This window comes from Phodopus roborovskii, unplaced genomic scaffold, assembly GCF_943737965.1.
Source record: "Phodopus roborovskii unplaced genomic scaffold, PHOROB, whole genome shotgun sequence".
NCBI lineage: Eukaryota > Metazoa > Chordata > Mammalia > Rodentia > Cricetidae > Phodopus > Phodopus roborovskii.
The window spans coordinates 3,397,177-3,467,999 of NW_026126575.1; the positions used below are offsets into that span (position 1 = coordinate 3,397,177).

At 49.2% G+C, this 70,823-nt stretch overlaps 2 protein-coding genes across 5 annotated transcripts in view; both read left to right on the forward strand.

Moving 5' to 3' along the window:
- Positions 1-10,066: 10,066 nt before the first annotated feature.
- Aldh1l1 (aldehyde dehydrogenase 1 family member L1) lies at positions 10,067-55,093 on the forward strand. 3 transcript variants are annotated; one of them, XM_051203323.1, is made up of 23 exons: positions 10,067-10,170; positions 15,062-15,211; positions 17,175-17,409; positions 18,120-18,285; positions 20,889-20,990; positions 21,601-21,690; positions 22,587-22,724; positions 24,919-25,044; positions 27,143-27,234; positions 28,885-29,032; positions 29,818-29,937; positions 30,960-31,087; positions 34,998-35,148; positions 36,446-36,516; positions 38,691-38,796; positions 41,042-41,129; positions 46,409-46,502; positions 47,822-47,921; positions 48,035-48,133; positions 50,427-50,592; positions 52,820-52,925; positions 54,060-54,259; positions 54,805-55,093. In XM_051203323.1, the coding sequence occupies exons 2-23, from the start codon at positions 15,085-15,087 to the stop codon at positions 54,858-54,860; spliced, it is 2,709 nt and encodes a 902-aa protein (XP_051059280.1). In that variant the 5' UTR covers positions 10,067-10,170; positions 15,062-15,084; the 3' UTR covers positions 54,861-55,093. The 3 variants fall into 3 exon arrangements, with proteins under 3 accessions (XP_051059280.1, XP_051059283.1, XP_051059282.1); XM_051203325.1 differs by having other exon boundaries at positions 10,075-10,097; XM_051203326.1 differs by lacking the exon at positions 29,818-29,937.
- A 5,085-nt stretch (positions 55,094-60,178) lies between these two features.
- Slc41a3 (solute carrier family 41 member 3) overlaps positions 60,179-70,823 on the forward strand; it is a 39,849-nt gene continuing 29,204 nt past the window's right edge. The window contains exons 1-2 of one of the 2 annotated variants that reach the window (XM_051203343.1): positions 60,179-60,208; positions 66,801-67,103. In XM_051203343.1, the coding sequence (XP_051059300.1) occupies positions 66,831-67,103 (273 nt within the window). In that variant the 5' untranslated portion in view covers positions 60,179-60,208; positions 66,801-66,830. Of the gene's footprint in view, positions 60,209-66,613; positions 66,725-66,800; positions 67,104-70,823 lie in introns of those variants that run through there. The other variant, XM_051203344.1, reaches the window with a different exon arrangement.

A 70,823-nucleotide genomic window follows, 5' to 3' on the forward strand; every position in this document is an offset into this window, starting at 1 on the left:
GGATCTAGGGGATTTGCAACATTGTCATCCTCAAATGCTTCGGCAGAGAAGGGACATTCTCAGAGCTGCTGGCAAAGATGAACTATAGAGGAGAAGGGTTTCCAGGGACATATGGGAAAGCATTTGGGCTCTTGGGATGCAATCGTCTCCACCGCCACTACCTCACATACAAAATAAATATGTTAATGCTTCATGGGACCCAAAGTAGAGGCAGATCTTGCCTGTGGAGAAGTTCCAGTGGTCAGGGCAATGAAGTCCACAAAGGGCATTTGAGTCACTAGTTCTGCAACAATGACAAAAGTCCAAGCAGAGATGGCTGAGTGGCCTCTGAACTGTCCAACAGAACCTCATGCTGTCTATGGCTGGCATCTGTCTAGAGGCCTTTTAGCTAGGTAATAGCTTTCTGTGGGACTAGTCCCATGACAAGCTGGCCAGTTCCTTTCAGCTCCTTTAGTCTCTGTGGGAGATTGGGTGAGCAGAATGAACCAAATGTACCTGTAGGGTGGATTTGCTCACCCAATCAGAGATGGTGGATGGGCCTGAACACAGACTAGCAAAGGAAAGGGACAGGCCAGGAAAGACACTGTGAGGAAGGAGTTGAAGGGTGAGTGGCACTTGTTGAAAGGAGTCTTTATGAGTGACAAGTAACTAAGAGAGCATAACCACAAGGCTTGTCACATTATCCTGGACACACAGCATGGTACCTGGGAGTTGGACTGAGTTGGTGACAAAGCTGGAACAGAGAAACCAGTCTGCCCATAGCAGTGGGCTCTGTGGCTGGTGCTTCATTCCATAGAACCTTCTCAGGAGCCATTTGAAATGGGTCTACATGTCTAGGGCCTAGAATGTCCTACCTGTTTGCCTACTCCATCCTCCATGGTCAAAGGTTGCCTTGACTGTAGAGACCCTTCACTCTGTGTGAAGACCCTTCATTCGCCATCTGACCTCTTACTAGGGCATCAGCCAAATTCCTAGGCTGAGGCAGGGGCTCTACTCCTGCAGGGGCTGGAAGCTGACTAGTACAATGTCCTTAAATCAGATCAGAGGGACAGCCACTGTGCAGGAAAGGCCTCCAGTAAAGCAAGGTAACCATCCCCAGACTACTCCATCTCCTCCCTAGCAAGCCTGATAGGCACTGACCAGTACACAGGCAAAACAAACAAACAAACAAACAAATGCAAGTGGCCACTCATGTTGATGCCAGCTAAATAAGGCCCAGCTACCTCTTCAGAACCATATGAGAGGCATAGAGGTTCTGTGCTCACAAATGAGCAGGAAGGAATGTTAAACACATAGTGTTGTTCCTTCAAAGGGAGGGATGCAGCTCAGAAGTCTGGGAGCAGATGTAGTTAATAGCCTGGTTACCTTTGTGCTATCTGTGTGGCTGAGACCTGATGGGGATGTCCTTCTGTATGCTGTGAATATGATTCTCTTATTGGCTGATAAATAAAGCTGTTTCAGCTAATGGACAGGCAGGATTTAGCCAGGCAGGAAATCTAAACAGGGATAGAGAAAGGTAGTAGCCGGCATCAAGGAGAGGCCATGCAGCTGCCGAAGAAGTATGAGGCCTGAGCACCACTGGTAAACCAAGACCAAGTGGAGATACACATATTAATAGAAATGGGTTGATAATTAAGAGAGATCTAGCCAATAAGAAACCATCGGCCAAACAGTTTACAATTAATATAAACCTCTGTGTGTTTATTTGGGACTGAATGGCTGCAGGATCGGGCGGGTTAGAAACTTCCATCTGCAGAGAACTACCACACCAGAACCTCTCCCGGACCCTTACTGTGAGCTTGTCAGTCTATAGAACCCATCTTTATGGGGGTGACACATATGGTTAATCTGTAGAACCCAGTTTTACGGGAAGGTTTCATGTGTACCTTACAAAGGATTTCAGTGTACTCACATCTTAAGTTTTATTGTGAACATGGGATTATGTTAAACCCCAGGAAAACTCTTGCTAAATTGTGCTGTGCTTAAAATGTGCCTAAGATAAACTACTCAGGGCCAGTCTCAAGAAGTTTGAACCAACACCAGCCATTTAGTTGTGCTGAACAAAAATACCTTCCTGCCTCCTGAGGATTGTTACTCTGCCAGTTCAGGCCCCTGACTCCTACTCTCTGTTCATATGCTCTCACTCAGATTCTAATTCATCTGCTCCAGTATGACCCCCCCCCCCGGTCAGCCTCAAGGAGTCAGTTATCTCATCCGGTGTTGATATTGTCATCCATTACTACCCTTGCATTTTTGCTGCCCCACTTGAGAAGATGACTCCAACAAAGATGATCTTTCTTTGTTCTTTAGAGATGGCAGGAAAGTCATATGGTGGAGCCTCCCATCTTGTACCAACAAGAAACACAGGTAAGGGAAAGTACCATCCATCTGCTTACCCATCCATGTAGCCATCTGTGGTGGCTTGAAAGAAAATGGTCCCCAAAGGGAGTGGCACTATTAGGAGGTGTGGCCTTGTTGGAGTAGCTATGGCCTTGTTGGAGGAAGTGTGTCACTATGGAGGTGGGTTTTGAGGTCTCATATATGCTCAAGATACTGTCCAGCATCCTAGACTACTTCCTGTTGCATGTACAAGATATAGAACTCTCAGCTACCTCTCCAGCGCTATGTCTGCCTACATACCTCCATCTCCCACTATGATGATGATGGGCTGAACCTCTGAAATTATAAGCCACCCCACTTAAATGTTTTACCTTTATAAGAGTTGCTGTGGTCATGGTACTTCTTCACAGCAATAGAAACCCTAACTAAGACACCATCCCTCCTCCTCTCCTCCTCTACTTCTATCCATCTAGTAAAACCACCCATCCATCTATGAATTCACTCATCTAAACATCCATTCTTATACTCGTCCTCCATCCTTTCCTCTCTTCTATCCATCCCTACATATCCTCACTGTCTTCCATCTCTCTTTCCCTCCCTTCTTCCCTCCCTCCCTCCATTTCTTCCTTTCTTCCTGTTCTTTTTTTTTTCTTTTCTTTTTGTCAATTTGACATAAGCTAGAGTCATCTGGGAACAAGAGCCTCAGTTGAAAATGTCCCCTTCAGATTGGCCTGACTGATGTGTGAGGGTATGGCCCACTGCAGACAGTGCTAGTCTGGTGTTATATAAGAAAATGCTGAGTCAGTCATGGGGAATAAGCCAATAAGCGATGCTTCTCCATGGCTTCTGCTCAGTACCTGCCTTGAGTTCCTACCTTTACTTCTTTTCATGATGGACTGTGATGGGGATATATAAGCCAAATAAACCCTTTTCTTCCCAAGAAAGCAAACTAGGGTATTTCTCCTATTTAGTTGTCTGTTCATCCATCTATGAACTTATCTATGCATATAGCTCTCTTTCTTTAAATCTCTCCATTTATTTATCCTCCTACCCACCCAACCCACACATTCTCTTCCTCCCTCCCATCTCCTGCTCTCCTAGTTAAGGTATCAGGAAGTCTATTCCCAAATCTGTTTGTTGATGTCTCTTCAAACCTCACCCCACCCTTCTCAGGAGCTGCAGAGACTGTAAATTCTTTCTTTTCCTGTACAGTCAACCTTTTCTTCTCAGTTAAATCCTTTCCTGTGGCTTTGAAACTCTTACATCTCCTCCTTCAGTGCATTCCCCTTCCTACTTGACAATTCTTTACCTTCCCCTCCCAGATCTGACACTTCCAAAGCGTTCAGCCTCTGCCCACCAGTGGAACATAGATCCCTCACTGAGGTTCCAGGGGACCTACAGCTAGCCCTCAGGCAGCCACTTTGTCCCCCAGCCTGACCTGCTGGCCTCACACACCTAACTGCACACAGTCCCAGCACTCACCCCGCCCATTCTGCACACTGCAGACCTCAGCTGAGTATGCTGCCCAGGCTAGCAGGTAGCCCCTGGGTACAAGGAATAGTGATCTGAATGGATGCTCCTGCTTCCCGGGACATCACATGCCAGGTAAATGCTACACCACAGAGCCACGTACCAGGTGCATGTCTGGATGTGCCTGTACCATGTTATTTGTCTGACCCTCATCCTGGAGTGTCCAGCCTTGTGGATGGGCTTGGCTCCCTGATGTCATCATCATCACCTTAACTCCACCATATGCGTGTCACCACAGCATCATGTGAGCCCCTTTCATTGTATCACTGGGGTTGGGCTCCCTCCTGACCGTGAGGGCATCCCCATTGGGCTATGTCCATTTGTAGCCTTTCCTGTGCATGTACCAGGAGATCGACCTGCAAGGCCTGTGCCTGCAGTTGAGTCCAATACAAAGTCCTGGCTAATCAGAGAAGAGAGGGAGGTAGGTGTGTTAGCAGGCCATCATCACCATATTAGAGTGATTGGCTGGGAAAGATAAAGGGTTGTTTTTGCTCACTCCTTTGGAAGTTTGAGTCCATGATCCCTTGGGCCCTTGTTTGGGCTTTGGCTGACATCAGCACAGCACGACAGGAACACAGGAGAACAAAGAGCTTATTTACATCATGGGACAGGGATCAGAGGGGAAAGATGGGTACCAGGGTCACAACGTCCCTTGGAGCCAAGAGTCCACCTCACAAAGGTTCTGCCACCTCCCAATGTTGCCACTCTGAGGATCAAGCCTTAAACACATCTATAGCAGAACAGGCGGGAGCTGTGGTGTCCTCTGGGCCCCTGAGGATGCTGTGTCACTTGGTTGTGACCATCCAACATGCTAGCCTCTGTGTTCTACTAATGCTCCAAGACCCTGCCCCTTGGGGCCTTGGGGTCTGGGCACACAGCTCTGGCCCTGGCTCTGGAATGGGCTGCCATCCTGGGCTCCTGGGCTGGTGCTACAACTTGTCTCTACTTGCCAGGTTCCTGTCTCTATTCCTGCATGATTTCTTCACTGTTTTTGCCCAGGGTGGGGATACAAGGTCAAACGAACCCTTTATGCTTTTTCTTTTTAGATGGCAAATGGTTGGTTTGTTTAAGGAAATTAAGGTGGTGGTAAGTGGAAATTGTCTTTTAGATGTTTGTTTTTCTTTATGAGACAGCTTCTCATGTGGCGCAGGCTACCCTTGGACTCTCTAGGAAACCAAGGATGACCTTGAAACTCTAATCCTCCTGCCTCCATCACATTAGCCATTTCCAAGGCTCCTGTTCTGCCACATTCATTGAGTTCACTGTTACGTAGTTGCCCCTGCCACCCATCAATTTTTCATTCACTGTCATCCTGCCCCCATCATCCTGCTCTGCCCATCACCAGGTTTATTTGTTTGTTTGTTTGTTTTCTAAGTTGAAACCATCCACTTTAAACCTAAGTTTGCCCGGTCTTAACTCCCTTCCTGTGACTCTGACTGCTCGAGGGGCCTCACCTATGTGGAATGCTTAGACCCCTTTGATACTGGCTTATTCCAGTGTAGTTTGGTTAGTACAACAAACTCAAGCCTCATCTGTGCCATCAATGGACTGGGTTTCCTCCTTTTGTAAAGTCTGAATTATATCCTATGAATTTTTTTTTTTTTTTAAAGAAAAAGCAATTGAGATTCTAATGTTAGTTACGGAGTTGCTTCAAATTCTTACAACATGGTAAGTGTCACCACTGGGACACAAGGTCCAGTGACACTGTTGCTGATGACCCTGACCTTTGCAGCTCCTCCACTGCAGCCTGGTAAGCTGGGTTTCAAACCTCCCAGCTGACCCCACCCCTCCCTCCATGCACCCTGAACCCTTCTCTCTGCTCCCTTGTTTGGGATGTCCTCATTTCTTCTTTACTGAGTTTACTGTGGCCCTGCCAAACCTGTGAGTCAGTTCTTGTCCCTCCTTTGGCCACTGCTGTGTCCCCCATCATCTTCTGCCTGGGTGCGGGAGGCAGCACCTCCTTCTCTCTGGCTCAGCCTTCAGGGGTCATCTGCTCTCTTGGACACTAGGATAGTCAGAAAAATACTGCATTTGACTTGGCATGACCTGCAGGCTCTGCCCAAGGCTGCAGAGGTGTGGTGTGAAAGGGCTTTGAACCTTCTGAACATACCTAATCTCTTCAGAAAGAGAGATGTTGTGTTTTCAGATGGTCACATGGGCTGTGGTTCAAGGCAGAGCTACAGAGAGGCCTGAGGCTGATACCCCCTTTTACCTACTATGTCAAAGAACATGTTGGGCTCTTCCAGGGAGAAATACAGAGGACCACTGTGATCTCTGGAGAAAGTTCCAAGGAGTAAGGTGTCAAGTTCACAAGGTAGGATGTGGGTGTCTTAATAGGAGGTTCCAAGAGAAGAGAACTCTTCCCCCACAAAAGAAAATGTGTAGCTGGACTTGGTGACACACACCTGCAATCCCACTCTCAGGATGCTGAGCTAAGGGACAGGTCTACAGGTCAGGCTAGCCTGGGCATGCATGGTGAAACCCTATCTCCACAAAACCAACAAAGTTTGGGTCGCTCTGTGCTCACCTTGACTTTCCAAGGCCATAGTCCTGGTTAGGTTAATGTTTCCTCGCATTTGGTGAGTTCCAGAACCAGCTGAATCATGCTTATACAACAGAGAAAAGCTGTTCTGCCCATCAATTCACCTGTGCCCATGCCTCTGAGCAGGACAGTCCCTCCTAAATATCTCAAGATTAAACTGCAGCCCTTCATCCACTCATCCACTCCATCTCCTCATGCCCCATCTCTTCCATTCCCTCCATTCCCTTATCCACATCCTAGAAACAGGCCAGTACATGCCACTCTTCCTAGGAATCTAGTCACAGGACCCTTCAGAGCCCATCCATACCCCATGATGCTTCTTCAGCATCCTTAACAGAGATGGCGGTTTAAGACAAAGCAGTGCCTCCCCTGCCCCCATAGAAAGACAGAAAGTAGCATGGGAGCGATGACATTGGAGTGATGTTATAGTAGGACACACAAGTCATGACCATGTAACTGGGCACTGCTGGCATGGTGAACTGGGGTGGTCATTCATCGAGTACCATACAGGGCTGGGACATGGGTGGCTCTGCCACTCTCTGACCTCAAGCCTGTTTCTCTGCCTGTCTGTGAAGGCATGGATCCAGAACCCACTTAACATGCCTTCCACCATTTATTTGTTAGAAACAAAACACCTACCCATACTCGTGGGAAGAAATGAGACTCCATGGGTCCTAAAGAAGGGGTTTCAAAGCCTTATAAACTACCATCGACTGTGTACCAGCCCCAATCATTTACAGTCCCCCCATGGACAGAATCAACTCACCCAGCTGTGAGGCAAGCCATAATCCCACTTAGCAGGCAGAGGCAGGAAGATCCCAGGTTCAAGGCTAGTCTGGGAAACCTTAAGACAGAAAACAGACATTCACCCCTTCTCATTTGCCCTAAAACTCACTCAACTGGCAGGAAGTATCGGGATGTTAACCTGGACTACTTTTCACAGAGGATGACAGAGAGAGAAGCTCAAAGGGTGGGACCAAGATCAAGAACTGGATCCACTTCATATCCAAAGCCTAGATCTACTCAAGGCTCAGATACACCCAGCATCTTGGTATAGTCCCCCAAGCACAGCTCCCGGAGGCAGGTGTTCTACCCATGGGGACAGGCCTAGGGCACACACTCTGTCTCCTGTTCAAAGTGAATGGTAAAGGAGACAGCGGGTCCTGGGCTCTCTGCCATCTTTTATGACAAGTAGCCCAGGTTTGCATCCCTGACACTTCCTGCCAGTTGAATTCGGGGTGTCAGCGGTATCTTCATTTGGTGCTTTGCTGACTCTGTGTGTCCTCACTGGCCCATCTTTACAATATGAGTTTTCTGAAAACTTTGTGTGTCTTTTATGACCCTCATCATGACAGCTGGTCTCCATCGTCAACTATATGGAATTACAGATCTCCATGAAAACAAACCTCTGGGTGCATCTGTGATGGGGTTTCTAGATTCAGGTTAACTGAACTCCCTCCTTAAGTGTGTGTGGGTGGCACCATCCCAGGGGCTGAAGTTCAGTATTGCATAAAAAGGAAAGATTGAACTGAGCCCAGAATTCATCTCTCCACTTCCTGACTGCAGATGCAATGTGACTGCAGCTGCCTCACACTTCCGCTACCATGTATGTCTTCACTGTTGTGATGGACCGGACCCCCAAACCATGAGCCTTGGGGCCTTCTTTCCTTATGTGACTCATTTTGTAAATGAGAACAGTAACATAGATCTCCCATTACTTCAGTGAACTCTGCTTATGCCCCCACCGCCATTCAATGCCCCTAAGAGGATGGATCCCCTCAGATTTACTGACACCTCGTTGGGACAGTCAGCTTCCAGGCTGTTCTTTGGGGGATCCCGTCACCCACCCTTCTGCTGATGCTGTCCCAGCTTCAGAGTGCAGCGCTCACTAAGACCCTGGTGTTTAATCATGTAACCTGCAAGTTTTACCGATTCCCTTCGACAGCAAGCATGCCACTCAGTGCTGGAGAACTGCCAGGAGGCAGGGATCGTCTCATATTCCTGTGGGTGGCATAATGTTGATACAACTGCGATTGGAGGACGATAAAGGAAAATTAGGGGCTCATCCCACCCCAGGGGCTGCAGCTGGAGTCAGTCCCTAAAGACCTGGTGTGTTAATAGGAGTGTCCTAACTCATGGAGAAAGTAAACAGCATGCACAAGCCCATGAATCCAGAAGGTAGATTCAGGTGAGGGACAGTAGAGGCCTGGAGAACAAGGCCACAGGACTCAAGCAGGAACCACCATAACCCTACCTGCCCATGCTGGTACAAGGACAAAATATATGCATTAAATCACTCAGAGAGCTTACAGTCTGGTGGGAGAGACAGATATATAGAGGACAGGGAGTGCCAGGAATGTGGTTAGCTCTTTGCAGGCAATATATGAGAGTGGCCAGCAGAAGCCAGGGGACTCCTTAGGGTGAGTGTGTGTGTGTGTGTGTGTGTGTGTGTGTGTGTGTGTGTGTGTGTGTGTTACAGCGTGTTTGAGCTCAGCACCCAGAGACTGATATTGACTGGCTGATAAGAGACAGGGATGCCTATGATTATAGTCTGAGAGTCTGCTCAAGATAGAGCTGGTGTTAGAGGGGGCTTGGTGCACTGAAGGGGCAGGGGCTGGAGCTCGGGTATGAAGGGGCCTCAGAGGTGGTCTGAGTGGTGGGGCGGGCAGTGGAGGGCATGCACGGAACGGAGGCTTGGAACACAGCTTGGGCCAGGAAGTAATGGGCATGTTACTGGACCCTTTTGACTTACCTCCACTGGGAGGACAATGACCCTACTCAGGGAGGGGTATGTGGCACCTAGACAAGGCAGAAGGGCCAACAGAGAGAACTTCCGAGAAGAAAACCTGAGCCAGGACACTGCCCAGGGTCCTCAGCCAATGGGTGACCTTGCTTGTCTCTCTCAGTCTCAGCGCAGGGTGCCTCTTACCTCACTCTTGAGTAGGAGAAATGACCCAGGTAATGTAAAACCCCTTTAATATGCCAGTGATACTTTTTGATTGTCCCGTGTCACACAGCCAGGTCACACAGCCAGGGCTCCTCCTGCCCCCACCCCCACCCCCACCCCGCGACACCTCACCCAGCTGGACTTCCATGGGTCCTTCCTCCAGCAGGTTAGGCCTGAGCTGTGCAATATTACATGCGGTGGGCCCCGCCTCCTTGTTCGGTCCGTCTTGGGACAAAGGCTCACTGAGGTCCCATCGCGAGGTCTGATCTGCTGGCTCTGAACGGTGGGTGACCAGCTGGACTCCGGAGATGCTGAGCAGGGAATTCAAACCGGAATTGGGGACGGGAAGGTCTCCAATCCAGTTACGGATACTCAGCCTTTTGAGGATGAGCCCGAGGCTGCGCGGTGCTTTGTAGGCGTTGGCGGCCCATTTTGCGGAAGGGAAAGCTGGGGCGTGAGGCACCTGTGAACGGACCTCCTGTTTGGGTTCGTTAGTGCACTTTCCAAAGCACTCTCCTCGGTCTCCGGACTGGGAAAGGATCCTCTGATTGGTCATATCTGGGGGCCTGCCCCGAGGGCGTCTTGTGATTGGAGGGGTCCTGGCTGGGAGGGCCCTGGTGTCTGCCCCTCCTCTGTGCGTGGAGGAGGAGCCCTGACCCCCACCCGCTCCACCCCAGACTAGAACTAGTGCAGGAGTCTGGGAGCTCGCTGGGCTGTGCGGACCCTCGCAGCTGGCAGGTACTTCTGGGTTCCGAGCCCAGGGGCTCTGGGACGGTGACCAGTTCTCCTTACTCCCCGTCTTTGACCTTGGGTAAGTTTCTTTTTGCTTTTGTTGTTTTGAGCGTGGCACCTAGAGCCTTTCTGCTGCAGGCAGGCGCTGAACCTCGGAACCACAGCTCCTGCCCTGGGATTTTTTTTTTTTTTTTTTTTTTTTTTTTTTTTGAGGGAGGGCTTTCCTCAGTAGCCCTGGCTATCCAGGAACTAGCTCTGTAGATCAGGCTGGCCTCGAATTCAGAGATCGTCCGCTTCTGACTTTGGAGTGCTGGAATTAAAGGAGGGCAACACCGCACTCGGCTCACATCCTGGGAAGTTCCTTAAGTGCTGCTGAGTCTGGGCTTCTGCTCTATAAAATCAGGGAACAGGACCGGACAGGATACTGGGATACAACCGTGCATATCCTGGAGAATTCTGGTTCTAGGCAGCTGGTGGTGAGTGTTGGCACTGTCTTCTGTCTAGGTAAGTTCTCTATGCCCAGGAGACAGCAAGGTCATACTTTATAGAGGCAGTTGAGACCCAGAGAAGGTGACAATTCACCGAGGCCTAAGCTGAAGTCTGCAGGCTTGAGGATAGGTTACCCTGTAGCCCGGAATCATGGAAGTGTCTGATTGATCTTGGGCCCCTGAGGAACATATCCATCCCCTGCCAGGAGCCAGGGCAAAGGGGCCATCATATGAGAGGGTAAATCTTGGCAGTTGTGGGTGAACCATGACCACCACCAGGTCTGCTCCCAGCCTGGAACTGCAGCAGGCTGTAGAACAGAAGGTCTCTGTTGTTCTGACCCAGGAGCTTGGAGTGGGGACCTGCATAGCAGGAGCCCCTGAGTCCCTGAAGGTCTGAGGCCACAGCAGCCTCTGGGGATGCCCCGACATAAGACAGGGCTGGGAGACTACACTCCGTATCCTTGGGGCTCAGATGGCCCCCAGCCTCCCATGTTATCTGTGTGGCTGAAGGCAAACTTTAAGTGAGGGTCCTCTACCTACCTCCTTTTCGCTGAACTGTGATAATAGCCTACCTGCAGAGATCCTGACTGCCCCTCTATAGCTAAAAGTGGGGTTTGGTTTGTTTGCTTGTTTTTTACTCCTTTATTCCTTCCCTAAATAACATGTTTGGCAGGACATGGAAGCAGGTGTGGTAGCACAGGCCTGAAATCTCAGCATCCCAGCACTCAGGAGGCTGAGGTGGGAGGATGAGAAGTTCTAGAGCAGCCTGTGCTCTACACTGAAACTCCCTTGAAGGAAGGCAACAAACACAAGGAAGGCAAACACAGATGCACACACACATCATACCACAGACATACCACACCACATACATATATACACAGACAAACAGATATAGACACACATCATACTACAGACATACCGCACCACACACATACATACACACACAGACACAGACACACACATACAGACACACATACACACACGCATCATACCACAGACACACCACACCACACACACACACACACAAACACACAAAAGCACAGACATACACACATCATACCAAAGACACACCATACACATACATATACAGACCAACACACACACACACACAAACATGCATGCATGCATGTCTTGGAAAATGCGGTGAGTGATTAGCTGCTGGAGCATCTTGGCTTACATGTTCCCAGCCAGCAACACTTTGCTACATCCTAATGGCATGGCCTATGCACTGCCACACACTGCAGTGTAAAACCACCTGTTGTCCTCTAGTCCTCCCATGGTTTATAAGAGAGAGGCCAAGTCTGGACTGAGCCATTTTTTATGTTCCCTGCAGAGAATATACAAGTGCTTATTGTTTCCCTTGTAACTTTGCCAGTGCTGGGCATTCATATTAAGTTCCTGCAGTTTTACAGGAGGAATGTGACTGTGTTTGACTCTGCATTTAAAGAAATGTTCCAATTTCATTAGTAGTGGTTGGCACATGTTTTGTCTGTTGGCTGTATTTTTTCCCTTTTAACAACGTGCTTTATATGCATTAATTTCCATTCCACTGCTAGAGCCAGGCCTGTAAAGCCCAACTGCACCAATATTTTCTAACATAGTCCTCCTTTTCTCTCCCTCTCCTCTCCCACTTATCTGCGTCCTTCCCTTTCTCTTCTTTCATCTCCATTTTTGAGGCAGGGTCTCATGTAGCCCAGATGGCCTCAAACCTCCTATGTAGCTGAGGATGGCCTCGAACTCCCATCCTCCTGCTTCCATCCCCCCCCCCAGAGCTGTGCTTACAGCCTGCACCAGCGTAGTTGGTTGCTGTGGAGCCAGGGATGGAAACCAGTGTTTCAAGTGTGCTAGACAGGTGTTTGATCAATGAGCTACCTCCTTATCATTACTATGTTTTCTTCCTGTGTTTGGTGTAAAAATATTTGTGTGTTCTTTTTTAACTCAATTGGACTTTTGGGAACAAAATGTAGACTTGAGAGCTATATTTGTTTCTTTAAATTAATAATCAACTTTCAGAGTTTGTTTTGGTTTATGGAAAGACTGAGGGCAGAACTGGATTCCCATATGCTCATTCTGCCCATGCCTTTCTTTGTTAAACATTTACCACACTGTGTGAGCAGATGCCAGTGCAGTGTGATGACCTCAAATCCATGTTCTGTGGTGGGGCTCTCTCACTGCATTTGTGACCTTTGTGTTTGGGTGGTGTTCTCTCCTCAGCCCTGGCAACGAACTACTTATCTTTTCACTCTCTGGATTCACTTTTTCTGAGTGCTTTGCAATTGTGATCATAGTGGACAGCATCTTTGTAGGTTGGTGTCTTTCACTCAGCAGCTTGCATTTAGGTTTCCTCGACATCCATTTGCAGCTTCCTAGCACATGTCCTCTCAATTCTGGCTTACGCACCATTATCTAAACCCCATCACCACCATTGTCTTTTTTTTTTTTTTCTACATTCACTCACTAATGGGTGTCATAGTTGCTTCCAGGTTTGAACAGTTCTAAATAATGCTAATGTCAACATTTGCATGTAGATGCTAGTTTTCTGTCCACTTGAAGAAATACCTATGAGAGTGTGTCCCAATTAGGGTTGCTATTGCTGTGATGAAACACCATGATCAATAGCAAGGTGGGGAAGAAAGGGTTTATTTGACTTATGCTTCACCATCACTGTTCATCATCAAAGGAAGTTAGGAGCTCAAATAGGGAGGAGCTGATGCAGAGTCCATGGAGGGGTGCCATTTACTGGCTTGCTCTTCATGGCTTGCTCAGCCACATGTCTTATAGAACTGGGGACCACCTGCCCAGGAGAGACCCCACCCACAATGGGCTGGCCCTCGCCCATCAATAACTACTTAAGAAAATGCCCAGAGTCGGCACAGAGTCATTTTTGGAACTGGTGGTTAAAATGAACTTTGCGTTAGAACAAGAATACTGGAGGTTGGAAAGGTAGCACACTAGTTAAGAGCACTTGCAGCTTTTGCAGAGAACCTGAGTTCTGTTCCTAGCTTCCACACCAGGCATCTTACAACCTCTTGCAGAGGTGTAGCTGCAGGGAAATCTGATGCCACCTCCTGGCATCCAAGGGCACCACAGTTTGATGACTTAAATCTTTAGCTCACATTTTAATTGAGTTTTTCCCTTCTTTCCCTGAGTTTTGAGGATCAGTTGTCTGGGTCTCCCAGTTTATGGATACTCATTGTATTTTCTTGAAGGAGTCCTTTGAAAGTAGAAATATTAAGCTGAATGAAGTAGAACTTAATTCTCCTTGTCATGAGCCCTCCAGTGCTGTGCTTTGAAAGGTGTTGACGAATTGCAAGCCCATCCACGTTTCTCTTTTTGTCTCTGACAGGTTTTATAACCTCAGGTCTGTGATCCACTGGACTTGATTTTTATGAGGGTAGTGCAGCACTTGAACCAGCATGGCCTTGTATGACATATTGACATATGACATATGACATTTTGATGCTTCACATGCCCACAGGCTAGTGATGGGGAGTTTGGGTCTGAAAGGCACACACATGAAGTTGGCCAAGACAGAGAGGTGTTGCTGCTCAGCACTGTGAGAGGTTTTGGTATTTAGTGACCAATGGCATTTCTGGTCACAGCAGCATGCTGTGTGTTGTGGAAACTCATGAGGCTACCTCACACCTGTGATTTCTGCACCCCTTTTTTTTCAAGACAGGGTTTTTCTGTGAGACAGTCCTGGATGTCCTGGGACTCACTCTGTAGACCAGGCTGGCCTTGAACTCACAGAGTTCTGACTGCCTCTGCCTCCTGAGTGCTTGGTTAAAGTCATGCACCACCACCTCCCACCTGGCAGTTTCTATACTTCTGAGTGTGTGAAGTCCGCACTTCAGACTTTCACTGAACCATGCAGATGTGGTAAACGGCCAGTTTAAGGAAAGATACCAGTAAGTACCTCAGGTCTTACAGACATCAGTGGAAGGAAGGTGCTGAACTCAGCAGCACTGACACTGGGTTCTGCTTCATACCTTTGGCCCCTCTCCTCAGCTCTTCCTAACCCAGTCACCCTCTGCCATGGAGGCTAATATTAAGCAAGGCTCCTTTGCCCCTCTTGTGGCTTCTGGGTTTGGTGCAATAAGCCTGGTGTAGCCTCAAGGGAAATACGGTGACTTTCTCATTAACCATGAGGGAACAGAGGCTAATGTGGCTTGACCAAGGTCACAGAACTGGTCACTTCCACTGTGTGTTCTAAATGTCTCCTAGGACTTGCACTAGGTTTGTGACAATTTGCAGGGATTTTAGTGAAGGGATCCTCAAAGCTACAGTCTCTGTATGACCCACCAGCTGTCATCAGAATCTCCACATTCAGATGTCAAGGTTACCTGTGTCCGCTTGCACCGTGGAAATCTTTCTGAAGCAGCCTGCTGTTCATGGAGCCCCCTGGGTGACCAAGGCAGGGGAAGTACCTGCTGGAGTCTGGTTGGTTTCTCCTTTCTAACCCTTTGGCTGCCCCTTCAACAGGTGCCTTCCATCCCTTTGTTGCCATGAAGATTGCAGTAATCGGACAGAGCTTGTTTGGCCAGGAGGTTTACTGCCAGCTAAGGAAGGAGGGCCATGAGGTGGTGGGCGTGTTCACTATCCCAGACAAAGATGGGAAAGCAGATCCCCTGGGTGAGTGACAGCTCAGGGGCAAGGAGGAGGGTGGAGGGGAGCCAATCTGCGGGGACAGAGGCACTATAGTGGGCAGGAGGGTAAAGTATGGGGTCTCACAGTGTAGCCCTTGCTAGAGAGCACTTATACACCTTCCACTCCAAATCCACACTGATGCCAAGTGGCTGCCAGACTGTCTTGGAATAAAGTAACACACACACACACACACACACACACACACACACACACACACACGACTGTGGGGTAGGATCTGTGTTCTGACCAAGGGCCATAAAAAATCCCAGCTTGTCCTATGTACCTCTCTGAACTTCTCAGACCCAAACATCTAGGCTCTCAAGGGCTCGGGGGACGTGTTTCATGTCACCATTTCTGGGGCTCTCTTAGCCCTGAGTACTCAGCCCATGGGCTCCTGGTAAAATAGAGTGGATGGAGTTGAGAGGTTTCCCTTTTGAGAAGAGCATCTTTTTGGTGCTGCTTCCTCCTGGGGAAAGAGCCACTTGAGATTCAGTCTTGGACCCTCACCTTGGAGCAGGCACCCAGTACACAGGATGCTGGATCTTCCATATGATGGACAGATCCTCCAGCCACTCATCAGCCCTTGTCAGGCCTGATGGAGAAGGACTGTAGGACACAGCTTAGTGATGGAAAGCTGAGGTTAGCAGAGAGACTTTGAGGGGTCAGCCAGATCCAGGGCAGAGCAAGCAGGTACAGTCTGACCCCTGGACTCTGTTCTGATGCTGCTGTTGCCTGCCTGGCCTCAGCCCTGCACCTGACCCCAGTATGATGTACATGTCCTGAGCTCTGCAAACAGACTGCTTGGCCTTGAGTGCAGATGACCTGCAGGAGGCACTGGCCACAGTGAGGATGCTCTAGAAGTGCATTCTGACCTCCTCTCATCATGGCTGGTTACATAGCATCTGAATCACAAACAGATGTGTTCCGGGGTTCAGCTGGCTTCCTTTATTTCCCCTTTTTATTTAGCCTGGGACCCAGTACATGGGATGGCGTATCCACATTCCAGAGAGTCTCCTCTTTTCAGTTAACACCTGGAAACACCCTCCTACTGATTCTGAACCCAGGGACCTTGACAATGAAGATTAGCCCCTACATCGGGACATGGTGGTAGAGAAGGGACAGACAGCAGGGTCAGGCCAGTCAAGGGAGTTCTCTCCAGAGATTTGCTAAGGACATTTATGAGCACTGAAGGTCAAAGAAAGCCCTGCAGGTTGTGCCTTCTGAAGGCTGCTACCACCAGGCTGAGGACAGGAGGGGCTGGGGCTGCCTAGGATTGAAGCCTGTAAGGAGGCAGGGGGTGGGCCCTGCAGACTGGGCCTGAGCCACCTGCCCACAGGTGTGATGCCAACTCTGCAGACTGGGACAGGGGATTCAGCAGCAGCTGTTCTGGGAAGGGACTCCTGTGGCTGGGGTGAAGAATTGGGCTAGGGTGGTGGCCAAAGGACAGGATCCCCACAGGAAGGATCAAGCCCTTTCCCACCCCTCACCACCTCCTGGTAAGGGGACAGTTGACAAGGCAGAAATATGGTTCCCAGGGACCCCAGTGTCCAAGAAAGAGATCTGAGGAGGAGAGAGAGGAGAAGGAAGGAAAAGGAGAATAAAAAGAGAAAGAGGTGAGGGAGAGGGGAAAGGCACAGTGTTGGACATGGCTGGGCCTCTGGAGAGGACTATGAGAACAGTGGCGACTGGGAACCTGTGGGACCTGAGCAAGGGAGGCAAAGGGAGGCCTGAGTGCTCAGCAGGAGGTAGCATCCAGGCAGGGAAGTCCCTACTCCTCCCTCACTCTTGGCCAGCATTGTCCCACCTGCATCCCGGTAGAACCTTGGGCAGTGAGAACAGGGAGGGAAAGGACACCAGGAACAGGCCAGGAGCCACTTCTCTGGGAAGGCACAGCTGACAATGTGTGGGTGGCACAGAGAGGGCAATTTCTCACCTGCTTCCCCCACAGGCCTGGCGGCTGAGAAGGATGGTGTGCCTGTATTCAAGTTCCCTCGGTGGCGTGCTCGAGGGCAGGCTTTGCCCGAGGTGGTGGCCAAATACCAGGCTCTGGGTGCGGAGCTCAACGTGCTGCCCTTCTGCAGCCAGTTCATCCCCATGGAAGTCATCAATGCCCCCCGGCATGGTTCCATAATCTACCACCCATCTCTGCTACCCAGACACCGAGGGGCCTCAGCCATCAACTGGTAAGACAGGACCTACCCCCACTCTGCCTGCTACATCACCCACCCTTCTTGGCCTGAAGCGTCTCTTTAGGGTGGTTAATTGCATTGCACAGGTGCCTGCCCGGCTCTGCCATGTGTCACCCTGAACCACAGTGGGGAAGGTTAAGACAGAATGCTTGCCAGGCAGTGGTGGCTCACGCCTTTAATCAGCACTCAGGATGCAGAGGCAGAGGCAGGCAGATCTCTGTGAGTTTGAGACTAGCCTGGTCTACAGAGTGAGTTCCAGGATGGCCAGGACTACACAGAGAAACCCTGTCTTGAAATCAGCAGCAGCAGCAGCAGCAACAACAACAAAAGACTACATGCTTTGCCAGGGTGGGGACAGAAGCTCTGCTGGTGTTGAACCCACAGCAGGAATGGGGGGGGGGGTTCTACTAGGATATCATGGAGGCTCCAGAGGGCAGGGCTCTGTATGCTCACCTCACCTGTCGTGGGGCTCTGTATGCTCACCTCACCTGTCGTGGGACTGCTCTCTACAGCTTTTGGCATGTAGCCAGCATGGTTGGCAGTCATAAACGGTTTCCTTTCTTCCCTTTCCTATAGGAGCAGGTGTCAGCCCTTCCTGGGTAGGAGGTGGCCTCCTGGAGGGTGGCAGGGGCCAAGGGATAGCTCTCAGGGTATCCTCTGTGACACTTTCCATCACACTGAGATTTCTCTCCTGCCCCCCCCAGGACCCTCATTCATGGAGATAAGAAAGGGGGCTTTAGCATCTTCTGGGCTGATGATGGCCTGGATACTGGGGATCTTCTGCTCCAGAAGGAGTGTGAAGTGCTTCCAGATGACACCGTGAGCACGCTGTATAACCGCTTCCTCTTCCCGGAGGGCATCAAAGGGATGGTAAGGCTGAGGGCTGGCTACATCTGCCCTCCCACCACACATCTACCCTACCAGGCTCTCCATTCCTGGCTCCACTGGCCTTCCCTAGATGTAGGTACTGATCCCAGCTGGCCAGGAGCCATCCCATCCCCAATTTCAGAACTCTTCAGGGTCTCAGAGAGATGAAATCGTGAACATGAAGGAACTGTGGGTGGGGGTGGGCAGAGCCCAACTCAAGAGGGTGTTAGCCCAAAGGGGCATTTTTGGCTGGGGCCACTGACTGGACAAGTTTGAGGCAGCATGGGCCAGGTGTCATTGAGCCCCAGTCACCTCTGTGTCATTGGGGTCTCACACTCCACAATTTGGCCCTTTTCTGTTTAGTTCACTTTACCCTCAGATGAGGTGCCTGGCATGAGATGAGAGATCACTGAGCGCTAAGTCCAAGCTTTCAGTCCCTGTTCCTTGGGGTGACAAACCCTACTTCTCCAAGACACAAGGATAAACCATGAAGGAAGACTCTGATTGGACAGCTTGGGGTGATGTGGTTATCATGACCCAGTCACAAGCCAGGGCAATGGCCTATTCTGATTTGTGGAGGTCTCTGCACAAACAGCCAGCAGAGTGTCAATCCAGGGGAGGCAAGAAGGAAATCCCCTTCAGTATGTGACTCAGTACCCAGTGTCGGTTCAAACTTTAAGAGTCTGATCCTGAATAGTTTATTTTATGCATATTTAAGATCATCACAATTTGATGAAAATTTTTTCTGGTGATAATTAATTCAATCCTGTGTGTACAATAAAACTTAAGCTATGATTATAGGGAAACTCTTTGTGAAGTGCATGTGATGCCTTGCAAAGGATGGGTTCTGTGGACTGGGGAAAAACAGCTCATGATAAGAGCCTGGGGGAGGATCCAGTGTGGTCTCAGCCACACAGATAGCACAAATGTCACCAGGCTGTTAACCACCTCAGCTCCAAACTTTCTGGACAAAAAGCCAGTTATACATCTGTTGAAAAGACAACTCTGTTTAACATTCCTGATTTTCCTAGTGCTTATCTGCTAACACGAGGACCTCTCTGTGCCTCCTACAATGGTTGGATGTCCCAGTCACATACATCCTGCTGTGGTCAATTGGGGAGGATAGACATGCAATTGCAATGATGTCTCAAACTCCAAGGGCAGGGCTCTAGAAAGATAAGGAAGGACATGGATGCCACTTGTAGCTGGTGTCCCCAGGGAGGTCCTATAGGTCATGTGTGTCTGCACAGGCCGCTGTTGTTCCAGCCTGGAGAGTAGGCTAGTGAGAGAGGCCATTGATACTCAGGCCAGGAAGTTTCCAGACAAAAAGCCTTGTCATATAGCAGTGAGCAAGGTGTCAGCCACCAAATATCAATACAAACCCTGAGCCATACAAACCTCTGTCCTTTTTCATATCAACTGCCCCTTTGCCTTTAACGTTTCCATTTTGGCAAACAATTGTGAGCAAAGCTACCTTGTCAGTTACTTAGCCTGAGACAAGAGGATTTCACATTCCTTAGCAAATGGCTCAAATGACCATTAGGCTACCACAGCTCCAATGTATCTATTTAAACTAACGATGATTCGTTTCCATAGGAATTTGGGGACAGGATGTAGCTCTGTAGTACAGTGATTTCTTTGTATGGGAAGACCCTGTGTTCCACCCAAACATTATAATCCTCTCTCTCTCTCTCTCTCTCTCTCTCTCTCTCTCTCTCTCTCTCTCTGTCTCTGTCTCTTTCTCTCTCTGTCTCTCTCTCTCTCTCTCTGTGTGTGTGTGTGTGTGTGTGTGTGTGTGTGTGTCTGTGAAGTTCCCAGGAACTGCAAAGTTCCTGGCCATTGTACAAGGTTGTGAAAACACAGCCCATGTTAACCACAATTACATATTCTACAAGGCAGCTCTGCATTACAGTTTCTGACACCCTGTTCCTTTCCTTTATTTTTTTCTATTTATTTATTTTATGAGTGTTTATTGTATGAGTGTTTGCCTACCTATGTATACCATGAACATCAAAAGAGGGCATCAGAGTCCCTGGATGTGGAGTTACAGGAGGTTGTGAGCTGCCACATAAGTGCTGAATCAAACCCTCCTTCCTAGCTATTGGTCATTCAGCTCTTTAATAAACCAATCACAGTGACACATCTTCACCCCGTGGAAACAAATATTCCAAAACAGCAGCCAGTGCTCTTAACTGCTGAGCTACCTCTCCAGCCCCATGACCCTCTGTTTCTTGCCAACAGGTCCCCTGGGCCATCCCTCAGGGTGGGTTGCAGACTCCTTGTCACTCCTCAGTTTAAACGACAGGGAGAGACCTTACTTCAGACACCCAAGCCCACATCAGGGTTTGGGATTTAGTCTCTTTCAAGACAGTTCTAGACAGCAACACACAGGCTGTGTCTATTATCCCTGGTGGAGCTTGGCAGTTTCCTCATCTGTAGATCTAGAAAGTCTACATAATCTAAGGCCATGAGGTATTGCTGATGGTCTGTGTCATTCCACCTTCCAAACCCTGTAGGGATTCTCAGATGCCTGAAGTGTGAGGACCAGGGCTAGGTGTGATCAGGGTCCTAATGCTGGGGAAGCTGACTGTAGAGTCTCCTTGCAGGTGCAGGCTGTACGGCTGATTGCAGAGGGCACAGCCCCCCGCCTCCCCCAGCCTGAGGAAGGAGCCACCTATGAGGGCATTCAGAAGAAGGAGACAGCTAAGGTAAGAACCAGCCCCAACATTCCTGGGAGTGGCTGGAATGCAGAAGTGGCTCAGGGGAGCAAGGTATAGCTGTCAGTAATAGAAACAGCAGTGGAGGGTGGGGTTACAGCAGAGCATCAGCGCTTTGGACATGGAGGGAAGAAGGTCCTGTTTCCTTTTAAGTAGGAGGAACAAGCATCACTCCAGGGAGGGAGAAGAAAGAGGGCCATGGTCATATATTAACCTCAGTGTCAGAATCTCCAAGACGTTGTCTGAGAGGTTTCTTGGAGCCACAGTGGGTGGCTGTCCTGTGGCTGCCTCTGGTTGGGACTATAAGAAGGTCTGCCTGAGCCCTGTATACGTGAAGATGATGTGGTGGTGCTCTACAGAATGAGCCTTGGCACTCGTCCTGGGGACTCTGTGGGACCTCCTTGACAATGATAGATAGCCTCTTCCCAAAACCATTCTACAGACCGACGTGGAGTCAGAGCCCCAAACCAGGGCACCCACTCTTCACTCATGTCCAAGTCCAGGAGGAAGCCCATACTCTACCTGCAAGGCTAGGCCCACTGTGAAGCAGTCAGAGGACTAGGAAAGGCTAAGTAAGGACACAACATCTTGGTCCCCACAGATCAACTGGGACCAGCCAGCAGAGGCCATTCACAACTGGATCCGTGGGAATGACAAGGTGCCAGGTGCCTGGACAGAGGCCTGTGGGCAGGTATGTTTCCATGAGGTTGGTGATCAGTGGGAGATGCAGCTCACCCCATTCTGCCAGCCAGAATACTGCCCACTAGGTTTGAAATGCTTAATACATTCTATAGCCTTAATTCTACCTCCCCACCAAATGCCCCTTTCTCCGGGATTAGAAGATCCTGTATCACTCAGCTAAAATTACATGTCTACCGCCACTAGTGGCCCCAGGCACCTGCTGCAACCCTGAACCCTGATGAATTGATAGCTTGAGCCTCACCCCTATGCTCTCAGATGCCACAGGCCCAGCTCTGACTTTGCCCCAGGGGAGAGACAACTTTCTTTGAGCTGGGTCTAGGTAGAAGGTGGACTTATGATAAAAAGGTGCAGGTTTTGTGCACCCCTCAAAGTCAGCCTGATGTCCATACAGTCAGTCCACTTTCTAGTTCCCTGGACCCCAGCTCACTGTAAAACCACACGGAGGTTTTTTCCACTTCCTGCACCGGTGCACAACCCTTTGCTCTGGCCAGTTCTCCTGCAGCAGCAGCAGCCAGCAGCTGCCAAGGGTCAGGGCTGGCTCATGGCATTCCTTGAGAAGATTTTCTGGAGGGGTCTGTGCCCCTGAAGTCTGAGGCTCTGGTTCAGTGCAAATGCCTTGAGGATGCCTGAGGCTTGAAGTATCCAGATCCTCATATTTTCTCAGTCTTATCTGTGGCCCCGAAGACTGGATCTAGGTCCCACTCAGCCTTCTGTGTGGATCACAGTTCCTCTAGGTTTCTCCAGTTCCCCCTGGAGGCTGGACGTTGGTCCAGTCAGCCTTGCATACTCCAGGGTCACCCCTCCCACACACACCTGTACACAGCCGGGCTGCAGGCTGCAGGGCTCCATCTTACCTGTTGTCTCTTGGCTTCTCTGACTCCATAGAAGTTGACATTTTTCAACTCAACACTCAACACTTCAGGCTTGGTGGCCGAGGGAGAAGCTTTGCCCATTCCGGGAGCCCATCGTCCAGGCTTGGTCACCAAAGCAGGACTCATCCTCTTCGGGAATGATGATCGAATGGTAAGGTGACAGCACACTGCTGTGAGTCACTTGCCTGCATCATAGGTTCAAGGTCACACTGCTGTCCTTAGGGTAAGACCCTACAGAAAGACACCAGACTACTCTAGAAGAAACAGAAAGAACCAAGAGTCAAGGGACCAGCCCTAATCTAAGCACAGGCTGCATGAGGTGGGGCTGTGCTTTCTATGACAGGCTGGATGCCTTGAACTTTGCGTATGTTTTCAAAACCCAGTCTTTAAACCTCTAGGTCTCGGTTTCCCTCTTACTGAGGACAGCTGCTGGTCTCTGGTGGATATTATTGGACTTTGCACATCAGAATAGTAGCTGAATTGAATGAAGTGTACTTAGACACCAACCACTGTTTTTAAAACAACAAATAGGCATTACATTTCATCTTTCAGAAAGCCCTATGAAATAATTATAGATATTATTTGCATATTCCAGAGAAGTAAACTACAATGTAAAGACTTAAAAAGTTTGCACAAGGTCACCTAGGCTAGTCAGTAACAGAGCTGGGCTTCAGAGCCTAAATTCTGGCTCCAAGGCCACTATGGCCCTTAGACTCTGCTCACACATGATACTGGGATGAGAAGAGCCAGGGACTCCACCACTTAACGATCTGACAGTGTGCGTGTGGGTAGGATGGAGTGTGGAGAATTGTGCTGACTGACATGGCTCTATCTCAGATTCACATGTCACATTATGCCTCCAGAGAGTCCAAGGAGAGGAGTAGGCTCAGAAAAGTCAGGAGTCAGACATGGGCTTGTTTGGTCCAGGAGTCCCCGAGGATAGATATGTGCATGCCAACCAGCATCTGTTGTTCTCGTCCTTGGGGTAGTGTGGTGGTCTTGGCCTGTCCTCCGATTACAGGTGCTTTCCCATCAGGTTCAGCAAGTGAGGAGCCTTGCCACAGCTGGAGGCTGGTGTTAGCTTTAAGAGGGGCGGGTTCCCAAGGCCCTAGCTGCTTCTGCCACTGTAGCCATACAAACAGTAGAGCACAGAAGCCTTCAGGAAGCATGTCTCAGGCTTGTTGGCTGGACTAGATGGCCTTCTGCTTGCTGAAAGTTATAGAACATCTAAAGCAATTGGATTAACTCTATAGATCCTGCATCCAACCCTGGTTGCCTGGACTGTAAAAGGTAGAGAATATAGCTCTAGAATGTCTTTTATCTATCTCAGATTTGCCGGATTTTATAATGTATTGTATGACCTATTTGAACCCAGTTGGCTCATAGATAATTGTTTAATAATGTTAGAAGGGGGAGACAAGGTAAGTAATTTTGGATGAACTATCAGCAGGCAGGCATGTCCCCATTAATAAGGGTGGCCCTGTGGGCATTGTACAATCCCCATAAGCTCTGCAAAGCCAGAGGCAGGATCTGTCTGGAGTGCTGCACACAAAAGTGCAGACTTTAGGCTTACAGGACTCTCCTTGTATCCTTTCCTCTCTCCACCTGTGTCCCAGACAGTCTTTTGTCCTCTAGAGGTTTCTGTGGGCTTCTGGAAGTGATCACATGATTAATGACCCATCTTTTATTCAGTTGACTTTCACAGTAGTTCTGCATGCATTCTGTTTTTTCCTGATGAGAAGCTGTCCTTTTAATAGAAATAACATCATTCAACAAAAGAAAGCACTCAGCCTGTGGCACTCAGTGGTGAGGGCCTGCCTGACATGAGGTGGGCACTAGATCTCTCTCTCTCTCTCTCTCTTTCTTTCTTTCTCTCTCTCTCTCCTTCCTTCCCCCCCTCTCTCTCTCTCTGTCTCTCTCTCTCCCTCCTTCCCTCTCCCTCTCTCTCTCTCTGTCTTGGGGTGTGTGTGTGTGGTGTGTGTGTGTGTGTGTGTGTGTCTGTGTCTGTCTGTCTGTCTCTGTTTCTGTCTCTTGTCTCTCTTACACACACACACACACACACGCATGCACGCACCTGCACGTGCATGCACACATGCACGCACACAGAGATTCTAGAAAGCAAGCAGCAAGCACAATGTGGTAGGTGATGCACAATTGGGATAAAGGATGGACACATGCTGTGTGGTATCTTCCATGTCCCTAGGACAGTGTGTCTCAGCTCCAAACACTCCTGTCATTTACCTGGACTCCCTGCTCCCTCTTGGCTATGGGGTTTGGAGGGAGTGTGAGTGCCCTACTCATCTCCCCACCCTGCTGTGGTCCCACTGACGTTCTCCCTTTTGCAGCTGCTGGTGAAGAATATCCAGCTGGAGGATGGCAAGATGATGCCAGCCTCCCAGTTCTTCAGAGGGTCTGCTAGCAGTGCCCTGGAGCTGACAGAGGCAGAGCTAGCCACTGCAGAAGCCATACGGGTAAGACACATCTGGTCAAACAGGTGTACACTGCACATGTGTTTTGTGTATCCAACATTCCCTGGAGTTGGAATACATGCTGATGTTGGAGACAGTGTTGGCTCTGTCCTCTGTTGGCACTTTCTGACATCCCTGAGCCCTTCCTCCTTTGACCTGGACCCCTTGGATTTGGGTCCTCTGAATCTGGCTCTTCTAGAGACCCACTCCTGACAGTTAACAAATGAAACCATCAGCTTTATAATAGTTAAAGGAAGTGGGGCCTAACCCCATCACCTGTGATGAGTGTGTGGCCTGGAATTGTCCCCGAGAGGGTACTAACACAGTAACGCCCAAGCAGTGACCAGCACAAGCTTCAGGTCCCCCTTCCAGCTTAGTCCCTACGTGGCGTAGGGGTAGCTTCCTTCTCGGAGCTTGGTTGTCTAGGCTGAAACTGGGTCAGACCCACTTCCCAGTACCTGTTCCTGGCCCTTCCCCCTTTGTCTCCCTGTCCTTAGAGCCATGTGAACTACTGAGCCCTGCTGAGCAGATGGCACTGAAGTCATTCATCCAGTCAGGGGTTTGAGGACAGCTGCTCCTCTGCCTGTGATGGCTTTATCCAGATAAACCCATCCAGGACCCATGCCTTGCAAACTGAACCCGCATTTAGTGCACAGAGCTCAACAGTAGCATGTACAGTGGAGCATGGTTGATGTGAACACGGGGCTGCCTGGGAGCTGCAGCTCACCCCACTCCAGGTGTCAGGAGAGGATCCCCCCACATGGGTGGACTAGAAAAAAGCCTTGAATGCCAAATTCCACACGAGCTTCACATCACGCAAAGAATCTGTGTGTTCCTCACATAAGTCTTACCCTCACGCTACATGAAGAAGAGAGTGGCGAGTCCTCATGATGAGCTAAGGGACTTAGGAACACTTGCTGAGCTCCTTCTGATTGCCAGGCAGTGGGTGGGAGGGTTGGGGGAAGCGGCTGCACACGCAGACCTCCCGTCCCGGCTGAGCAGATGAGGAACTGACCTTGGGAGACCAGGCCTCAGAGCTGGGGTCAGCAGTAGACGGAGGAAAGCTGAGAGCTGGGCACAGAGAGACATTAGAGCAGAGAAGTGTAAGTGCAGGGGACACCACAGCTGCAGGGACAGCCCTATTGGAGGAGGTCACCACTGCCATGACCAGGAATGAGAGGGAACTGAATGGAGGTGGGCAAGGTCAGGCCACGGCTGAGACCTTTGGTGTTATAGTGCTGAAAAGCAAGACTGGACAAGAGACCGACAGGAAGTGCCATGTTGTCCAGGATAGTAGAGGGCCAGCGTCTTCCCCAGGAATTCTGGACACTGTAAATGTCTGGGAGGCGAGGGAGGAGGGAAGGAGGAGTTCCACATTGTTAGCCTTAACCCCTCCCCAAAAAACAGGAAACAAAGCAAACAAAGATGTTTCCACAATATTCCTGGAGCTGCTGTGGCTCTGGCCCTGCCGTTGAGCCTGCCTGGTGTTACTGGACCCAATAGGCTCCAGGCCAAAGATGCTACCTTTCAATGGCTGCCTTGAAGGCCTGGGTGATAGGGTGGAAGTCCTCCAGGTGGATGTTGCGATTGGGTAATTCAGTCTGGCATGTTAGGAACAGCCATCCTACCATGACCATTGGTTGGCCTTCTGTAAGTGGTAGTGCTGGGCTGGTGTCCCTGACATCTCCTCACTTCCCCAGTAGGCCGCTAGCTGGCTACTAAAGGTCCCGGATCAGAGGAGTGCTAGCCTCCCAGTATCTCAGAGTGACAGGATTCAGGTCCTCATTGTGCCGGGCCTTCACGCCATAAGCATCCCATGCTGCCAACTGCTGGGGACACCAGAACCCTGACAGCTGCACCAAGGCCAGGTGTGAGCCTTTCTGATACCCATCCATCTGCCACTGCCTGCACTGTTCTGGGAGACCAACCATGTGGCGGGAGGCCAGCAGCCTAGTGTCATGGTGGCCAGAGCTGGGGCCCACTCTGGGTCCTTGGGTAGATACAGTGCCTTGAAGACCATAAAGTCAGAACCTTAGCCAGCATTGAGAATGGCACCCTACTTTACCAAGCACCTCTGACTGTCATGGCCTGTGTCTTTCAGAGCTCTTGGATGCGAATTCTGCCCAACATCCCAGAGGTAGAAGACTCCACAGACTTTTTCAAGTCAGGGGCTGCATCAGTAGATGTTGTAAGGTAAGGCCAGGGCACGGGGGTCCCTTCCAAGTATCCATTGTGGACCACTGAGGCCACTGTTAGTTGTCTGTATATATCATGCATGAAGATATCAGAAAGGTCCCTATGGGCAGAACTGAACTTATGTAGAATCTGATGCCAAATGTCAATCCCCAAGCTGGCCTCTCATCTCAGAAGGGCTGCTGGTACCCAGCTGTTACTGCCAACCCATGACTGATGCTGGCTACAGCAGATCGGGGACTTGGGCTCACATGTAGTGGCTCATAGTCCTGAGAGTGTTAGTACCAGTCAGGGAGGCAGATGTGGTGACTTGGAACTCACTGTGTCACAGCTGCGTCTGGATGATTCCCGGCCATCCCAAGCCAAGGATGGGGGCAGAGAGATGACTCCTTCTCCCCCACCTCCCCAAAGCAGGATGTGAACATAATCCCAGGCTGACAGCCAACCATGTGCTTGTGTGTGTGTGTGTGTGTGTGTGTGTGTGTGTGTGTGTGTGTTCAAGGGTGGGGTAGTTAGGGAGGGGAGGTGCAATTGCTGTCTGTATTGAACACTATGGTGTAGTGTACACACCACAAGTGGCACCCATCCTCAGTGACCAGCAGAGGATGTTCCACTTGAACTATTTTGCCTGTACTTCTACTTTTCTGTAGTGGCCCTGCTTGTTATTCAACAGTGGCAAGTTCTGACTATAACAAAAGGAAGTAAACAGGATGCATAACTGTGCCCTTGCTTGCAAGGAAGAGTAACTTGAGGCTCTGGAGGTGGTGGCCATGCTGAAAATCCTAGCATTGTTTGTATGGTGGGGGTGGATGGGAAGATTGAGATTTCAAAGTTAGTCTTAGCAAATAACAAGTTCAAGTTGGCCTATGATGCATGAGCCCAAGAACAGAAAGTTTATCCAAATTGGCTTAAGAAGACAAAACAAGGGACCCGGAGAAATGATGCATTGGTTAAAAGCACTTGCTACTCTTGCAGAGGACCTGGGTTCAGTCCCCAGAGCCCACACAGGTGTTTCACAGACATTTACAACTCCAGTTCCAGGGGATCCAGTGCTCTCTTCTGAAGTCACCAGGCACACACATGGTGCATATACAGACAGACACCCATATATATATCAAAATCCACAATAAAAAAAAATCTTGAAAAAAACCCCACCATTCACTTTGCTGAGTGACCACATAGCTGGTGACCACAAAGGCTCGAATTACACCTACTGACACCATCTCTTACATGGAGATTGGTTCGTTTTCGGGCAGGATTTGTCTTTGTGGTGACAATACAGCTGCACAGTTGCTGCTTTCTGGTTCTATATCTTGCTTTAATAACGGCTTCAACACATTTCCAGTGTTAATTTGATTGGCCAAGGCTGGATCGTGTGTCTGTCTCTGGGGGCAAGAGTTGAGTTGACTTCCTGCTTCCTACATTTGAGAAAGAGGGCCGGTGCTGCTCCCCTGGGAAATGCAGGTGCTTTTGTGTAAAGGAGATACTGGCTGGGTCGAAGCAGCAGAAACAGCACTGTCTGTCACGTTCAGGGAGGAGATTCCTCCTAGTCCCAAGTTCCTGAGCCCTGTTAGTGACTGTTTAGACCACCTCCTCTTACACAGGACCACAGAGTCTGCTGAGTCTCTGCCCTCCTTCTCTTCCCTTTAGGCTGGTAGAGGAAGTGAAGGAGTTGTGTGATGGGCTGGAGTTGGAAAATGAAGATGTTTACATGGCTACCACCTTTGGAGACTTCATCCAGCTCCTAGTGAGGAAGCTGAGAGGGGAGGACGAAGACAGCGAGTGTGTCATTAACTATGTGAGTGCTGCCCTGGGCCTTAGGCCACTGTAACACCACTCCCCCCCCCCAGTACCAGGAAGCCAGGAGCCTGGTGCCCACCCTCCAGTTTCACCAGCCCTGGGCAACATTTTCCGCAGAGAATATTGCTGTCCAGCGCCCAGAGCATGGGCAAACCCCACATCTCAAAGCTCTAGAGGAGCTAGAGAGGAGAGACTTCTTTCCCAGTGAGGAGGACAGCCGACCCTGTGTGCTGGGCTTGTACAAAGGCAGTGCTACAGTGGCTGTAAACCCATGTCTGAAAAAGTTCCTGAGCAGTGTCCCTTAGGGTAGCTACAGGAGTGAGTTTCTGGGTGCTTTGTTCACCTGGTGGTTTGGAACAAAAGCTTGGGAGTAGAGGCGGCCTAGGTGGATGCCTGGTCACCTGTAGGACAGTGGACAGATAGCCAATGGACAGATTTCAGGATGGGGCTGGTGTTTGTGGGACTCCCGGGTTCAGAGAGAAGTCAGTGAGGGAGTTGAAGGCAACATGTTTGAAGGTAAAAGGACCTTGCCACTCATTGCAAGCTACCCCTGGAACACCTCCCACCTGGTGTCACATGAGGTCTGGCAGAGCTGGGCCTCCAGCCCTGACACACCTGAGTCTGTGTCAACACTCTCTTTACCACTCTGTGGCCCCACTGTCTAGGACAAACCTGAAGCCTCAGCCTTCCTGGGGTTTGTACACCCCTCTGTGTTCCTGGGCATGTGTTTGTCACAGATGCCTATGTGTGAGAGACCCACTGCAACTGAGCCTTCCTCCCCAGGTGGAAAGGACAGTGAACAAGCTGACTCTTCAGATGCCCTACCAGCTCTTCATCGGGGGCGAGTTTGTGGATGCTGAGGGCTCCAAGACCTATGATACCATCAACCCAACAGACGGCAGCGTGAGTGCAGGCTGCAGTCCCATCCTTCCCACCCTCATCCAACCTGGCTTCTAAGGGCACTGGCCAGGGGCCTGTGCATTGATATATGCGTCTTTGTTACTGATGTGAAGGGTTCCAACCTAGGCCACAGGAATGGAGGAGAGCAGGGCAATGAGGGGAGGGGAGAAGAGGCAGGAAAGCACGGAAGAACCAGAATATGCTTTAGAGTCTGCGGATGCTTAAGCCATTGCTTCCCTCCACACGGTAGCTGTCCCTCTTGCGTGGAGGCCACCATCAGCAAAGTCTTCCTCAAATATAACCCTGTGTTTTTCAGTCTTCACTGTGAAGCTCTTGTGTCATGCATGACCCATGCCTATGCCACATCAAACAAAAGACCACACACCAGAGGGGCTCGGAGAGGAGACTGACTCAGGGATGACTTCCATATGTGGTACTCACTCAGTCCCACAGAAGACAGAGCAGCTTAGAATGGGTCCTCTGGTGGAAGCTGACAAAGTTAATTCCAAGGGACAGGCAGGATGGATGGTGCCCTTGGGATGCCAACCTTGCAAGTGTGACATGGACAGGGCTGCCTACCAGGCTCCAGGACCTTGGATGGGAAGGGAAAGGCTGTTCATGGTCACCTACAAGGAGATGCTGCCTTGCTTGTTCCTCTGCCCAGCCCCTCTGACTCCCCTTGGCTACAGCCACATCCCCTGGGACCAATCCAGCCAGAAATGGGACTGGGACAAGGACACAGAATCCCTGTGTGTAGGAGCCTTTCCGGTTGAGCTCACTGAGCCAGTGGACCTCAGTCTCCAGTGGGAAGAGTACGAGACTGCCTGTGTGCCTCAGATACAGCTGGGCTTGCTGTCAGCCCCTTTGCACTCAATGTCCGCCCTCCTTTGCTGTCTGATTCCTCCCTGGCTACCAGTGGCACTTTCCCTCAGTGCCAGCCTACATGGTGGGGACCCTGCCTCTGGGTGGCCTCGGGATGAGGCAGGGAACCAGGGGAGGCTGTCACGCCTCTGTTTCTTCCACAGGTCATCTGCCAGGTGTCCCTGGCCCAGGTGAGTGATGTTGACAAGGCAGTGGCGGCGGCGAAGGAGGCCTTTGAGAATGGACTGTGGGGGAAGATTAACGCGCGTGACCGGGGCCGGCTCCTCTACAAGTGAGTTATGAAACCCCTGCTGCCCTCACCACCTTCAGGGAAGGGACAGGGAGGAGGGGCAGGGGCAGGGAGGAGGGGCAGGGGCAGGGAGGAGGGGCAGGGGCAGGGAGGAGGGGCAGGGGCAGGGAGGAGGGGCAGGGGCAGGGTGGGACCCTATAGAGAGCTCTATGCCTGGGGTCCCACCAGTGGGAAGTGGTCTGGGCACCGCAGCCTAAGGCTTAGAAGAGGTCTTCAGAAGGGTTGGAGAAGCAGTACAGTATCCACAGCTAGCTGTGGCTTAGAGGAAAGGTGCTGGGGGCATAAAAAGCTGCAGAGGTGAGGCTGTGTTCCAGAGCGCCTTAGAGACATAGCTCAGACGTGGGCCTCCTGCAGCACAGGACAACAAAGGGCGCCGTGCTGGATCCTGTCTGCTTGTCACAGCTCAGCCTTGGCTCCTAGCAGCTGGGACCTCCTGATGTCATGTCCTCCTCTTTCAGGGTTCTTAAAAAGCTGTTGTTATTAGTATAGTGTGTGGTATATGGTGTGTGTGTATGTGTGTGTGTGTGTGTGTGTGTGGTATGTATATGTATGTGTGTAGTATGTATATGATGTGTGTGGTATGTGTGTGCTATATTATGCATGTATGTGATGTGTGTGGTGTTGTATGATGTGTATGTCATTGTGGCATGTGTGTGTGGTGTGATATATGTAGTGTGATGTGTGTAATGTATGTGTGTGTGTGTGTGTGTGTGTGGTGTGGTATGGTGTGGTGTATGTGTTGTGTGTGTATGTGTGTATGTGATGTGTGTGTATGTGTGTTGTGTTATATGTGGTGTGGTGTATATGTGATGTGTGTGGTATATGTTGTGTGTATGTGGTATGGTGTATATGGTCTGATATGGTATGGTGTGTGGTGTGGTGTCATGTGTTGTGTGTGTGTGTGTATGTGAAGTGTGTTGTATGTGTGTGGTGTGTATGTGTGTGAATACATATGCCTTGGTGTTCACATGGAGGTCAGAGGACAACTTTCCAGAGTTAGTTCCCTCCTACTGTGGGTTCCAGGTATCAAACTCAGGTTGTTGAGTTTGCATAGCAAAGGTTTTAGCCACTGAACCATCTGGCTAGCCTCTTACTAATGTGTTTTAACAAGAGGAAGGGGCCTGCATCTGCCTGTAGTGCCAGCTAAAAGTCTTGGATTTCTGGTTGCTTGATCTTGAGACCAAAGTGTGCAGGTATGAAGGAGCCCAGAGGAAATCCTGTGCCCCTAGAGCCATAAGCCATGGTGTGGGGATACAGCAGTCCCCCTTTTCATGCAAAACATATCTCTCATTTCCAAAGAGACAAGACAGCTAACAGGAGTGGTCATGGGGAACATGGGTCCAGATGCCCCAAATAATGTGTTCCAACATGAAAGCAGTTCCATGAATTTTTAAAAATGTTTGTGTATGTATGTGTGTGTTGGTGTATGTGCATGTTCATATGTGTGATATGTTGGTGAGTGGAGGTCAGAGGGCAACCTCAAGTGTTAGTCCTAATCTTCTACTTTGTTTGAGACAGGGTCTCCTATTGTTTTATTTTGTTTTGGTTTGGTTTTTTGGTTGCATATGCCAGGCTAGCTAACTCCTGAGCTCCTGGGAACTCTCCTGTTTCTGCCTTCCATCTTACCACAGGCATACTGGAATCCCATCTTACCACAGGCACGCTGGGATCCGAACTAAGGTCCTCAAAGTTGCATAGCAAATGTTTTATGCACTGAGCCTTTAATAAGGTTTTACAGCTATACCACAACAGAAAGCTATAGATCAAGACATTTTAAAAAATACAGAAATGGAGTCGGACAGATGGCTCAGCCATTAAAAGCAGATGCTGCTTTTGCTGAAGACCCAAGTCAGTTCCTAGCACCTACAATGTTAGCTCACAACCACCTGTAACTCTAATCCTGGGGGCTCTGATGCCCTCTTTTGGCATTTGAAGGTACTGCACACACATGGTGTACATAACATACCTTCAGGCAAACATACACTTAAAATAAAAATAAATAAGTTTTACAAGAAAAAAATTCCCATAGCAATAGAAGTACCAGGTGAAAGTTGGGGGCATGGCAAAGGGGGGCATCTCTGCTGTAAGTCCCAGATGCTGTCTGAAGTCTTCCCTAACTTTGGGGTTAATGGAAGCTAGTGGTCTGGTAAATTCATATATTCCAAAAGGTTTCACCTGAAAGTCACAGAGATGTGAGCTCAGATACAGAGGTGGACAGTGAATGTCTAATGCAGGAGCCAAAATTAGCCTGTGACAGTTTGGCTTGGGATCTGTAACAGTCCAACCTTCTACAACCACCCATTCTATTCAGTCAATCTGCCTCGGAAAACCTCTAATATAGCTTGACTTCTCTCCAGCCCCTGGAACTCCAGTTCACACTCTGGACTGGGGGGAGTGATATTTCTAGAAGCAAGAGGTAATGGGAAGATGAGCCAAGCAGACTCAGAGAAAGCCAGTTGAGTCTGCCTAACTTTTTTTCTGTGTCCCGAGAAGGCTGTGAACAGTGTGGAGCCTCCCCGGGTTTGTCTGGTGACAGGCAGCTGTACACCAAATGGTGTTTTGTCTACTTCGGCAGCCAGATATTCCAGGTGGCACAGATGTGAGGAGCCAGAGAGAGCCCTGAGTGGCATGCAGAATAGAACAGACTAGGGAGTTGGGACAGACAAGGCTGAGGAGGTAAGTCTTGATGAGGTTTCCAGACTCCCTGAAGAAGCCATTGATTTTAGGGGAGAGTCAGCTAGTGATGCAGTGGTTCCGGGACCTGGCAATGGGCACAGTTGTGAAACTCCAGACACCTTTGAACCCTAAACAGCTGGAAGCATCCTTCCCGAGACATCTGCTGCCACCTGGTGGCCACTGTTATAATAACCATTGCTTCCTCACCATGACATTGCCAGCCCTATTGGAAACTGACTCTAATAGGTGATGGAATGAATGGACATCTCCAACTGTCCTTGCTGTGTATGTGCTTACTTCAGCTCAGCAGGCCTAGGGTGGGCAGGACAGTCCTTCTGGAGAAGTAGCTGCAGAGTAGCCTCAGGCTTGGTGCAGTGCCCCTGGAAAAGTCCTGAGGTCGGAGGCCTGGGCCACCTGAGTAACAGACAAGGGCAGCAGGCAGGGGGAGGGTGCTGGAGCCCTGAAGTGAACTTGGTATGGGATCTCAGGGAAACCCTGCCACATAGATTGTGGCTGTGTCCTAAGTGAAGAGGGTGACTGTGGGGTGGCCTGGAGGGTGTCGGGAGCTTTGTCAGCAGGGTGGGAACTGACCAACCAGCTTCTGTCACACATTCGAACTTAGGCCCAGGTGCCTCTGCAACACTGAAGCCTGCTCCTTCCTGTCACTGAAGGGACCTTTATGCAGGCTCCCCACAGTGGCCATCAGAAGCAGGGTAACCAGGTGCCGAAGAGCACAGACTCACAACAGCCTGAAAGTCACCTTCCCCACACATGCCTCCTACTTATAGGGCCAGAGCCACCTCTCCAACTCCAGACCTCAGCCTCAGGGGCATGACTGAGTTGAGCTGCCCATCCAGTTGGATGTACTTTCTGTCTTTTGAAACTATCCAGAAACAGGAAGGGTGGCCTCTTGGCTGTTAGCTGTAGGCAGGTGAACACCTTTCAGAGCAACTTCATGGGGGCATTGTAAAGTCCTCATAGGTCTCCCAGGAAGGGAGAGGGAAAGAAGGGGACAGAGGGTGTCATTCTTATACCCATCCAGAAAGAGACCATATTGTCCCATCTTACAGATGGGAAAAGTGAGGCCAGCACATCCAAGTGACTGTTCTGTAATGGAAGGCAGAGTCCTCCACTCCATAAGGAATGGCATTGACCAAGCAGGTAAGAGTGTGGCAGGCCTAATCCAGTCTTCTTCCCCTCTCTTGTCATCAACCAGGTTGGCGGATCTCATGGAACAGCATCAGGAAGAGCTAGCCACCATCGAGGCCTTGGACGCAGGTGCTGTCTATACACTGGCCCTGAAGACACACGTGGGCATGTCCATCCAGACTTTCCGATACTTTGCTGGCTGGTGTGACAAGATCCAGGTGGGGTTTGGACTCCCATCTCCCACGTATTCATGAGCTTGTGTGCAGGAGGGTTCCTGAGGAGGTGCCTGGAAGGGTGGTACCCTGCCAGGCATGCTGCCAAACAGCTACCACAGTGGTGGCTTAAAACACTGGCAACTCAAGGTCCCTCAGGCGAGAGTCCAACAGGCTCGGCAGTTTTGTATCTCAGTATGCCTCAGCTCTGTGTTGCAGTAAGAATATACCTAGAGAGTCAAGTTATAAAATGAATGGGTAAATTTTAGCTCGTGGTTTGGCACACTCTGTTGACTCTGTTGCTCTTGGATCTGTCAGCACACATGGTCCAAGAGTGAGTGACAGAGCAATACTGCTCATGTTGCAGCAGGTGAGTCTTACAAAGAAAATGAGGGAGAGATGTGGGGGTAGTTCAAATAGCTCCTTGAAGGACACCCCCAGGACCTAACTTCCACCACTAGCTCAGTTCTTAAGAATTTCTCTACCTCCCAGGAGTGATCTTTTGGGGAACGAGCCATTCACATGCAGGCTGGGCCTCACCTTGAGGCTCTGAAGGAGGGCCTGTTTCCAGACCATTCAGGTGTTGCCAGAATCCAGTACTTGGATTTGCAGGACCCATGTCTGTGCTGGCTACAGGCAAGGGCCTCTCTCCCTAGTCCTTGCTTGGCCACTCCATCTCCCAGTGACAACATGTCATCTGTGAGGTTTTGGGTCTCTGCCACTGTCGTATAACTGTGGAATATGGTTCTGGGGTTCCTGGGTGCCTTTAGGCCCATGAATGGCCTTCCCTTCCTCCTAAGGTCCACTGTGAGATCTCGCACATACCTTGTCTTGGGATCGAGCACACTATCTTGGAAGGTTTCCCAGGTAGAGGAGGATTCAAGGCTCTTCTCTCCACTAGGGGCTGAGAACTATGGAGCATGATGGCCAAGTGAGAGGTGCAGGCACCACCCCCCATTCTGCCTCCTTGTGACTTCTCTAGAGCCATTTCTTCCTAAAGGCTCTAGGAGCAGCCTGGCCGCCAGGGGCTTCCTCATCCTTTCTCTGCCTTGTTCCTGCGGGAACCAGCCTCCTGCCTAGGGCTGTGGCTGATATGGAACTGTTGCTCTGCTCCTCCTGGTTATCCAACTCCTGCCATGCCCCTATCAAGGGTAAGCTGGCAGCTTTGGCCTCCTACCCAGCTCATCGTGGGACAGTCAGTAACTAAGACCCTGTTTCTTCTGGGTGTCCTACAGCAACTGCTGACCGAGGGGAAAGGATGGGGATGCTCCCGCCCCTGGTGACACTGCTGTGCTTCTTCTAGGGTGCCACCATCCCCATCAACCAGGCTAGACCCAACCGCAACCTAACCTTGACCAAGAAGGAACCTGTTGGGTGAGTGACAAGGCACAGTGACACACAGTGACACGGTGTGTTCTGGGACACCACACGCCTGCCTGCAGCATCCCTGCGCACATCCGTGGGTAGCTATTCCATTCACATCAAAAGTGCCTCTCTGCCTGGCACCGCTGTAGTCACAGTCTTTTATTCAAATGCACAGTACCGTTAATCAGAGCTGTGATGGGAAAGGGGGGGAGCAACTATGTTAGCCAGAGGAACAGAACTAGCAGAGTGCACCTATAATTAAGAAGCCAGGTGGCTTGGCCTCCACATCAGAGGCTCCATAGCCACATGGCCACCTGCAACCTGAAAGGTGGGGCAGACAGGAGCCACTCGGTCTGAGAAGCTGGAAGGCTCAGAACAAGGGTCACACATGGCAGGTGCTGCCACCACATTCAGGGAGCGGCTTCCCTACTCAGTTCCCAGAGAGCCCTCCAAGTATGACTTAACCAGTTTCCTAGGTGTCTCTCAGTCCAGTCAAACAGAGAGCCAAGCTTAACCATGGTGACAGTGCAGGAGGGCACAGCCCACTAGGGGAAATGTAAAAGCAGACTGCAGAGGAAGCCCCTCATCTCACCCACAGAGGACCCCAGAGGAATCCCTCACAGGTCTATGGGGGCCTTAGGACCTGCACATGGCCTACATATGGCTCTATAGCAGTGGGGGCTCTATCAAAAACGCTTAGCCAGCCACGGTCTTAACACATTCTCCTGAAGCCCTAAAGAGGGAGGAGGGAGGGGGAAGGGAGGGGAGGGGGAAAGGAGGCAGGGAGGGAGGACTCAGGTACTGAAGGGCAGCTGGTATCACTGGATGACCCAAATGCAAGAGGCAGCCACTAAGAATTACCATGATTTGTGTGACCTAATTTGGGTGACAGGGAATGAAGAAATGATAGCATACATACAGAATAGCTGGGATTGGGTGGGCCTTGTGTCCTGATGGAGATATGCCAACAACAAACCAGAAACTCAGTGTATTTACTTTATACATCTGAACTGAGGAGGCAGGTTTATTATATACAGCTGACTAAGAAGGCAGATTTATCTAATCTCAGTGAGGGGGCAGCTCTATAGGGGAGCAGCCTCAGGCTGTGAAGATCCTAGAGAAGGAGGCTGTATTTGACACACACTGCCACAGCTACACACAGATGAGGGGAAGGCTTTGTCGTTTCCGCCAGTCTGAGGCACATGGCCCCTTGGCCTCATTGCTTCAGGCCTGTGGCTGCCCAGCATCGTAGCAAAAGCACATGGCACAGGGAACTGCTCACCTCACAGCATCCAGGACGCCTTCAGCACATGGGGATATGTGCCATCCAGATCTGTGTGGCAAGCTGAGGCTGTGACAGCTTTCAGCATTTCTTACAGAACTGTCACCCTGACCTCTGTCTCCATGGTGGTGTCACATTCCCTTTGTGATGCTGGGTGTGTAGGTTTGTGGAGAGAGTAATTCACCCCATAGCGGGGGCTCTTCTCACATTTCCCTTCTTTGGATCCCCTAAATGCCCGCTTCTCCAGACTCTGTGTGTTGGACAAAAGGATGCAGCCTCCTAACCCCAGTGCATTCGTTCTACCGCTCCGAGGGTGATGTGCAGGCTCTCGGTTGCCCCTGTTCCGTGCAGGCTCTGGCTGACACTCACCAACCTCCCTTCAGATGCCTGGCATCTACCCTGCTCTGCATGTGCTTTCTCAATACCCAGATACCTTTCTGGTACCCTGATAGTAACGCAGGGTTAAGCTGTGGCCAGCATACCTGCCCCAGCCCCTGTCAGTCTATGCTACCACTGATCTGAGTGTGAGGCTCACACACCAAGCCAGAGGTTCCCGAGGGTGACTTCCCTCACCAGGCTTGCCACACAGACCCCAACTTTTCCTCTTGCAGGATGGGCCTCTGGCCTGACACTTATAAGGACCCTGTCCCAGGCCCTGTTGACCCATCTTGTGACCCATAACCCTCTCATGACCTCCTAACCTGAGTGCACACCGGTGTCTGCTCACTGTGCCCGCCTCCTGCTTCCCTTCCTCCCTAGACAGCTCCCTCAGACACAGGCCAGTCCATATTTCAGCATCTCAGGGACAGGCTGCCTCAGCAGGACCATCACCTGTTCTGGAAATCCTGGCTTTGACAGCGACTGCTGGGGAGGGACAAAGGCCCTCTGCTTTTGTTTGCAGGGTTTGTGGCATTATCATCCCCTGGAACTATCCCCTAATGATGCTATCTTGGAAGACTGCAGCCTGCTTGGCTGCTGGGAACACTGTGGTGATCAAGCCTGCCCAGGTAAGTGCATACTCTCTGGATCAGCCTATGACCCGTGAAGGCGATGGGTTGCTTACTGTCAGGAGACTGGGGGACCCTTTGCCTATACCACACTGCTGCTAGGAGCTGGCCCTCAAAGCTCAGTTTACCATGGATGAAAACACATGTTGGGGGGTGAGTACTAGATGGCTCAGCAGACTGAGCAGCTGGCTTGGTGATGTGGAGACTGAGCTGGCACCTACCACTCCTCAGTGGGCAAAGGACAGAGTTCTATCACTGCTCTGGATCTAAGCCCTGGATCTTGTTTTGTGTCCCTTGCCTGTCCCATGCTCACGGCAGGCTGGTGGTGCCAGGGAACTTGGTTCCTTGTCTCTGGCTTCAGAGACCAGAGGTCCTAGAAGGAAGCAATGTGGACAAGGAGATTTAGGAAGCTCCCAGCAAGTAACTACAAATGGTAAAAGAGTAGAGGTGGGATTTCATGGAGCACAGGTTTCCTCACATGGCTGGTGACAACGCTCTCAGCCTCAGTTTCATCTGTACACTGGTCACCATTCATCCACTGCTTGCCTCCAGGAGGAACTGGACACAGGTGCCATCTTGGGAGCAGCCAGTGTCCGTCCAGATTCTTTGAAGCATATTTACCTTGAGGGCAGCAGCGTAACAAAACCCATTGGAGATCCTAGAATGTGTGCCTGAGTCCACACTCATTCAGCTTTTTAACCCATTTCTTTAATTTTTGTTTTGTTCACCTCTTTCCCCATTTCTCAGACTACTTATAGAGTTAGAACAGTAATTGAACAGTTAAAGTTCTGATTTGTGTTTTATTTCTGCAAATACTTTTTCATAGTGATTTGTTTCAGAAGGTTGCACTTGGGTCAAAAAAAAATACGTAAATAAAATAATAAACCTGTCCTCTGAAAATAAGACACCAGAGGATGAAAAGCCAGTGGCAACAGTTAAGAAAGGTTGTGGCTATTCCAGGATTCCCAAGGTTCCCAGCACCCACCCCAGACAGATCTAAAGGATCCAACACTTTCTTCTGGCCTCTGTGCAAAGTCATGCATGCACGCACGCACGCAGCATGCCTGCAGCACGCATGCACACATACTCTTTCTGTTTCTTCTTTCCTCTTTATTTGATTTTAGTGTTGAGTGTCTCATTCTCCCAGGCTAGTTTCTACTTGCCCTGCTGAGGAAGATCTTCAGCCCCTCCTCTTTCTGCTGCCGAGTGTGTGGGTTCCAGGCATGGCCAGCACACCCAATGTGCTGTGCTGAGAATGGAGCCCGGGCTTTGGTACCCTAGGCTAGGGCTTCCCCTTCCCACCGTAGCCTTCAAGTGCTGTTGTTTTTTCCCCAACTTAATTCTGTTTATATTTATTTATTTTACATGTATTATTTATTTACTCATTTTTAAAGCCAGGATTTCTCTATGTAAACCTGGCTAACACATTCAATAAATTAGCAGTTTGCATGCACCAGCTTACTTAGGCTTGATGAAAACCCTGCCAGGTAGACCTTGCTTTCTTGCTAAGTGGATGGCATTGTTGGCAGGTCATGGTCATTGTTTTGGTTCAGATCATCCCCATCCCCTGGCAAGGTCTGAGACCCCACAGTCACAGACAACCACTCAGCCAAGGTCCTGTGTAGGATATGAAATGCATAACCCCGATTGGAGGAAACCACTGACCCAGCAGTTTACAGGAGCCAGAAGGAAGGGTGGGTTTTAGGAACTGCAAGGGCTGGAAAATGCCCTCCCTTTCAGCTTCCAGAAATAGAGCAGAACGCAGAGTCACAGAAGCATGGAAAGTTGCTCACCAGGGCCTCTGTGGCAGTACACTTTCACCAGGGGCCTCCCCTACAGGTTGATGCGTGCAGTTCTCTGAGAAGAAGCTGGCCTCATGCTGAGGGGCTACTGAGTGTCACCTTCCTGGGGGATCTGAGCCTCTGGCGATGGGTCTGCTGGCCTGTCCCCTGCCTCAGGGCTAAGTGCAAACACACTGAGAAGAGATAAGCATGGGGTGGAAAGGATCCAGGCCTGGCTGAGGAGCTGCTAGTGGGGTGTGTAGCATACTAGGGGCTTGCAGGACCCCATTCCTGGGAGATGCTGGGGATGCCAGCTGGGTGGGCAGTGCCTATGGCTGGCCATGAACATGGCCTCCCTATGGTCATCCTGCTGTTCCATGCACTGCTTCCCTTCTGGGAGAGGGCTTTGAAGGGGAGGTCTGGCTGCACCCTACATTCAAACTCCTCCACTTTTCCTCTTTCAGGTGACCCCACTCACAGCTTTGAAGTTTGCAGAGCTGACACTGAAGGCTGGCATTCCCAAAGGTGTGGTCAACATCCTCCCTGGATCTGGTAAGAGCTGAGGTGGGGAAATGTCTGGGGCTCAGAGCATCCATGTACACACATGGCCAGAGTAGTGTGGGGAGGGCAGTGCCCGTGATGAGCCTGTGGCAGAGGAGGGCACACTCAGGAAACACAGCACCTGGAAGGGTCTTAACTTTCAGTACCTCCCTGCTTTCTGGTTTGTTCTTGTCTACACTGGATAATCTATGTGGCTAAGGAATTGTCTGCGCTTGGACATACATGAGAATTCATCTGTAGAATGGCCTAGGCTTGGAGCACTTGGGGATGCAGTATTATAATTGTACCATGAAGATTCAAACTCTGTTGACAGAATTGTGTATGACATTCTTTTGTCATTTCGTCCCCTTTTACTGTGATTTCCTTTGCCTTTCCCCACCATCAGTACCTTCTGCTTAAGGTCTGGTGTTGATAGAGATGCCTATGATTCTGTGGCCTTTCCTTGCCTGCACCTTTACTTTCAACCTGTTTGCACCATTGAACCTTAAACAAGCTCCAAGGGACAGTATGTGTGATTGATTCTGGGGGTTGCTCTTTCTTCTAATCTTGCTTTCTTTGTTTAAAAAAATTGTTTTTATTTTATCTATATGAGTGTTCACCTGCATGTGTGTGTGTGTGTGTGTGTGTGTGTGCGCGCACACACACACACACACACACACACACATGCACAGTGCCCATAGAGACAGACCAGAAGAAGGTGTTGGATCCCCTAGATCCAACTGGAGTTACAGACAATTGTAAGTCACCACATGGGTGCTAGGAATCAAGCCTGGATCCTCTGAAAGAGTAGCCAGTGCTTTCAACTGCTGATTCATCTCCCCAGCCATGGAAATAGATGTCTGGTATTCACTTATGAATGAGTAAATACTACATTTGCCTTTCTGAGTCTGTGTTACCTCACTCAGGATGGTTTTTTGTTTGTTTGTTTGTTTGTTTGTTTCTAGTTCTATCCATTTGCCTGCAAATTTTAGGATGTCATTATTTCTTACCACTGAGTAGAACTCCATTGTATAAATGTACCACATTTTCTTTATCCATTCTTTAGTTGAGGGGCATCTAGGTTGTTTCCAAGATCTGGCTATTACAAATAATGTTGCTATGAACATAGTTGAGCAAATGTTCTTGTGGTGTGAATGCGCCTCCTTCGGGTATATGCCCAACAGTGGTATTGCAGGGTCTTAAGGTAGGTTATTTCCCAATTTTCTGAGAAATTGCCACACTGGTTTCCACAGTGGCAATCCCACCAGCAATGGAGGAGTGTTCCCCTTTCTCCACATTCTCTCCAACATAAGCTGTCATTGGTGTTTAACCATTCTGATGGGTGTAAGATGGAATCTCAGAGTAGTTTTGATTTGCATTTCCCTGATGACTAAGGATATTGAGCATTTCCTTAAGTGTCTTTCTGCCACTTGAGATTGCTTTGTTGAGAATTCTCTATTTAGATCTATACCCCATTTTTGAATTGGAGTATTTGGTAGTTTGATATCTAGTTTCTTGAGTTCTTTGTATATTTTGGAGATCAGCCCTCTGTCAGATGTGGGGTTGGTGAAGATCTTTTCCCATTCAGTATGGAGCCATTTTGTCTTATTGACCATGTTCTTTGCCTTACAGAAGCTTCTCTGTTTCAGGAGGTCCCATTTATTAATTGTTGCTCTCAGTGTCTGTACTACTGGTGTTTTATTTAGGAAGTGATCTCCTATGCCTATGCATTCCCACTTTCTCTTCTATGAGGTTCAGTGTAGATGGATTTATATTGGGGTCTTTGATCATTTTGATACAAGTTTTGTGCATGGTGATAGCTATGGATCTATTGCAGCATTCTTAATTGCTAAACCATCTCTCCAGCCCTGTCCTTTGCTTTTACATTTAGTGTTATTTTGCTATAGTTAGATTTGACATTTTACCTTTTACTTTTTATCTCCTGTGAATCTCTCTTTTACTGCTTTACTGAATGGTGTCATATTTTAGTTTTTATATGCAGTCTTGCTGTGTTACTAAAGATGTTCTCAAACTCCTGGACTCAAATGATCCTCCTGCCTCAGCCTCTTGAGTGCTAGAACTATAGGTTTGAACCATTGTACCTGATATTTTAATTTTTTAAATAATGATTTTTTTTGGCTGTGTGTGTGCGCGCACATAAAAGTACATACACCCATATGTGTCTGTGTTCATTAAACTTTTTCTTTAAGATGTTAAAAGATTTAAACTTATGCATTTATTCTTTTTGTTTTGAGAAAGGGTCTCACTATGTAGTTCTGACTGGCTTGTAACTCACTATTTAGACCAGGCTGACCTGGAACTCATAGAGATTCCCTGACTCTACCTCCCAAGTGCTAGCTAGCATCAATTACTTATTGATTATGTGTTTCTGTGTGTACCAGTGTGAGTGTATGTGCTAAAAGTGAACGTTTTAAGCAGTATTTTGTAGCAACTTTGAATAACGTTTCCCCTTCCTTTTCAAAGCTTGTTTTTCCTTGCTTGCTTGTTTAGTGACTTCATTAAATACTTTCAATGAAATCTGTTTCCCAAAAGCTTGTAGCTTTAATATCTTTTCACACAGGGTTGAGCTGGAGCCTGGCAGTCACAGCCTCCTGGCAGGACAGCAAACTCGGTGGGGTTCATTGCATTCCATGTCATTGGCCACTGTTAAGCCATCTTCCTCTGTCAGTGCCACTTAGCTCTTTAGCCCACCAATTGCAGACTAGGATATATATATATATATATATATATATATATATATATATATATATAATTGAAATTTTGTCTGTATATATGTCAGTGCACCATTTGCATGACTGGTGCACAAAGACGCCAGAGGAGGCCATCAGATCTTCTGCGACTGGAGTTATGCCAGATAGTTGTGAGTCATCATGTGGGTGCTGAGAATCAAACCTGGGTCAGCAGTACTCCTAGCCACTGGCCATCTCTTTAACCCATGCTCATTTTTTGAGAGTACCCTATGACATAAACTATTCCACAACTTTAAGCCCTTTATTGTTGTCTTGTTTGTTTTTCTAGACAGGGTTTCTCTGTGTAGTCCTGGCTGCCCTGGAACTCTCTTTGTAGACCAGATTGGCCTTGGGCTCAGAATTCCATCTGCCTCTACCTCCAGAGTACTGAGATTAAAGACATGTGTTATGAGTAGGTTTCCCTCCGGCCTGCCCACACATCAGCCCCAAATAACACACAGAGACACTGTATTAGATATAAAGCTGTTGGCCTGTTACTAGCACTACTTATTGGCTAGCACTGTCTTAAATATTAACCCATTTCTATTAATCTAAGTATTTCCATGTGGTCTTATCTTACGGGAGAGAGGGCCCGGAGTTCTACTCTCTCTATCCTCCATGTTGAATCTCCCTACTACTTCCTTGAATCCTCCTTGTCTCCTAGTCCCACATATCTTGCTTTCCTATTGGCCAACAGTGCTTTATTCATTAACCAATAAGAGAAACATATTTACAGAATGACATCTCCCATCAGACATGTGCCACCACCACCACCCAGCTAAAGGAATAATTTTTTAAGATTTAATTTATTATTTTTAATAACATGTGTGGAGGGTATATGCCCCGGCTCTGTTGTGTTTCACTTTTATCATTCTTAAGTATTCATTGCAGTTCCAATGTCTCTTTATTCTATAACCACAAAGCAATTCCATTATTTGCCAAGTATGTTTTTAAATATTGTTGCTCCTCAAGTTTCTCTTTGCCCTTGTTACTGTCAAAGCACCCAGCCATGTATCAGTGTGACATGATGGCTGTGGTAAAGCCACAGATCTAAGGGTATTTGTTTGATGACACATGCTGTTTGTGGGGTGGCACAAACTGTAGGCTTGGTAGGTCAAGCCAGGAGGTTTACTGAGTTTGAGACCACACTGGGCTCCACAGCAAGACCTTGCCATAAGTAATGTTATTGCTTTTTATGCTTGCTTACTTTCTGTATATGTGGAGGAATCTCTGCATATGCTTTACCTGTTTTTTAGTCACTTGTTTTCTTACTGTAGTGTTTTTTTTAAAAAATACGTTTACATATTTTTGGATATTTTGTCACATACATCTTTGCAAACATTGTCTCTCCTAAGCAGTGACTGAACAGGGGTGTCAAAATGAAATTAACATCGAGGTCAGCAACTCCCAGATTCTCTTCTTGGATAAACTTGCTACATGGTGTGGCCCTGGGATTGGGAGCAGGGCCAGGGCTGGTGGGGATTAAAAGCACCTCTTCAAAGGCACTGAATTTGAGGGGCCCTAAACCATTCACGCATGAGGCTGAAATGATAGATGGTTCTAGATCCCAGGGAGTTTGGTAGGAGATGTATATTTAGGAGGTGGCATATCTAAAGGTGGTCTTTGAAGGTCTGGCCATGATCAGTTGAGGAAGTCCTATAAATGGAGAAGTCGAACCTAGGGCCAAGCTAACCCTGGCTGCTTAAAGGCTACATAAATGATTGAGGTGGGCAGGAGCAGTTAGGAATAAGAACATGAGAGCAGTAACCATGTCAGGAAAGGACTTGGGACTTGAGGGAGGGTTTTCTATTGAGCCTAAGAAAAGGCAGGGCAACCCATCCTATGATCTCACTGAATCAGGGATCTGAGTTCTATCAAGGACTTGGCCATTGACCAGCCTGAGGGGTATGAAGAAGTGAGGTGAGGTGTGGTGTAGGGTGGGCTGGAACTCAGCAGTGCAAGGCTCTAGGCCAGCAGCCTCCTAAGGGTGGGGCTTTTGAGTCCATCATGCCTCTCCATGGACCACACCACATTTAGGTGGCCTCCAGTCACCACTGATTCCCACACTTCATGCAAAGTGGGGTTCCAGTACTGCCATGATGAAGTGCTAAGCGTGGGGCTCCCTCATCAGACAGCTGGGTCTACAGCCCCGGGGGTTGCAAGCCCAAGAGCAAGGAGTTGGTTGGGCGGTACCCTCTGTTGCCTTTCTCCCTGCCTAGAAGATGCCATTGAGTCTGTGCCCTCACATGTTCATCCCTCTGGTAGCTGTGTGCTGATTTTCTTTCCTTATAAGGACAGCAGTCACATAGGGTAGGGTCCGTCCTATGACTCCTTTAGAGACCCATTCAGAGGCATGGGGGTTAGTACTATAGCATTATCATCTGAAGGGACAGATGTCAGTCCATGGCAGGGCAAGGCCCTATGAGCCCCCATCATGGGGCACCATGTAGAGAACACAATGTAGCACCCTCTGGTGGACATGTGAGGGACAGATGGCTGTGCGGTGGCCGGACCTTGACTTCCTTACCTATCCTACCACAGGCTCGCCGGTTGGCCAGAGACTCGCAGACCACCCTGATGTGAGGAAAATAGGGTTTACAGGTTCCACAGAGGTGGGAAAACACATCATGAAAAGGTAGGTGTGGTATTGGGAGGAGAGGTCACCCAGGCCATGGAGACTGGGTATAGATGATGTATTCCATAAGCTGGGTCACTGCCTCTTGGGTTTTGGCGGGCACAGTCACCCCCAGCGGCCATGCTAATACAGATGCTGACTTTCCTACAAACCTTTGAGAGGCTCATGGGGCTTCCCAGTGGAGGCCACACAACCCAGGGGGTCCTAGTATCATGTCACCTCCTAACCCCTGAAGTGCTGGAAGTCACTGGATCTGATTTGAGATTGCATGACTATGAACTAGACACCGATTTTAAAAACTCAACACACACTAAAATGTACTTGTTCATAACTTTTATGTTGATTACAAGCTGATCTAGTGATATTTTTGATATGTTAGATTAAATGGAATCTATTACAATTGGCTTTCTGTATCCATGGTTTCCACTTGACAGATTCAAACAGCTGTGGAATGGAAATGTTTGAAAGAAAATCAATTTTGCCCATGCTGAATGTGCACAACTTTTCTCTTACAGTTACTTAGCCAATGCAAGCATTCAGAGTATGCTTACCTGGTGTTAGGCCTTGACATCATGCAGAGATGGGTGCAAGTGGATGGACTTCTGTGCATATACACTATTGTCCATGCAGAGCCTCCGCTTGAGGACATTGGCATCCACAGGGCTTTTCTGGGCTACCCGTGGGCTGTGCTGGGGCAGGAGGACTGTCCCCTTGGGTGGTCCCAAACAAGAAGACTCTTCTCCCAGGACATGCTTAGTGCCTATTTGAGGGTGGCATCACTCAAGTCTTACCCAGGGACACATGTCTGTGGTTCCTAGCATCTTTTTACTTGGTCACTAAAACCCTGAGCTATCTGTCCCTTTCTGGCCACAGTCACCCCAGCAAAGGGGTGCTTCTCTTCAGGATACACTCAATCTGCACTTCTGGGGCAGCAGCTGCGTGCTAGGCACTGGCATGTTATAGGAACCAGGCAAATGCACGCTGCTGTGGGGAGGCCTGTGTTCTCATGGATGGGTCATTCATGACTACAAAGTGGGACCTAGCATCTGGCAGACGCAGGGAGTTGGGGGGTTAAATGGGAGGGTCAGAAAATGACCCTAAGAAGGGGACACAGTGGAGCAGAGGAAGTCAGCAGTGAATATGAAGGGCCGGGCCTGGCCTGGGTGTGAGGGGAACAGGGATGGGCCCAATGGTAGGAGGTAGGATGGGTTGTGGGGAGAAGGTGGGTCCACCACACTCTGGACTTGCCTTGTCCACCACTTACAAGCCCCTGTGCTCCAAGGCACCCGACACCAGCCTCAGCCCTCTGTTCCCTCCAGCTGTGCCCTGAGTAATGTGAAGAAAGTCTCCCTGGAGCTGGGCGGGAAGTCGCCCCTTATCATCTTTTCTGACTGTGACCTCAACAAGGCCGTGCAGATGGTAAGACTAGGCATGGGACAGTGCAGGGAAGGGGACAGGTGGGAAGAAGAGTGGGAGGCACTGGGCCAGACGCAGGGGGCAGCTGTGACTGACACTTTTGTGCTTCTCTGAAGGGCATGAGCTCCGTTTTCTTCAACAAAGGGGAGAACTGCATTGCGGCAGGTCGGCTCTTTGTGGAGGACTCCATCCATGACCAGTTTGTGCAGAAAGTGGTAAGTTCCAGGCTAGAGTCTGAGCTGGGGGTACAGGGAAGGAGCAGACTGAAAGAGAGGTGGTAGTGCTGAGTGTGGAGTGTCCGGACGCCTCTCACTGGGTACCACCCATCTGTTTAGAGAATCCTTGGGGAACTCTCTTGAGTCTTTAGCTCAAATTGACATTCTCAAAGGGCCTGTGGACTAAGGTTATCTCAGTGGCCTAGAGCTTGCCCAGGCTTTGGTCCCATCACCAAAAGGAGGCACATTCTCTCAAAGTAGAGCCAGGGACCAGGACCAAGTGTATAGGATTCACAGGGGCTGATGTCCTTAGGTGAGGCTACAGGGGGACCCAAGAGAGAACAGGGCAAAAGATAGGAGAACAAGGACATGGCCTCAGGACCCCTAGCAGCATCCCTGGGACAGGAACTACCCTACACAGTTGCCCAAAATCAAGAGGCTAGGCTTTGCCCCAGGCCCCAGGATTGGGCAATGGTAGCTGCAAGCTGGCCATGGAGTAAGGGGTCAGCTTCTGCCAGCTTCTGGGAGCCTGGCAGGTGCCAAGTGGTGGCTCCCACTAGAGTTACTGGATAACTTAACGAAATCCCAAAGGGCAGGCTTGGTCTGGCTTCAGGAACAAACGGGGGGGGGGGGTCTTCTTGGCCCTGCACCACCGTCTTATTTGCATGTTGTTTGTTTCTTTGTTTGTGGTACTGTTGCCCAGAGCCTTGGCTAGTGAGATGATTACTCAGCCCCTGAGCCCCAGCCCCAGCAAGGAATGTCTTTAACTCTTGCCTGCAGCACTGACGGATTGGCTTCATTATGACAAGCCTCATCATGTGAGGTTGACAACTATATAGACTGACACTTCTCTAACATAAAACCAGAGAGAGAAAAAGTCCAACTGTTAGAATAAAGTCATGGGAGTGACACAGGTTGGTCCAAGAGCCCCCACCCATCCTCAATCTAGACAATGCTGTTAAGGCAATAAGGTGTCCCTGCTGGCATCTGTAAGTTCATGCTGGGTCCTGAAGATCAGACAGGACCCAACAAAAATGTGCAGAGATCCTGAGAGGTAGCAGTGGCAAGTCTACCTGTCACTTTATGGTCACTGTACATCCTGAGAAAAGGATGGAATGACATGGCCATTTAGGAGCATTCCCTGGGGGAAGGTCTGTGTTAGAGAATACCTAAGATAAATGATTCCTATAGAAGAAAGGCTTGCTCCAGCTCACAGTGTCAGGGTAGATGGTACTTGGCCCCATTGCATCAGGCCTGTACTACAGAGCTTCATGGATCTGGGAAGCAGAAAAGAAGGGGCCAGAGCCCCAATATCTCCTTCAAGAGAACAACTCTAGTGACCTCACTCCCTCCTGCCACATCCTATCTCCTAAAGGTCCCACCACATCCTGTCAGTCCTCCAGCATGACAACCAAGCCTTCAAAACATGGAATGTGTCTAAGTATGAAAGGTGACAGGGACAGGAAAGGACTGAGCAGATTTGCTGTGTGACAAATGACACACAACACCCAGTAGCTGAGCTTACCTGACTCACAGTCCATTCAGACTAGGCCTGAACTGAGCCAGGCCATACAAGCAAGGGACTGGAGCTGCTCTTCCAGAGGCCAACAGATCTGTCTTAGTGGCCATTGATTCTGTCCAACTATGTTTCCTTTATCCTACATCCTGACTCACTCTTAAGAAAAGATTATTTTATGTAGATACGTGTTTCTCCCACATGTATGTATGTACACTACATCCTTGGTGTCTTCAGATATCAGAAGAAGGTATTGACTTCCCTGAAACTGGAGTTAGAGATGGTTGTGAGCCTCTGTGTGTGTGTGGGAACCAAGCCTTATCCTCTGGAAGAGCAGCCCATGAGCCATCTCCAGCTCCCAACTCATTTCCCATCCTCCTAACACCCAAGCTCCAGAGTCATCAGATCACCTCCTCTGTCATTCCCGGGTGATACCCCAGGTAGCATCTTTAACTACAAAGCCTAGACTCACTTTGAAGCTGGCTGAAGCAGAGGGAAGGATTCCCAGAGGAGGCCACTCTCAAAAGGATTTGTTGAAGCAGAGAAACATAAAAGCAGAGATAGGTGAACTTGAACCTTGAACCCTTCTCTCTGTTCACTGTCCCTCTGTCACTGAGACTACTGTAGTAGATAGGTTTGGAGTTAAAGTGGGAAAGCCCCATTAGCCTGGAAATAGATTCTGCACATTTTTCCTGGACCTGTGGTCAGTACAAAACTGTAAAGATGTCTCAGAATCATCATAGGACACCATGAACCTGACCTGAGGACTTTCTGCAGGTGGAGGAGGTGGGGAAGATGAAAATCGGCAACCCCCTGGACAGAGACACCAACCATGGCCCGCAGAACCACGAGGCCCACCTGAGGAAGCTGGTGGAGTATTGCCAGCGTGGTGTGAAAGAAGGGGCCACTTTGGTCTGTGGTGGGAACCAAGTTGCAAGGCCAGGTCAGTCAGAGTTCTCCAGTTCACTTGGGTAAACTGAGGCAGCTAATACTAGGCCTCTCAGGTTTCCAACCCAGCCCTAACAGGACATAGCTAAAAGCCAAGTACCTGTATGGTCAGGGTCCAGGCCTCCAGCTCAAATTGGGATCGTGGATGTAATGGGCATGGATGTTTGGTTAATCTCTGGACCCAGGTCCAGAACTAAAAAGGTGAGGAATCCAGAACATTCCTCAGTGCTGGCAAACCCAGTTGTGCAGGGTGTTGCTGTTGGCATCACTCCACCATGGCTTCAGTCTTCTCGGACTTAGTTCAAGGTTCTCCCTCTTTAGTTTCTCTTCTGAACAATTGTTTTGTGACTTCTGGGGAGACATGTACTAATGCCTACTCACCCCAGATAGGGCACCAGTGACCACCCCAAAGAGGCGGTCCTACCCATGTCTAGCTAGTGGGCCTATTGTGGGGTCACTCACAGGAACATGGGTGTCTCAAAGGTAGCTGCACCAGAGCCTAGGTGACAACTCCCAAAAGCTGCGTCCTGCAACACCCCCAAACAACCTGGAGGCAGCTGCACTACCATCCATCTCTTCTCCCTGCCTAGTGAGCAGGTGGCAGGGGCCATGTGTGTCTTGTGTCATTTACTTAAGTGTTATGAGCCTCCTCCCTCCCTCCAGGGAAATGTTTTAATTCAGAGCATATAGCTAGGCAAAAGTGTCCCTCCAGTGATGGCCAGCTGCCCTTAGCAAGGAGTGAGCCTTTGCCTGGAGTGAGTAGTCCTTGAGATGGTGCTGCTCTTCTTAGATACATGGCTCAGGTCACCCATCCAGAGCTCTTGACATTCCTCCTGATTGGTCCCAGACACTTGGCTTCAACAATCATCTCATTGAATGTCTTAGTTACTTTTCTGTTGCTGTGAAGACACCGTGACCAAGGCAGCTCACAGAAAAGTTTATTGGGGGCTTACAGATTCAGAGGGCAAGTCCATGGCCATCATGGCAGGGAGCATGGCAGCAGGCAGGCAGTTATGGCATTGGAGCAGTAGCTGAGAGCTCACATTTTGAGATCACAACAGTAAGGCAGGGAGAGCTAACTGGGAAGGGTGTGGGCTCTTGAAACCTTATATCCTGCCCCAAATACACAGCTCCTTCAACGAAGCCACACATTCTAACCCTTCCCAAACAGTTCCACCAGCTGGGGACCAAACATTCAAATACATGAGCCTATGGGGGCCGCTCCCATTGAAACCAGCAGTGTCTGACCCCAAACACACTGGCTTCTCTGGACTCTATCCACTTCTAGCCACCCAAACCAGAAAAGCAGAAGGCACATGGATGGGACCTTGTGCTGCCTACCCACAGCACCACAGCTCCCCACTGTGCCTACCTTTGCTGTCTGCCTTTTACACCCTATAAGGAACTCCACCCAGAGGAGGCTCTCACTGATGGAGAAGGGAAGGGGAAGAAGGGACACACCCTCTTTCTGACCCCTAGATTTCAGTTCCCTCCTGGTTCTGTTAAATCTGGCAACTCATGTATGCCTTGGCTCCTGCACCCCAGCCACCTTCTGCACCTCATCCAGCCAAGTGTCCCTATGAGCCACCAACCCTTTGTTTATTCACCTTTTGAGAGCTCTTGGGTTCCAATGCTCAGCAGTGCCCTCCTGCTTCAGGGGAAAGTTCCCTGACTACCTCTATGGCCATATTTGCAATCTCACACTTTAACCCCACCCGTCATATGTTTCTCATACTCTGCCATCTGCCTCAGCTTGGCAAACAACTCCCCAGTGTCCCTCCCAGAAAACAACTCATCAGTTAGCTCAAGTGGCAGTTAAGCACACCTCCCCTGTATCACCAACATGGTCATTCCTTATGGCTAGGGACAGTATGACAAGCTCTAGCAGCGACTGGATGGCAAAGTTTGGCTTAAGCACTGTTCACATAACAGGGAGAGGGATCCAGTAGGGCCAGTGCAGCCCCCAGGAATTTGGGGGCAGCACATCTATTCTCCAAACAATAGGGTAGAGAATTTTCTAGATCCCAATCAAGAACAGGACAGATCGGGGTTGACTCTGTTTCTACCTGGAAGGTAGAGGATGAGGCACCTGGGTCTATAGTGCACCTGTTATAACCAGAGCAGAACAGAGAGCTGTGTGAGCCAGGCTCTGACCAGCATAGAGAAGAGACAGTCAGAGACCTATACCTCTTACTCGCCTCAGGCTGCTGTCTTCCCTACAGGCTTCTTCTTTCAGCCAACAGTCTTCACAGATGTGGAGGACCACATGTACATCGCTAAGGAGGAGTCCTTCGGGCCCATCATGATCATCTCCCGGTTTGCTGATGGGTATGTGATCTGCTGTGCCTCTTGTGGCCTTTTCTCTGTGTGCCTAGAGTCTTGATATCAACTGTGAGAGATGGTCTATGAGAAGGAAACTGAGTCAGTGAAGAACCCGTACACAATCCCTGGGCTGCCTGCAGAGACCTCTTGAAGTATATGGGGCTCCCTTTGCCCTCCCTCCCCTGGGCCTGGGTGGCCTCTAGGCCCAGATGAACAAAAGGCAATTTCTTTGTATGTCCCAGCTTCCCTGTGTTCGCCCTCTATCTCTGGTATCACCTACAGCCTGCCAGGTCCTGTTCTCATGGTGTCCTGATGAGTACTAAACTGACCCTAACCAAATGGCCTGGGACAACTGTGGCATTGGATCTGACTCATGAATGAGCCCAAGCATCAGGTTGGTTGGATGGAGTGAGCCTGTCTCAGATCTGTGCTCCATCTGGACTTGCCTGGTACAAAGGAAGTAGCTATACTCACCTGGGCTTGGGCTATCTCCTCATGGTAGCCTCAGGTCACTGGCCTAGAGCCTGGGTCCCATTGAAGACAGCTGAAGGCAGCAAGGACACTCAGAAGCTAGCTGTAGAACACACCCCTTGGCCTGGGAACCATCCGGGCCATCAGGTTAAAGAGAAAGATGGGTCCACTCACAGTGGAGGGACTACAGCTCTGTGGACACATTTGACCAGCCACACCTTTTCCTGACTCATTTTTTAGGCAACATGATACCTTTGTCTTCACCCTTCCCAACCAATTGTCATGATATGACTACCATCACCAGCTTATGCTGGCTGTATTAGATTTCACTGTCTCTACCAAGCAGGCACCGCCCTAGCTCTTAGGCCTGACGTTTGCTGACTGCTCAATCCACCTCTGCCCAAAGCTGCCTTTCTGGGTTCCCTTCCTGCATGAGGCCCCATGCCTGGATGTGTTCTGTGAAATACTCATGCCCCTGTCCCTCTGAGTCTCTCCTCTCCACTGCCCCCTTCTCCAGTCTTGCTCTGGTCCCAGCACAGGTTTTTCCTTTCAGGGTCTCCTGGCTAAGGAGCATTAGACACTTTGAGAAAGCAGACTCTGATGCCTTGTCCCAAGTCCAACAATGGGTGCTTTGAGCATCCTCAGGAAAATCTTGGGTTTCTCCCACAGGGACATGGATGCCGTAATATCTCGGGCCAATGCCACAGAGTTTGGCCTGGCCTCTGGTGTCTTTACCCGGGATATCAACAAGGCCCTGTATGTCAGTGACAAACTCCAGGCAGGCACTGTGTTCGTCAACACATACAACAAGACTGATGTGGCCGCACCCTTTGGAGGATTCAAACAGTCTGGATTTGGCAAAGATCTAGGTAACTAAACACTGTCAGTGGAGCTGCTTTCATGTATTCACTCAAGAAACATCTATCAAAGGACACCAAGTACCAGGTTCTGTCCCCAGTGCTGGGTGTCACGTTGAACAAGACAGCTGTTAGCTGCTCAGTTCTTGCTAGGAGAGGGACACTCTTGAGGCTGATGTCATTGCTGAGACATCAGGCAGCGATGGAGAGAATATGTACAGGAGATTCCAGTCACAGGGAGGGCAGGAAGACAACTTATTGGCTGACAGCATGAAGGGCACCCATCCCACCCCCTCTACCACCACAATGTTGCAAGGGCCAGGAGCGGTTCTAGATGGCTGCCCCACATTGGTTCTATGATCCCCTGTCTGCACTGAAGCCTAAGCCCATAGCTTACTACAGGGACAGCCTAAATTGGGTATGTGATATCCCTGGGGCCTTGGTTTCTCATCTGTGGAGAGAGCTAGGCTGCCCACAGCTGTGCTCATCTCAGGAATCCCTGAGAAGAACCATGCACAGCAGCCATAGGTGTACCAGCAGCATGTACTTTCTTGCAGGAGAGGCGGCCCTGAACGAGTACCTGCGGGTCAAGACCGTGACTTTTGAGTATTGAAGCAAGGTCTCTGTGGTGCTTCTCCTATATTCCGTTGCCCTCCCCTCAGGAACCCTGACTCCTGTCTGGTGGCTCAGAACCCTCCTGTCTACAGCGCCACTACCTTAAGTCTCTGGAGCTATCAGCCTGTGCCCCTGCTGGTGGCAGAACACCCTCAGAACAATCAGAAGTGGCTCCAAGTGGAGTGGGCAGTCATGTCGCAGATGAATAAAGATATGAGCAGAGGCAGTTTGCACTTTGTGTCACCACTTTGTCTATGGGTGCCCCGGATAGTCTCAGAAGGAACAGTCACCCTGAGTCTGGGGTATATAGCATCACTTGGCCTTCAGAGAATGAAACTCCTTAGTGGGTTCACAGGAGGAAATGCATGTGTCAGCACACGCCTCCAAAGGCAAGAGCTGAGATGGATGTGAGAGGCTGTGGCGAAGAGTAAACACCCCAGAAACAGGAAAGCCCTGGGCCATGAAGCAGCCCAGTCTCCTCTGTAAGGACCCCTGTCCTCTCCAGCCACTCAGTGGTCTTGAGTAGTGATGATGGAGTCTGGTGCCTGCAGCGAGAACTTCACCCTGCCTGGCATCTAAGACCTGGGCAGCACCCCTATCTTCTACCATTTGTACTTCTTGTTGTCTTAGACCACCCCACTCCAGCAAAGAGCACAGACCTCGCAAGCCTGTGTGCTCACCTGTGGGTACCCGGGGCCCTCTTCTCTATCCCTTCATCCTGGATGTCCCATACACCACAGACTTGCTTATTCCCTTCTTGGCATGCCAACCACTACCAGCTCTCTCTGGCTCTGCCTTCCTCAACTCCTCTGGCCAGACAGGATGTGACCTAGATCAGCCTATGCTGGTGTGGGAAATATTTCAACTAGGCCTATTGGTACCCTGGCCCTTCCTCCACATCCCTGCCCTTCCCATAATGACATTTTGGTCAATAGGAAGCCACATACCTGATATGTCCCAGATGATAGCAGAGAGTTTAAGAATTCCTATAAACTATGATGTATAAGTGCTGTGTTGTAAACATGTTACTCCTGGCTCTGTGGTGGAGCTATGGAAACCCCTGCATCAAATGGAAACCCCTGCATCGTATGAAATTGCCGTGATTCACAAAGGCACTGTCACTGGTCATGTTTTCACTAAGAATCAGCATCAGTATGTTCATTTTTTAAAAAAAGATTTATTATTATTTTTCTGTGTGTTTGTGTGTATGTGCACATGCATGCAGGCACCAGATGATATCAGACCGCTTGACACCAGAGTCACAGGCAGTTGCAGGCTGACAGACAAGGGCAGTAGGAATCAGGTAATCTGCAAAAACAGCAGTCTCTCACTCCTGAGCCATCTCTCCAGCTCATGCACTCCTTGACATGTACAGTGACAGCACTGCCTGACAGCACAGTTCTTGGAGCTTATCTCAGTCTCAAAGTGACACATGACAGTAGGTTGTGTGATCCCCGACATGCTACCACTGGTAACGGCAATGGTAATCACAATAGCTTGGCTAGTGCCACGTGCCATGCAGGCTTCTAAATCCTCTCCTCATACTTGTATTGTGCATGCTGTGGTCCAGGGAAGAAGGAATGACTAGCCCACCTAAGCAGAGAAGTTAGCTTGCTCAGGGTCCTGTGGCTGCTATGAAGCTCCTTTTCCTTCCCAAATCATGAGACCCTTGAAGCCCACGCTGTCAGAAACCCAGGTCATGAGTCTCTTGGAATGGTCCCAGGGCCTTCACTCCCAGGTCACAGCTATGGGACACCAGTTCCTAATGGGAAATGTAGACCATATTACCCCTTGTGTGGACGATTTAGCCTTGTAAGGGGTGAGATGGGATATGCCCAGGGCTCCCTGTGATAATGCTATAACCTCTCAGAGGTCTTCTTACAGGTCATGAATATGTGTGGCTCCTTCTGTGAGGCTCTCTCTCTCTCTCTCTCTCTCTCTCTCTCTCTCTCTCTCTCTCTCTCTCTGTGTGTGTGTGTGTGTGTGTGTGTGTGTGTGTTGGGGGTGCTTCTAGATTGTTTGTTCCCTGCTTCCCCAGCCTTGGGCATGCCCCGTCTTGTTTCCTGATGCCCACTGAAGGGAAGGATGTGCTCTTACTTCCATTGTTCATTTTTAAATGGGATAAGGACACACTGCTGTGCCCATTTTTAAGGGTGTAGTTTAGCGACACTAAATACCACTCTGCAGTTTCCAACCACCACCTCCATCCTGTCCCTAATCCTATTTTCCTCACATCAGAGTGGCCAACCGGCGAGCCTGTGGAAGTCAAGGTAGGCTCTGGGGTCTGGCCACCGCACAGCCATCTGTCCCTCTCATTGTCCACCAGAGGGTGCTACATTGTGCTCTCTACATGGTGCCCCATGATGGGGTCTCATGAAGCCTTCTGTGGACTGACATCTGTCCCTCCAGATGATAAAGGGCTAACCCCCGTGCCTCTGAATCTGAGTACACCTGGGAACAGGGGCTTTTCATGCTCTGGGAAGGCAAGCTGAGTCTGCAAGCCCAGAGTTCACATTCAGTGGGGGTGGAAATAGAAACAGCCCCAAGTCTGCAGCCTTTATCACACATCCCACAGGCATCTAAAAGTCTTCGTGGGGTAGGAAGCTCAAGGGAAAGCAGTCATCTAGGTGAGTGCGGCTCTGGGTTTCTATCCTCAGCACACATGTGCACATGCGTGTGCACACACATACACCCTTAATAACTTGCAGCCATCAAGTTCTAGCACATTGTATGTGTTCCATGCAACATTTAAAATATGTCACAGGGTTTATCATCCTGTAGTGTTTTGAAAGAAAATGACCCCCAAAGGAAGTGGCCCTAATGGGAGGTGTGGCCTTGTTGGAGGAAGTGTGTGTTGCATTTCTTTTACCAACTCACTTGCTCAGGACAGACAGACTATTCACTAAACACCATGGCTTTAGGCTCAGGCCAGAATGAGATAATTCAGATACTTTGCAAGGCCCTAAGGAGAAAGATTGATGTCCTATGAGGAGACCCTGTGTACTGTCCCAGCTGCCCTGGGATACCCTCCCCTTGCCAGCTCCTTCTTATGTGCAGTCAGCGAAACTATCTTTGGCATCAGGTCAGTCTCCTTGAGGCCTTGGGTCAGTCCTGAGAGGACAGGATGTTTAGCTGCCTGGGTGCTGTCCCTGAAGATTGCAGCGAGTCAGGTCTCCAGAGAACAGCAGTGCTTATGTGCAAGCTGTCCCCACCATGGCCCCACGAGCTGACTAGCTGGCCTGATTTCACCTTCCTCCTCCACAGGGACAGCAGCAGTGCTGAGACCACCACAGAGTCCACACTGAGAAGTGCCGTAGGTCTTTCAGCGTCCCTGAAGGTTAGGCAGTTTGGGACTAGTCCAGGACCCTAGGGAGACTTGCTAATGACTCAGGGGCATACCTAGCCTTTCACACCTGGTACTGCCACACACGCTGATGAGCAAGCCTTGGTTTCCTGTCTGAAGACAGAAACTGCAATGCCTGCTCTGCCCACCCCAGAGTCATGGTGATGTGGGTTACCACTGTGTCAGTGGGTGCCGTGGTCCAAGTGCTATGGCCATTGCAGTATAAAAATTTTTCTCATGCTTATAGTTTTGTAAATTGCTAGTGGATTCCCAATGGCAGCTTTGTCTTCCTAGTAGCACTTGGCCATATGCACAGCTGCCAGGAAGGGCTGGGGTAGGGGTAAGGTGTGGTGAGCTGCTCCAGACTTGACCAAACCCAGTGCCAGTCAGGGCCTCTTGTAGGGCTGGTCTCAGCTATCTGCAGAGATCCCTGGGAGGCCAATTTGCCTGACTGGAAAGCAGTGAAGATGGACTTCCCCATATGTATAATGAAGACCAGTGATGACATTGTGCCCTAGATGGACAAGTTTGTGAGGTGAGGGGCATCCTAAGCTAGCTCTTGGGTATCAGGAAGGGAGTGGTGAGGGGCTGCCCTGGGTGAACTTAAGCATCTTCTAATTAATCAGAAGGCAAATTTTGTTTGGGGAATTTTCTTCTCATTTTGTATGTGAAATTAATATTTTTGGTTGTGAGCCTAGTCTTTAACAGCTGAGTCATCTCTCCAGCCCATGAAATTAATATTTTAAATTTAAAGGAGATGACAAGTGTTGCATAGCTGTAATCACTGCACTCAGGAGTCAGATTCAGGTATGTGGGTTTGAAGCCAGGCTGGTTTACATAGCAGGTTCCAGGGCAGTCAGAGCTACATAGTGAGACCTTATTTCAAAATAAAACACAGATAATCCACAGGATAGTCGTGTGTGTGTGTGTGTGTGTGTCTGTGTGCTGTCTTTGTGTACATGTATGCATGTGTGTGTCTGCCTCTGTATGTGTGTCTGTGTGATGTCTGTCTCTGTATGTGTGTCTATGTGTGATGTCTCTGTGTGAGTACATGTATGCATGTGCCTGTCTCTGTATGTATGTCTGTGTGTGTGATCTCTGTGTGAATACATGTATGCATGTGTGTGTCTCTGTGTGTCTGTGTGATGTCTCTGTATGAGTACATGTATGCATGTGTGTGTCTGTGTGATGTCTGTCTCTGTATGTGTGTCTGTGTGTGTGATGTCTCTGTGTGAGTACATGTATGAATGTGTGTCTGTCTCTGTATGTGTGTCTGTGTGATGTCTTTGTATGTGTCTGTATGTGATGTCTCTGTGTGAGTACATGTATGCATGTGTAGTGTGAGAGCATTACAGCCATGTTGAAGGACAGAACTTGATGACACATACCAAAGTGTTTAAAGGTGAAACATCTAGAAATGTTAGAATGAAAACAAAACAAGCAGATGTGGACCCTGAAGAAACCTGGCTTTTGCAGTGAGCTACTGTGGGCCAGTTGCACTTAGCTCCACCGCCCAGCCCCGCCCCTGACCGTGGCCCCGCCCTACTCGTAGTCCTCTCAAGTCTGGCAGAGCCCCTTGGACCCCCAGCGGCCCCGCCTCTGAGGCGTGTCATTGACGCCTTCGGCACTCAGAGCACATCACTGCACACCTCACTGTAGGCTCAGAGCTGTCCTGTGCTCAATGGAAACCGCTGAGGTTGCCAAGGTGGGCGTCTTTGGGAGTTAATTGGATACCTCAGTCCACCAGACCCTTACTAGAAGGCTTTAAAAGCTGGGTTCTCAAGCTTCACCCCATGACCTGGCCCCGCCCACAAGGCCGCCCCGCAAAGCCCCACCCATCATGTGGCCCCGCCCCCTCTGTGATCCCGCCCCTCTGACTGGGCGCCTGGGCAGGGCGGGGCTGGCCCGCCGGCCGCCCTTCCCGCTTCCTCCAGCCTTAGGCCTTCGCGGCACCCAGCGCGCGCCTGGCCTCCTCGCTTTCGCCGCCGGCCTAGAGAGGACCGGTAAGCGCGGGCCGGCGCTGGACTGGGAGCCGGGGAAACCGAGGGAAAGCGGGGCGTCTATGGGCCTCGGGAAGGGGCGTGAGGCGCAGGGTCTGGGGGGAGGCACACCGGGGTGGGTCAATATGTGGCTTCCTTGCTCCAAAGGTCTGCAGGGACCGGCCCGCTCATCCTTTCCCAATGACTGTGATGAACCTTGGAGCGCCTGCCTCTAGGGATAGTGAGTGACTCCTTTGGCACCCCGAGAGCATCCTTGCACATCCCACTGCAGGCTCAAAGAGTTGTTCTGCGCTCAGTGGAAACCTCCGGGGTTGCCAAGCTAGAGGTCATTGATATCTCATTCCACCAGACCCTTTCTAGAAAGTCTTAAAAACTCAGGATCTCAAACTGCTTTTTCGCCAGAGACCACTTATACAGCCTCTCTACCCTGACCCAGATATCTAGGGGTGATCCTGCTCTGCTTCCAGAATCTGGCTTCATGCTGCGGTTGTTTAAGAACCATGAATGCAAAGGAATCCAGAGAGGACTGAAGTGGGGTGGAGACAGGTCAAGTGTCCAGTAAGGAAAATAAATTACAGAAGGTTATAGTAACCTCCCCTTATCTGAGGGAGGCACTAACATGTTCCCCAAAGGGTGCCTGAATCCTGGGATGATACCCAGACATAGAGATTGTTTTCCTAATATAGTTTCATTTATGAACTAGACACAGCGAAGGATGAACAACCAATAAGATAGGACAGGTTTAATGATGTACTGTGATATAGTTGTCACCATCACTACTCTTGTGCCATTATTAAGTAGAATAAGGGTTGCTTAGCCAACAGCACTGCCACCCTAACAACTGTTGAGAGGATAACTAACATGTGGACAGGATATGCAGCATGGATCCATGGACAAATGAATGGTTGCACATTCTAGGAGGGCAGAGTGTGGTGGTAACTGAACCAGCCCACCATGGTGCTCAGAACTGAACACAACTTAAAACTTAGGGATTGCTTATTTCTGGAAATGTTCACTTAATATTTTGGGACCACAAGTGGTTGCTAGTAACCAAAACTCAGAAGGTGCAACTGGATAAAGGGTTCTACTGTGCTGCATTCAAATGTCACAATGGGTAGTATTTATGCACTCTTCCAAGGTCACACATCTAGGAAATGGAGACACTGAGATTCTAACTATGAATTTGGGTTCCTGTACATTCCCACTGGGATGTTCTATAAAGTCAAGGAGATGAAACACAGACATGCTTTCCTCATTGCTACACAGTGGGAAGCTAAGAGGCAACCCATCCACCCCAGAAACTCAGCCCACCCCAGCCTATGATTAGAGTCCCCCTGCTCCAGTTAAGTGAGCATCACTTTGTATGCTGTGCCAGAACTAGGCCTTCCAGAAGGATGTGTTAGTACCTGAGTGTTCAGCAGGTACTCATAGGCCTGTGTTCAAGGCCAGTTTCAATGGGCCGTATGATGCTTGTGATTGGTAGTGTTTAGTATCTGGATGACAGACAGGCCACCCCTGTTGCCAGCTGGGAGGAGTATGAATATATCAGGCTCTAGTCACAGTTAGCCATGTCCCATCCTCTTTCAAAGGCAGCTGACCCATGGGACGGTGGGGGGGGGGGTCTTTAATCACTTATCTAGTACTGATGTTTGTTGGACCCCACACATGGCATTGGGCTGCAGGACTGGTGTGTAGCAGTCACTTTCTTGAGGCAACCAAACACTTAGGGGTTAGCTGACTCTGGGCCCATCCTAGGATGCCACCTATAGTCAGAACCCTCATCCTCCAAGCCTCCAGCATACCTTGATCTAAAACATTAGGTTTTCCTGAATCTACTACCCTATAGACACCATCTCTGTTTTGTTGCATGAGACCTAGCTTGTTCACCTGTTTAAATCTTAATGATACGTGATATTATCCTTATTAAATACTCCAGCATTCCCAGTGAATCTGAGGGGCCTTCGGCTAGGAGGGGAGGTCCCTGCTGATGAGCCAGGATGGTCCACCACCTGGCGCAGATGACATGCTGACTGTTAGGCTCAGCCAGCTCAAGGGACTGACTTGATCCCCAGTGTACACTCTGGAAGGGCTTTCTCTGGCATGAATGTTTGTGTACGTGGAGTGAGGATTGTGAAGCCAAATAGTCACTGCCAGTTGGCAGGTGTGGGGCCTTTTGTCTGCGTGGGCCTTGGGGCCCTCTGGTGGAGATGCAAGGCAGTTCACCAAGATTGCAGTTGGCTGCTTAGTGTCAATATCTGTCACACTCAATCTTGTCTTTTTTATTGGCACTAAATATTTTCTCCTGGACTTGCTTTAAGTTTTAAATTCATATTTGTGTGTGATGCATGTGTGCGTGTGCGTGCGTGCGTGCGTGCGTGCGTGCGTGTGTGTGTGTGTGTGTGTGTGTGTGTCACAGTGCACTTGTAGAAGTCAGAGGACAACTTAGGAGAGTTGGTCAGTTCTCTCCTTCCACCATGTGTGTCCCAGGGACTGAACTCAGGTTGTCAAGCTTGGTGACAAGCACCTTTATCTACTGAGCCATCTCTCTGGTTATAAACTAACTTACTTGTAAATATTGTTTGGAATTTTGCACTGCTATATGTTTGAACTTGATATTCTTGTATTGATTCTCTCTCTCTCTCTCTCTCCCCTTCCCTATTCTCTAGGAGTTTGAGTGGCTTTGGATCAAAAGGTTTCCTATCATAATTTATTTTTATTTTGTTATTTTTCTTGTTTGTCCTAACTGTTCTCTGGATGTTCAGCATGTCCAAGCTCTACTCTGCCAACAGAGGGAGCCAGACACCCCTTTGCTCCTGTCCCTGAGACCTAGAGGTGTCTGCCTGAGGAGTGAGGCTCCTCCAGACTCAGTGCCTATGTTGGCCTGGTTTGACACCCTGCTGTCTTTAGTGGCTGCACTCCATTTATTTGCACAGTTAATGAGACATACTCATTGCTAAGATGGTACTTTATTCTCCCTGAGACACTTAAGCATTGACTGTATATATTTCATACTGTTCAGAACACTTCATTGAAGCCTAAATGGTACCTGCAGTAGTTTTAATATGTCCACAGTTGTAGCTACCTATACTGGTAATCAGCTCACTTTAATACTGGCTAGAGAGAAACATCATGGTAGGAGTGTTTACCCAGTTACCCTCTATGTCCCTCATCTGTAGAGTCAGCCAGTCAGCCAAGCTTGAACCTGCAAAGATTCAGCAGAAACAGCCTTGTCTGTTGACTATTCACAGACCCTTGTGCTTGTCATACTAACTGAATACCCACAGCCATTTATACATCACAGGCCTGTGTCAGACATTGTCATGACTAGAAGACTTGCTGGATGGTGTGCAGAGAGAGGCCCTGTGCAAGGATTGTGCTGTATAAGGAACTTACTTAAGCACCATCATAGCACCTAGGGAAAGCAGAAACATCCTTCCCATTTTCCTCAATCTCTGTAATTTTGCTACTATTGTGTGTGTATGTGCACATGTATATTTTTGCTTCTATTGTGTGTGTATGTTTGTGTGTGTGTATGTGTACGTGCACATGAATTTCTAGAGTTTAAGGAGCCTCACCAAATTCAAGCAGGAATGAAATAGCAGTCTCTCTGAGCAGTTGGGGTAGATGTCTGGTTATCCATGGCTTATTCTGGGTTAAGAATCAGCAGCACTTGTCCATGCAATCCAGTGAGGGACTTCTGTGGATCAGTGAGGGACTTCTGTGGATCATTTTGGCAGGAAAGCCTGCTGTCTTCATCATGACCTTGTTTCTTTGTCTATGTGGAAGCTTGTTCAAGTTTAACTGTAATCTCAGTGGTATTAATGACCAGCTGGTATGGTTAATTCTTGTTTGGGTTGGTTGTTTTTGTTTTTGCCTTAGAGAGAGAGAGAGAGAGAACTTGCTATTTTGCTAGGACGGACCTTGAATTCCTGGACTTGACTGATCACTCCACATCAGCCTCCTGAGTAACTGGGGCTGCCAAGTTAGGCCCATGTGTTTGCTGTGCACCCAGCTCCAACTGTGTGTGGCTCTGCTCTTCTGGTTGCCTAGTTCCTAGGAAATAGTTGGGTTGGGGGAGCTCTTTAATGGCGTGTCTCTCTTGGCCATACTTGCTCGGCAGCTGTGAGTGTGTCCTGCCTGGTGATCCTGTAGCACTAGGCTGCTTCAGCCTTCCTGTCCAGCTCTTGTTTTTTCCAGCATGTGTGGACTCCTGGCTCCTGTTTGCATATGGGATGTGCTTATATGTCCTCATCAGATGTGGCTTAGTTGGTGCACTGCTTCCCTGGCATGTGTGAAACTCTGGATTCAGTCTCCTGTGCCCCATGAACATGGTGGTGCATGCCTGTAATCTCAACACTGCACAGGAGGCAGGAGGACCAGAAAGTTCAAGACTTTCCTTGGCTACACATCCAGTTTGAGGCATGCGTTGTGTTTGTCACTGTTTAATGCTGACACTGCTGCTGCATGATGGTGATGGTCTAATGTTCCCTTCACTTTAGCCACTCCATTCATGTCCTGAAAGCACCTTGCTTTCCCATGGTCCTGTGGTCATCTATCATCTTGACTTTTTTCCCCCTTGCTCCAAGTTACAGGACTCGTTGTCCCTCCTAGAATCTTGGGAGAAGTCCTACTCTTTAGATTACTTTAAAGTTTGTTTTATTTACATTAAGATTTTTAGCCCTTTGATGCTATGAACCTGGCTGTCCTCTGAGCATGTGGCAGAGGACAGTTTTTGTCCCACACAGGCAGTCTTCTGCTCTCAGCCCCGTCCCTTTGGGAAGGTTGGATGGACTATTTTGGAATCGCAGAGTGGCCACTATCTTGTAACGGCCAACACATTCTGCAATGGTGATTCATTGTTTCTCGGTGTTCCGGGCTACTAGGCAAATCTTGGCCCAGAAGGGCTTGCTGGGGTCACTGGAGGGCCTCCTCCCTCCTAACAGTCCTACCCATTCCTCCACAGTCATGCCTTGCCACTGCCTATCTTCACAGCACTGTGGCCTGTCCTTGGAAGCATGCAATTGTACCACATGGCTCTGGACTTGTGTTTTCTGCCTGAGGGTAGCAGCTTCAAGGTTGTGCATACCTGCCACCAGTTTTGTCACTTTGGTCTAAGTTCCTTGAATTCTTTGGACGTGTTAACAAAACCACTTTGATGTTTCCTCCAGGCCAGAGCCTGATCCTCCTTAGAGGACACTTTCTGTTAACTGCTTTTTCCTTTTGGAGACATACTTTCTTGTTTCTGTGGCTCATATTTGTTGAAGTGGAATTGTTTCTGTCTCATTTGTTGTTGAAAACTGCATCCTCTGAAGAGTGAGCCATTTCTGGGACTGAAATCCTCCTACCAGGAGGACTTTATGTGGCCCCTTGCTGTCTAGTGACTTCATTGAACACCATTCTGTGCTGTGCGTGTCTCTGTTGCCAAGAGATCCATTATAACTCACCACCCAGTCTCCTGTCCCCACTGAGGGATAATGTTGGCACTCTGGGCCTCTTCCCATTCTAGAGCCCTTAGCATCCCCCCTCAGCATTCACCCTCTGCCTGGTCAGCCATTGTTTTAACTTATGTCCAGCACTGGATGTATGCTCTATTGCATTTTTGGCCTTGGAACATCATTCCCAAACTTTTCCTTTTGATCTTTTTCATCAGTCTGCAAAGTAGCCAGGAAGCACATGTTATTTTTTCAGAGGTTTTCAGTACTAGGGATCTTCAGGCAGTCCCCCAAACTCCACATGGGTGTGGGAACCAGAATTGTTCTGGATAGCCAAAGGGCTCCAGGCTCCTGGTTCTCCCCAAGGTATTAGTTTCTTTCCTTATTGTTCTGAACAAATACCTGTCAGAAGAACATTAGGGGGTATTTATTTCTTTTCTCAGGTTTGAGAGTACAGCCCATCATGGCGGGAAGGCATGCTGGCACACAAGCAGGGGCTTGCTTGCATCTGGACAGTTCGGAAAACACCTTTCTCTCTTTTCATTCAGAAAGGCTTGATGGTCTCTGCAAGGCACGCCTCAGAACTGCCCTGGACACTTCTTAATCTAATCACATTGGCAGACAGAATTAACCCTCCCAGCCAGCCATCTTCCAGGCTAAAGACAATGAGACTGAGGGAGTTGGACTGTCACTAATATGATGAAGGTCACAGTGTTCCTGATAGTCCTTGGGTTGCTACAAGTCTTGGCTTAATTCCCAGAGTTCTGACAAGGGTGGTTCCAACTATACCTTCTGTTGCCATTCATTCATTCATTCATTCATTCATTCATTCATTCATTCATATTGGGTGGTGGTATTGAGGATAGAAGCCAGGACCTGCTTATTGAGTGTACTCTTCCTAATCAGTGCCTGGTCAGGTTTTTGATTGGTTGGTTGATAGAGCGTGTCACTCTTTGTTGTCTCCTATGTATGGTTAACAGTCCTTCAATAGCTATGTGTGTCATCCTCAGACCTGTACATATGATATTAAACTGCAGAGAGTAATGGTGCTAGAGTCTGTGAAGGCTGACTGAATGATGGCTGCCAGGTGAATGGATGGAGTCTGAGGGGTCCTGACTGGTCAGTAGTTCTACCCTTCAGCACTGTCACTTTGTGTCTCCCAGGTCAGGGCTGCTGGGCTCAGCTGTGTGCCGATGGAAGGGACGGAGGCCCGACAGCGGAGGCTGGAAGGCTGTGGCAGGCTGAAGGAGCTGGGGCCATCACCCAACCACGGTGCAGGAAGACTCCCAGAGGCTTCCGATGATGGACATCAGGGGGTCTCTGAGAGCCAAAGTATGGACCCCAAATCACTGGAGGCTGAGAGTGGCAGGGAGAGCGCCCTGGTCATTGGCCTTCAGGTGCTAATACCCTTCCTGCTCGCAGGCCTGGGGCTGTCCTGGGCTGGCTTGCTTCTGAACTATTTCCAGGTGAGAGACAGCTGCCTGGGGGCAGGGGAACCTGAGGAGGGAAACTGAAGCTCACAGGAAGCCATCCTTTCTATGTACTGGGTGAAGTTCTTTTAGCTTAACCCAAGTTATGCACAGCGGAATAGTGTCTGGGGTCATGAAACTTTTGTCTCACCCTATAGATCTATCTAGTCACTGGACCACTTCCTGTCTCTTGTTGTTCTATGAGGGAGTGAGGAACATAAAGCTAATTTGTTTCTATTGCAGAGGCTGGGTGCCCAATGTCAAGGCATCTCAAGATGTTTTCCCTCTGAGGCCTCTCTTGTATCTGTGTCTCTGTCTCTTCTTAGGGGGCCAGCCATATTGAGTTAGGGTTTGAGCTAATGACTTCATTTCTACTTCCCCTTTAAAGGCCATGTCTCCAGAAATATTCACATCCTGAGGTATGGAAGACCAATACTTACATATATGCATTGTTGCAGGGGGCAGTTCATAGCAGCAACTTAATCTAACATCACTACCAAATGCTGCCACGAGTGAACTTTAGAAGCTATGTTGCACTGAGGCAGTCAGTGGGAATATTACTGCAAGAACCTACATATGGCTATTACCAGATCTCCTTCCTAGTTCAGGGAAAACTGTAGAAGATACCCATTACCTAACACTTGTGGGCAGATCATTGCCAGCCTTTCTCATCTTTAGCAATATGCTAGGGGTTGGGGAGACAGCTCAATGGCTGAGAATGAATACCAGTAGAAGCTGGACATTACTGCAGTGCACCTATAACTCAGATAACCCTACACCTGGGGAATGGAGACACATCCTGGGAGCCCAATGGCCAGCTATCCTAGCCAAAATGGCAAGCTTGTGGGTTCAATAACAGACCTTGACTCAAAGGAATAAAGCCAAGAGTAGTAGAAGACACCTTCAAGCACCTGCAAACACAGCTACACACACACACACCTGCTAGATGGAAATTGTATTTCATGTGTTCATTTCTATTGCTACCTAAATCTTCACAGATTACAATGTCTTACTTTTTTAAAAAGCTCATAGCTGCCATGGACTAGGACCCCTCTTTCCTGAGACTACAGGTGTTTTCCTGCTCACTGCCTAAGGGGCTGCTTGACCTAGGTCCCTCTTCCTCACTGCTATTCCTGGAGACCCCCTAGTCCTTGCCCCATGAGGCACCTGATTTTTTTTTTGTTGTTGTTGTTTGTTTGTTTGTTTGTTTCTTTATGTGTAGTCTGCCAAAGAAACTCATGGTGGTAAGATTATCTGGGTCACCTGATCATAGAAGCTTTGCTGCTCTTGGTTGCAAGCAAGTCACTAAATTCAGTTCCCAGTGCAGTGGGAGGGGTTGTATAAGGTCATCATTAGTGGGCAGCAGGAGTCAGTGGGAGGCCTTGTCATGGGCTACAACCATTTGCATGATAGTGTGGCTTGCATTTTTATATCCTTTGCATACACACTGTGTTTGAGGCTTAGTCTCTAATATAACTGTGTTGAAAGGTGGTGGGGCTTTCAAGAGGCACTTCAGATCATAAAGGCATTAATGTAGTTCTCTCAGAGTGGGCAAGTTATCCCAAGACCAGATTGTTATAAAGTAAGTTTGGCTTCCTTGGCTTTCTCATGCTTCCTGTCTTGTTGATATACAACTTCCATGCACACCTGCCTCCCCTCTATGCCTTTCCACAATGATACAGTGCAGCCCGTGGAGCTCCAGAAGCTAACTGAATAGCACTGTTCTCTGAGAATTTCTTAACTACAGACTGAAATTAACCTCTTCCCTTTCTAAATTAGCTAGTCCCCAAGATTCTATTATAGGAACAAGAAAAACAAGTATTTGGGAAGTTCACCCCATTGATAAAATGCTCATCATTCAAACATGAGGACTTAAATTTGGATCCCCAACACCCACATAAAAATCTGGGCAACAGCTGGGCAGTGGTGATGCATACTTTTAATCCCACAACTTGGGAGGCAGAGGCGGGCAGTGCTACACAGGTAAACCCTGTCTTGAAAAACAAAACAAAATCTGGGCAAGGTGTGACATGCTGCTGTCTCAGTGCTGGGCAAAGACAGGAGGATCCCTAGGACTTGGCTGCCAGCCAATCTAGCGAAATGGTAAGGTCCAAGTTCAGTGAAAGACTTAATTTGAAAGATAGAGGAAGACATCTGATGTCAGCCCCTAGCCTCCACATGCAGAGACCATGCACAAATGTATGCACCATGGACACACACACATTTTTAAAGTCAATAAGGATACTGCATCTCTGGGCTGTCTGACCTTGTCCTGATTGATCCTTAAAGGTTCTGTGTGTATCAGGTGTGACAAAGCATGTGAAGGATTTCTCACAGAATGTGAAGGCTCTTTCTCAGTCATTTACTTTTGGTGTTTTTTTTTTAATTTTACTGTACATTTTTTACTTTTGGGGAATTTAACTCATGACCTCTGGAAGAGCAGACAATGCTCTTAACCTCTGAGCCATCTCTCCAGCCCATTTTTTATTATTTTATGTGTATGAGCATAAAATATATGCCAAAATGTACGTATTTACACCACATGTGTTCAGTGCCTGCAGAGGCCAGAAGAGGGTTAGATCCTCTTGAACTAGAGTTAAAGTTATGTGGGTGGGTTAAAGTTATGTGGGTGGGTTAAAGTTATGTGGGTGGGTGCTAGGAGCCGAACCTGGGTGTTCTTGAAGAGCAGCTTGTATTCCTAAACACTGAGCTATCTCTCTGGCACAAACATGTTTTATAAGAAATTGTATAGTTGGATAGTCTTTCTTATAATGGCTCAGAGCCTGTGTCCCTTTCAAGCACTGCCTCTTCTACCAGTGCATTCCCATAGCACACAAGAACATGAGGGTGGAGGTGACGTATTCACAGAAGAAAGAGGCCCTGCTTTGGCAGAGAGTGCTTTGGTTTCTTGTTGCATGTGTCAGAAGTTCATACTGGCCATCTGCAGAGACTGGGCTGTTTGGCAGGGAGTTTGATGAGTCAGTTGATATTCAGTTCATTGAAACCACTTAAAAACAAAGGCTTTCTGTAGGCATCCATTGATTTAGCAGACTCAGGAACCCTGGTCTGTGTGTCAGTTTTTATTGTTGTGTCATAGATAACCACAAGCTTAGCGGCCATTATTAGCTCATGCTTCTATAACCCTAAGCACAGAAGGTGTGCTGGTTGGCTTTTGTCAACTTGACACAAACTTAAAAATATGTGGGGAGAGGGAAACTCAGTGGAGGAATTGTCATCATAAGATTGCTGTGTGGGCAAGACTGTGGGATTGTCTTGATTGATGACTTATTGGGAGCAGGCAGCCCATTGTGGTTCCCTCCTCAACAGGAGGCCCCGGATGGTGTGGAAGGAAGCCAACAGAGCAAGCCAGTAAGCAGGGTTCCTCAGGTTCCTGCCCTGGTTGAGTTCCTGCCCTACCCTCTCAGTGATGGACTGTTACCTAGACACATAAAATTACCCCTTTTTCCCACACTGCTTTTGGTTATGGTATTTCTCACAGCAGTAAAAACCCTAAGAGTTTCCAGATTTCTGCTCAGAGTATGGACAATGGCCAGGTGGTGGCCTGGTGCATTGCTGTCATCACTTTACCTCTCTGTGGTCACAGATCTGAGTGTACAAATGGGAAGTACTTTTTCGTGAGTTCTCATTACCAGTCTTGAACAGGGCAAAACTTGAAATAGACTGTCATGCTGGATTTAAATGAAATAGATTTGAACT

Excerpts from the sequence above, each read along its gene's own strand:
- Aldh1l1 (XM_051203323.1), top strand. The coding sequence starts at position 15,085 with ATGAAGATTGCAGTAATCGGACAGAGCTTGTTTGGCCAGGAGGTTTAC. Across the intron at positions 21,691-22,586 it reads GGACAGAGGCCTGTGGGCAG|AAGTTGACATTTTTCAACTC; the intron begins GTATGTTTCCAT and ends CTGACTCCATAG. Across the intron at positions 38,797-41,041 it reads TGGTGATCAAGCCTGCCCAG|GTGACCCCACTCACAGCTTT; the intron begins GTAAGTGCATAC and ends TTCCTCTTTCAG.